The sequence below is a fragment of the Tachypleus tridentatus genome, chromosome 3, assembly GCF_004210375.1.
Source record: "Tachypleus tridentatus isolate NWPU-2018 chromosome 3, ASM421037v1, whole genome shotgun sequence".
NCBI lineage: Eukaryota > Metazoa > Arthropoda > Merostomata > Xiphosura > Limulidae > Tachypleus > Tachypleus tridentatus.
The window spans coordinates 23,129,814-23,201,902 of record NC_134827.1 but is presented as its reverse complement, the minus strand read 5'-3'; the positions used below and the strand labels follow the sequence as shown (position 1 = coordinate 23,201,902).

General features: G+C 33.9%; 2 protein-coding genes across 2 annotated transcripts; both read left to right on the top strand.

Annotated features, from left to right (window-relative positions):
* The first annotated feature begins 17,648 nt into the window (after positions 1–17,648).
* On the top strand, positions 17,649–38,296 carry LOC143246529 (uncharacterized). The gene is made up of 7 exons (XM_076493390.1): positions 17,649–18,352; positions 23,451–23,647; positions 25,414–25,701; positions 32,118–32,318; positions 34,684–34,953; positions 36,011–36,138; positions 38,126–38,296. The coding sequence occupies exons 1-7, from the start codon at positions 18,057–18,059 to the stop codon at positions 38,273–38,275; spliced, it is 1,530 nt and encodes a 509-aa protein (XP_076349505.1). The 5' UTR covers positions 17,649–18,056; the 3' UTR covers positions 38,276–38,296.
* A 6,883-nt stretch (positions 38,297–45,179) lies between these two features.
* LOC143246527 (uncharacterized) lies at positions 45,180–54,168 on the top strand. The gene is made up of 5 exons (XM_076493389.1): positions 45,180–45,306; positions 46,159–46,353; positions 48,750–49,148; positions 50,228–50,362; positions 51,363–54,168. Exons 2-5 carry the CDS (start codon positions 46,233–46,235, stop codon positions 51,692–51,694), a joined length of 987 nt encoding a protein of 328 aa, XP_076349504.1. The 5' UTR covers positions 45,180–45,306; positions 46,159–46,232; the 3' UTR covers positions 51,695–54,168.
* The last annotated feature ends 17,921 nt before the right edge of the window (positions 54,169–72,089 follow it).

Below are 72,089 nucleotides of genomic sequence, written 5' to 3'. Positions count from 1 at the left end.
GCAGGTTGGAGATATGAATGTCCTATACAAATAAATCTCCACCATTCGAAACCAAGAAGCACAGTGGCATGTCTGCTGGCTTACAACGATAGAAGCCAGGTTTTGATACCTGTGGTGGACAGAGCACAAATAGCCCGCTGTAATGCTGTGCTATGAACTACAAATAAACAAGTTACTATTTGAACATACTGAGGTAGTCCTGTAGTTGGTAGGAAGTGCTGTTAACTAATTGCCTTCTTTCTAATCCTTCAGTTGATAATTAGGGACAACTAGTTCAGATATTCCCCTTAAGAGTCCAAGATTAAAACTAAAAAAAAGATCATGAGTGACAAAGCACAGAGATTACTTAAATAAGAATAAAAATACAAATAGAAAATATTTGTAAAAATTTAAATATCTATTTTTTTATTTAATGGTATATCACTAAAAATCTGTATTTAAATAAAGCAACGCAAAATATGTATCGTTAATCTAGTTAACAATTGTTAAATCAGTTTGTGTATTATGATAAGAGATAAATATTGAGTTTATAATTTAATTAGACCAAATAGTTCTAGGTTCACTCGCACATGCACTTGACTTATTTCACACGTCATCATAGAAGAACCCTGAAGCTCCATGGGTCTCTGGGTTTTAATTGATTCGAGACACGATCTCACTAAACACGCTATGCACTTATAGCAATAAGCGCTCTAAGAAACGGCCGATCATGCTATCCTATTTAAAGTAGCTGGACAAAGTTTATTTAGCGGTTGGTGTTGCTAGTTAGCGTTCTTGTGATCATTAGTTCAAAATTAGAACTACACCTATATTTTATGGTCTTCTGACTTTGTAGTTTAGCCCACGCACGCATAAAGGCTGAAAATTCCAATTTATCTTTTTGAAAAACAAATTATAAAGTGACAAAACAGACTCCAGACTGACATAAGATATAATAGATATAAATTGGGACACAATATTTACAGTTTATCTTAATTTAGAAGAACTAGCATAAAATTCATATCAGACTTTTTAATATCCCAACATGAACAATGTTGTAGAACATCTGTCTCGATAGATACGTTTAACAATATGAACAACGTGATAGGACTTCAGCCTACAGAGATACGTTTAACAACATGAACAAATGTGACAATTTTTTTTTCTAGAGTTAGATTTAACTACATGAAGGACACCTATTTGTAGAATTATTCTTAAAAAGTTTTCTTAGCTTAATCAAAGATTTCAAAATTACTGGCTACCTTATTATAAGGAGTGATGTACAGGGTATATTTTCGTAAAACTGATATTTCAAAATATTTGACATAGACTTCGTTCTTAAATATCAAAAGTCGTCTTTCATTTCCTGTGGGTTGAGAAAAACATTAGTAGGAACGGAAGAGGAACATATGATATTAAGTATGTTCTAAATAGTGTAAGGTATTACTAATATGTTTTTGTTTAATTTCGCGCAAAGCTATACGAGAGCTATCTGCGCTAGCCGTCCCAAATTTTGCAGTGTAAGACTTGTCATCACCACCCACCGCCAACTGTTGGGCTACTCTTTTACCAACGAATAATGGGATTGACAGAAACATTACGACGCTCCCACGGCTGAAAGGGCGAACATGTTTGGTGCGACGGGGATTCGAACCCGCGACCCTCGAATTACGAGTCCAACTCCTTAACCCACCTGCTCATGCCGTGTGTATTGCTAATAAACAAAATACTTAGAAAAAATAATTCTGTCCGGAATGTTATGCAATGTCTCTTTTTTTTGTTTTCAGATACAGTGGTTTACGCTTTTGCTTAGGTTTATTTATTTATTATTAGTTTTCGTAAACATACATTTCTGATTAACTCTTATACGTATGTGTCTCAATATTTTAGTTATTTAAGTTAGCTGATCCTGAAAATGTCGTATTTAGATATATAATACTTGATTTTTGTTTCATTTATTTATCTAAGTATTTAGAAATTTAATGGCATGTATAAAACAATCTAGAGACTAATTAGATCGTATGCTCACATGGACTATAATTTGGTTAAATACGGCTCAGTTATTGAAACGAAACAATTTAAAACAAAACTAGAAGATGTCCTTGACCATGTGCTATCAGAAATATACTTTAAACGCCAGTGCAGATACTCCTAACCGTGTAATTATTACAATTTATACGCATCGTGTGCGTTCTTCTTCACTCGTGCCCGCGAGCTTCAACAGTGATGATAGCCATGTGTATACCTACTTGTATTAACCTCAATAGAAGATTTTTCGGGACAATACTGCGGACAGGCGTGACCGTGACATACATCGAAATTCTAGAGATGGCAGTTGTAGCGAATATCTAGAACACGTTTCATTGTACATCAGTCAAACTCTGCTGTATTTGTTTCATTTAGTGACGAAAAAAAACAACAACAGCATCAAAAACATTCCACAATATCTAGTGGATGAACCTGACATGATTGCTACAAAGGCGTGGTGATCAATGTAATAAAAATAGAACACACTAGCTATATAAAAATCACTATAAATTCAACAATGCCATCTTATTTCTTGCGTTAAGTATAAGATCTAACTTTATAATGTTTTCTACTCTTTGGGTATAATATCAGAGGGTTATCGACATCTGGCTTGTCATAAATAAACATAAACAATGAAACCTGAAAACAGTTTTAAATTTGAAAAAAATCAACACACAAAACCAATGTTACCTCAAGCGATGCAAGGTTTACTTTGAAGACCACGATATTACACGGATAAGAACTAACCTTACAATGTATATCGGTGTTGGTTATTGATAGGTAGGTTATTGACACCGTGAATAAACGCAAACGTTGGAATCTGAAAAAAAAAAAAAATGTATTCGACTGCTGGTTCATTAGTGACGTGTGAAGCCTAAAATTAAAGGAGAATGTCCTTCGCTTTGGTTCATCTTCTCATCCATATAAAAAGGGGAGAGCAGATACATCACTATCAGTGGCGTCCGAGAATCGTCCCACTTCGATTCACACCTGTTTGTTCTTATCCTGTTCTAAGGTTTGCCTTCACAGAATGAAATCACCGGTGAGTGTTTTAGTTGTTTTCGTCTTTTAAGAACGTAGAACCTGAAGGCTTAGAAAATATACTTTAAGCACAAACTGAATATAAATGTTAGAGTTACTAAAACGATTTTTGAAGCTTCACTAAAAATTAAATATGACACTTTTTTTTTTTTTTATTTAAGAAATGGGTGAACAGGACAATTGCACCAACGAAGTAGCAGTTATAAGATTTTATACATTTCAGCTATAATGAGTAAATCAGAAGTTTATTCTGGTGTCCTTAATGTACATAGTGTTTGTCACAAATACCGAGTTTAATCGTTTACAGTAGAGAAACATGTCATAGATATCTGAAGTAGTTGTATCAACTTAAATAATAAACATATAAAACCTCTGCACAAGGAAGAGAATTAACGAAATCATGTTTCGAAAGGAAACAGCTTATGTAATTCGCCTCATAGGTGGGATTACACTTTATTAAGATTTGTGAAGCTGAGCTATCTACACAAGCAGCCCCTAATTTTGAAGTAATAGACTAATGGAAGAGCAACTATTGAGCAGCACCCATCCTCGATTTGTAGTTACTTTAAATTAACAGTGTTATTTGATTGTTACTCTTATAACTCACATATAGCCCCTATGCCAGGTTTTGTAGTTATTCTTAAGCCTCACAAATGATACAGATTTCGAATTAAAATTAGATATATATATATATAGACGAAGTACCAATACATGCGATTTCGTATCTTTTCGCAAACCTTACAAGTGATATCGATTTCAAAAACTGCTTTTGGTGTTTACGGATTATGCCTAAATTTTGTTAAGCGTTTGTGTCCTATGCTTAAGTTGTTTTTTAAATTTTTCTTTTTTGCGTGACAGTGTATTCTTCTGGGTAGGATTACACGCATCATAAAAAATAATGCTAAGAAAATTTCACTTGAGTCCTAACATTAAAATCGAGCATAGGTGACACGACACTATATAGGTGTGCTCTTTTCCGTGGTCATTTTTCTCTAGGTATCATCTGTGTGATTCATTCTGTGCCTTGCAGAAGTTTTGTTATTTCTGCTTTTAAGGTTTACGAACTTATGAGGTTTGAGGCCTAAAACGATTTTAAGCAGCTATAATATTTTACACACAGTCCACACAATTTTTCCAATCCCCTAGATTTCTGGAAACAAAATAACGTTTTTTAACTAAAATATCCAAGTGTACTGTTTCAATCACATGTATTTGTATTTTCTGTTCTGCACTTACCACATGCGTGGGCCACAAACGGGGAAATTAGAAACCCTTAAGTAGAGTTATGGGCATCCATAATTTATATTTGCTTTCATTAAACTGATAGCAGGAATGACTATCACAGTTATAACGTCCCTAATGCTGAAAGTGCGGAACGTATTCCTTATCATATTGCTAGTCGAACCTTAGACCTTCTGATACATATCTGAGTATGCTAATAATTAATTGGCCTCATTACAGATGGTTTATTTTATATATAAAGATACAGTTACGAAACGAATTAGATGATAAAATGTACCCACACTTATATCTGCATATAATTTTACAGAGGAATGCTATCAGACTGCTTCTCCTCCTAGCAGCAGTTTGTATAGCGTCAGGAAAGGGATATAGCAGTAAAGGAAGAGGATATGGTGGTGGCGGATATGGAGGCCACGGTGGTGGATACGGAGGTGGTCATGGTGGCGGCGGATACGGAGGCTATGGAGGTGGTCATGGTGGTGGTGGATATGGAGGCTACGGTGGTGGATACAGGAGGTGGTCATGGTGGCGGCAGATACGGAGGCCACGGTGGTGGATACAGAGGTAGTCATGGTGGTATGCGGATATGGAGGCTACGGTGGTGGATACGGAAGTGGTCATGGTGGCGGCGGATACGGATACCACGGTGGTGATATATGGAGGAGGGACATGGGGGGCATGGATACGGAGGTGACATGGCGGTGGCGGATATGGAGGCTATGGTGGTTATGGTGGTGGACACGGCGGTGGTAAAGGATATGGTGGTTATAGTGGTGGAGGCTATGGAGGTTACGGAAGCTATGGGGGAGGATATGGGAAGAGTGTTGGAGGTTACGGAGGTGGTAAGGGTGGTGGAGGCTATGGTTATGGCGGATTATATGGAATTCTCTGCCATTATCCCACTCATACTTCTATTAAAACCCACAGTAGTTATGGGGGTGGATATGGAAGTTATGGGGTTAAAGTGCCAGTATTTACTGTGCTTGGGTACAGTAAACACACTGGGGGTTACGGTGGAGGTTATCACTGATGTCATCATATTCACTATGATTTAAATAATTAAATGAATGTCAATATAAATGTTTCTGTTAATTACCTCAAATAACTAAATAGTTGATGATTTTGACTTTGTGTGAAATATAGTTTTGTCGGTTACTTTGTAAATATCAATGATTGTACTGAATGTACAAACCCCAGGAAGGGTATTTCATGTGACATATATATGTGTAGGAGTTTGTGAAATTAACCAGTGAAATTTATACATGAATATGTGTTTTTCTTATGCTTACAGAAAGCTCAGCTGGTACTCTGTTTTCATGACAGTTTTACTAAACATAAGAATATATATAAACACTCTTGTATAATATTTCTGAACCATAATTATGTAAATAAAAGAGAATTTAACTATGTTTTCTGTGCAATTGTTTAAGATGAAAATAAAAGTATAAGGGCTGAAAATTATACATAAAGTATAGAAACTGGTGAAACACTCTATAAATACCTATACTCAGGGCTGACAAGTATACATAAAATATAGAAACTGGTGCAACACTCTATAAATATCTATACTCAGGGCTGACAAGTATACATAAAATATAGAAACTGGTGCAACACTCTATAAATATCTATACTCAGGGCTGACAAGTATACATAAAATATAGAAACTGGTGCAACACTCTATAAATATCTATACTCAGGGCTGACAAGTATAGATAAAGTATAGAAACTGGTGAAACACTTTATAAATATGTATACTCAGGGCTGACAAGTATACATAAAGTATAGAAACTGGTGAAACACTGTATAAATATCTATACTCAGGGCTGACAAGTATACATAAAATATAGAAACTGGTGCAACACTCTATAAATATCTATACTCAGGGCTGACAAGTATACATAAAGTATAGAAACTGGTGAAACACTATATAAACATCTATACTCAGAGCTGACAAGTATACATAAAGTAACTGTATAAATATGTATACTCAGGGCTGACAAGTATACATAAAGTATAGAAACTGGTGAAACACTATATAAACATCTATACTCAGAGCTGACAAGTATACATAAAGTAACTGTATAAATATGTATACTCAGGGCTGACAAGTATACATAAAGTATAGAAACTGATGAAACACTGTATGAATATCTTTACTCAGGGCTGACAAGTATACATAAAGTATAGAAACTGATGAAACACTGTATGAATATCTTTACTCAGGGCTGACAAGTATACATAAAGTATAGAAACTGGTGAAACACTGTATAAATATCTATACTCATGGCTGACAAGTATACATAAAGTATAGAAACTGGTGAAACACCGTATAAACATCTATACTCAGGGCTGACAAGTATACATAAAGTATAGAAACTGGTGAAACACTGTATAAACATCTTTACTCAGGGCTGACAAGTATACATAAAGTATAGAAACTGGTGAAACACTGTATAAACATCTATACTCAGGGCTGACAAGTATACATAAAGTATAGAAACTGGTGAAACACTGTATAAATATGTATACTCAGGGCTGACAAGTATACATAAAGTATAGAAACTGATGAAACACTGTATGAATATCTATACTCATGGCTGACAGGTATACATAAAGTATAGAAACTGGTGAAACACTGTATAAATATCTATACTCAGGGCTGACAAGTATACATAAAGTATAGAAACTGGTGAAACACTGTATGAATATCTATACTCAGGGCTGACAAGTATACATAAAGTATAGAAACTGGTGAAACACTGTATAAACATCTATACTCAGGGCTGACAAGTATACATAAAGTATAGAAACTGGTGAAACACTGTATAAACATCTATACTCAGGGCTGACAAGTATACATAAAGTATAGAAACTGGTGAAACACTGTATGAATATCTTTACTCAGGGCTGACAAGTATACATAAAGTATAGAAACTGGTGAAACACTGTATAAATATCTATACTCAGGGCTGACAAGTATACATAAAGTATAGAAACTGGTGAAACACTGTATAAATATCTATACTCATGGCTGACAAGTATACATAAAGTATAGAAACTGGTGAAACACCGTATAAACATCTATACTCAGGGCTGACAAGTATACATAAAGTATAGAAACTGGTGAAACACTGTATAAATATCTATACTCAGGGCTGACAAGTATACATAAAGTATAGAAACTGGTGAAACACTGTATAAACATCTATACTCAGGGCTGACAAGTATACATAAAGTATAGAAACTGGTGAAACACTGTATAAATATGTATACTCAGGGCTGACAAGTATACATAAAGTATAGAAACTGATGAAACACTGTATGAATATCTATACTCATGGCTGACAAGTATACATAAAGTATAGAAACTGGTGAAACACTGTATAAATATCTATACTCAGGGCTGACAAGTATACATAAAGTATAGAAACTGGTGAAACACTGTATGAATATCTTTACTCAGGGCTGACAAGTATACATAAAGTATAGAAACTGGTGAAACACTGTATAAACATCTATACTCAGGGCTGACAAGTATACATAAAGTATAGAAACTGGTGAAACACTGTATAAACATCTATACTCAGGGCTGACAAGTATACATAAAGTATAGAAACTGGTGAAACACTGTATGAATATCTTTACTCAGAGCTGACAAGTATACATAAAGTATAGAAACTGGTGAAACACTGTATAAATATCTATACTCAGAGCTGACAAGTATACATAAAGTATAGAAACTGGTGAAACACTGTATAAATATCTATACTCAGGGCTGACAAGTATACATAAAGTATAGAAACTGGTGAAACACCGTATAAACATCTATACTCAGGGCTGACAAGTATACATAAAGTATAGAAACTGGTGAAACACTGTATAAACATCTATACTCAGGGCTGACAAGTATACATAAAGTATAGAAACTGGTGAAACACTGTATAAACATCTATACTCAGGGCTGACAAGTATACATAAAGTATAGAAACTGGTGAAACACTGTATAAATATGTATACTCAGGGCTGACAAGTATACATAAAGTATAGAAACTGATGAAACACTGTATGAATATCTATACTCATGGCTGACAGGTATACATAAAGTATAGAAACTGGTGAAACACCGTATAAACATCTATACTCAGGGCTGACAAGTATACATAAAGTATAGAAACTGGTGAAACACTGTATAAACATCTATACTCAGGGCTGACAAGTATACATAAAGTATAGAAACTGGTGAAACACTGTATAAACATCTATACTCAGGGCTGACAAGTATACATAAAGTATAGAAACTGGTGAAACACTGTATAAACATCTATACTCAGGGCTGACAAGTATACATAAAGTATAGAAACTGGTGAAACACTGTATGAATATCTTTACTCAGAGCTGACAAGTATACATAAAGTATAGAAACTGGTGAAACATTATAAATATTCATACTCAGGGCTGACAAGTATACATAAAGTATAGAAACTGATGAAACACTTTATGAATATCTTTACTGAGGGCTGACAAGTATACATAAAGCATAAAAACTGATGAAACACTGTATAAATATCTATACTCAGGGCTGACAAGTATACATAAAGTATAGAAACTGGTGAAACACTGTATAAATATCTGTACTCAGGGCTGACAAGTATACATAAAGTATAGAAACTGGTGAAACACTGTATGAATATCTTTACTCAGGGCTGACAAGTATACATAAACTATAGAAACTGGTGAAACACTGTATAAATATATATATGGAGAGTCTACACTTATCAACATCAATAAGTTTCCTCCACAAAATTACAAAAACCGATACACAATTTAAAACAGAAATCCACCGAAAAATCACCCATACTGGACTATACATTCCTTGGGACTCAGCAGATGAAACAAAACAAAAACTCAATATGCTAAGAAACCAAATAAACACAGCCATAAAACTATGTTCATCAGATAAAATTAATGATGAATTAGACAAAATAAAGCAATACTTCATCAACATCAATAAGTTTCCTCCATAAACCGTAGAAAACATTATACACACACACCTAGACATAAAGCAAAATCAACTAACAAAAGTAAATATATCCCACGAATTAAAAAATCACGAAACCATATACTGCTGCATACCATATATTCCTGACATCAGCAGAAAAAATAACCAACATTTGGTAAACACTAGTAAAAAAATATGACATTCCAGTTAATACCAAATTCCTTCAAAAACCAGGCAAAAAAACTAAGGTCTATACTATGTAAAAACTACACTGACAAACACCACACGAACATTATTTATAAAATACAATGTGATAACTGTCACTATACTAGCAAGGACGTTAATAATATGACTACTAATCATAATTATTCATTTTTAGTTAAGCCTGGCATGGGCAGTTGAGTTAAGGCATACGACTTGTAATTCGCGGGTTCGCATCCTGGTCGCACCAAACATGCTCGCCCTTTCAGCCGTGGGGGCGTTATAATGTTACGGGCAATCCCACTATTCGTTAGTAAAAGAGTAGCCCAAGAATTGGCGGTTGGTGGTGATGACTAGCTGCCTTCCCTCTAGTTTTACACTGCTAAATTAGGGACGACTAGCGCAGATAGCCCTCGAGTAGCTTTGCGCGAAATTCCAAAACAAAGAAAACAAACAAACCATTTTTAGTTTAAGTTAATTGACAATTAAAAAATCAAAAGTTTTATTAGTTTATAGTTATGTGTGTTTTTATTTTATGCGTAAATTAAAAATTGAGGAATAATTGAACTGTACTTTATTCTAAATTACCCTAAGTTTCAGTTTACGTTGTTACTTTCAGTGGCTCAGCGATATGTTTGCAATGCTAAAAATCAGGTTTCAATACCAGTGACAGTAAAAGCCCAGAAAAGCCATTGTGTGTCTTTGTGCTTAACAATAACGAAACGTAAACAATTTTACCCTGCTTTTAAAGTAGCCATCTTTTCACTGAACTTAGAGTGTTCATCGTTCTAACTTTTCAATCCACAGACCAGTAAATAATGGGTTTTACTGCCATATACAGCGTTATCTAACTTGTTTTTACTTTGTTTGATCTTGCAGTTACTGAAACTTTCAAACAAGGTGAACGACAAAGGAAATAAAACCTTCTGACTTCTAGATAAATGACGTAATATCAGACATAACTAGGTAGTTAGGGCGAATCCCTGTAATAACAAACATGCTCAGTGTTACAGAGATTTGAACCCTCATTAAAATGTGAAGGTCAGTGTCACTGTTCGTTGGTAAAAGAGTAGCCCAAGAGTAAACGGAGTGTGGTGATGACTAGCCACCTTTTCTCTAGTCTTATACTACTAAATTAGAAACAGCTAGCGCAGATAGCTCTCGTGTAGCTTTGCGTGAAATTCAAAACAAACAAAAATTTTTATATGGCACTTTAGTATACTATACTCTTCTCGGTGTTGTTGTTTAAGGTCTGGTACTTTTTTTCCAACCACTATCTCCACCATTGACTGTGATCAGTCATTTGGTCACAGTTAAACCCAATTGTAATAAGCTTATGCGATAGACCGCAAGGTCGACCTTACACCACATTTTAACAATCTTTCCACTATGTGGAAGTCGGCTTTCACAAACGTGTTTATTTAGTTCAACTATACTAGAACTACTTAGAAAGGCGAGGCTTAACGAGTATGATGATCGAATGGGATTATAGTAGCTCCAGTGTATTCGGCCTTCTTTCTCTTGAAAACATGGCCAATTCTTAACTGTGACAAGAGCCTTGTAAACGTTTGGCTAATGAGCGTTTATATCTTCAGATATTTTATTTTGTCCTGTTAACAGCTCCCAGTCTCACCATAATGTGTTTTTTATTTTATACGAATAAGATGATTGTTCTAGATTAGGTTTATATGAGAATTCAGGTTTTTTTTTTACAGATAACATAGTTGCTTTCGACTGGGTTAAAATGTGGTATTTTTTGATAAGATAATTGCTCTAGACTGGATTGAAGTGTGTGGGTTTTTATGCGTGGAACAGTTGCTCTGAACTGAGTTGAAATGTTGTATTTTTTTATTAGATAATTGCTCTAGACTGGATTGAAGTGTGTGGGTTTTTATGCAAGGAATAGTTGCTTTGAACTGAGTTGAAACGGGGTATTTTTTGATTAGATAATTGCTCTAGACTGGATTGAAGTGTGTGAGTTTTTATGCGTGGAATAGTTGCTCTGAACGGAGTTGAAACGTGGTATTTTTGATAAGATAATTGCTCTAGACTGGAAATAAGTGTGGCGTTTTTTTATGGATAACATAGTTGCTCTAGACTGGGTTGAATCATTGTCTCATAGCACAAGCTGCTCTGGAACCCTACTGTGCAAATTTTACTGCTTGCTTAGACAACATTAAGTGCTGTCTTCTTTGAAATGTTACATTTTTGGCTCTATAAATATCTGTTTTTGGGAAGGACTGTTATTCAGACATCCAGTCTTGTGTTACCCGTCGTGGCGCCGTATTGACGAATAACCGAAAATTCGCTGTATATAAATATGTAGATGGTGAACTTATTGTCTGTTGCGTTGTAGCTAATAACGGCTGCCTCTTGACACTTTAGAGACGAATATTTTAAAAAAATAGCACTCTACAGTAACTAAGATAATTACTCCTTTCATTAAGATATGTTCTGTACTTCAATACCTTGTAAGTAGACTATTTTTTTTTTTGCATTTCATATACGAAACAAAAATACACATTTTGTTATATTGGTTAGTTGTCAACTTGTAACGATCAATCCCACTTTTAGTTGTTTAAGATCAGGTGGCGGTAGGTGGTGCTGACTAGCTGCTGTCTCTCTGGTCTACTACTTCAAAATATGGGGCGGCTAGCATAGGTAGCCAGCCCTCCAGTAGCTTTGCATGAAATTCAATAAAGAAACAACTCCATTGCTTGAGAGACCTTTCTTATTCTGTTCGTTTGGATTCTGTGTTTAATGTCTTTTGTTTTATACAAACAGTTACAAGAAATCATCCTTAAATGTATATTTTCATTTCAACCTCTAAAACAAGGTATAGTTAACATTATACGTTCAAGCATCTGTTAGAAATACGTGTTGAGAGGAGTGGACGAGAACAACAATTTCACAACATTTCCAAGTGGAAAAATGGAAATAAAAGGAGAACCTAGATTTATATATGTATATATATATATTATTAAGAACAATTCAAGAGCTTAACAAACAATAAATGTATATATTTTTACAGTCAAGCTATTTGTGTAACATTGCATCTAACATACTTGTACAACGTTACTACCAAGCTACCTATGTAACATCACAGTCAAGCTACCTGTGTAACATTGCATCTAACATACTTGTACAACATTACTACCAAGCTACCTATGTAACATCACAGTCAAGCTACCTGTGTAACATTGCATCTAACATACTTGTACAACATTACTACCAAGCTACCTATGTAACATCACAGTCAAGCTACCTGTGTAACACTGCATCTAACATACTTGTACAACATTACTACCAAGCTACCTATGTAACATCACAGTCAAGCTACCTGTGTAACATTGCATCTAACATATTTGTACAACATTACTACCAAGCTAACTATGTAACATTACAGTCAAGCTACCTCTCTAACATTACTACCAAGCTGACAACGTAACATCACAGTCAAGCAACAAGTGAAACATTACTACCAAGCTACCAGTGAAACATTACTACCAAGCTAAATGCGTAACACTACTGTAAAGTTATCCGAATAACATTACTACCAAGCTCATGTGTTACATTATAGTCAAATTACCTGTGCATAATTATTACCAAGCTGTTTCAATAAGAACATAGAAATGGTTCAGTAACAGTTAGAAGTTATTTACATTTACAATTCTGACAGACAGACAGACACATGTCTTAACGTGTAACTAATAATTAAAGTTAAGCATGGTTAATACTGATATGCAAATGTTAAAGCAGTGAAGTTTTAACTAAAAACATCTTACACTATCGTATTGCATACTTTTAAGTTAATAAGAAAGTCTAGCGGGAGTAGCCTAGTGAGTAGTGTACTTGGTACTTGGACTATAAATCCGAGGTTTTAAGGCCCCTTGTCACGCAGACGCACCCCGCACTCTTGTGCATGCTGTAAGAACAGTGTTCAATTTATGATATTCGATAATATCAGGACTCGAACATTACTTTGGTGGCTTTGGTTCCTTCACTGCAGCCTGTCATTCCATAGTTAGGGACTTTTATTTCTTCCACTTTGTCAGTACAAGCCGATCGAAATAAAGAATATAAAGCCCTGTATTTTTGGTTAGGTTGTTGTGTATTGAAAATTACAGATTGTAAACGTTATAAAAGTTGTGATTTTAATAACGTATTTTTGATAATTCACCTACGTAGATTTCGAAAATAATATTTTTTTTTCTATCACCTAAGAAGTTTTTACAAATCGGGGAAAATTTTTTTACGTGAATCAAATTTACAGCAAATTTAACACACGTATAACACAATAAATAATATTGAAAAGAAAAAAAATAATGTGAAAATATACGCACAAACAAATATTATCCACAAATGACACGTCATGCGGCCTGTTAACCGTTTATGTACTCGCGGTGTATTTCTGGTGAGTTTTAGAACAAAAAATAAGACTCCAACGTCGCGATTGGTCTAGAGAAATCTGTAGCCAGTGAATTTCACTATTTAAACTAAACAAAATGTGACCTTATTTCAATGATAAATGATTCACTTGTGTAAAAGTACAGACGACGTTTTGTGAAAAATCTGAAAAAAAAAAAATTCATTTTCTGATTCAGGTGACAGGAACTACTGCAGAATATCAAAACAATAAAATCATCGCAGGCCTTTGTTAGAAAACTTTCAATTGTGATTCCTCTGTGGTTTTAACCAAAATTTCCAAGAATTGTATTATCATAACAACCTGCGATTTAAACTCTCTTCCAAGAACGTCCAAGAGTTGAAAAAGATCAAAGATAAAAATAGCAAATGCCTATGTATTTGTGGAAATTACCTAAAACCATTTTTGTAGAATAACAATAATGGCGGTGTTCTTTAACAATTTTCTTTCAGTTGAAATTCTGTTAATGTTTTTGTTTGTTTGTTTTGGAATTTTGTGCAAAGCTACTCGAGGGCTGTCTGCGTTAGCTGTCCCTAATTTAGCAGTGTACGACTAGAGGGAAGGCAGCTAGTCATCACCACCCACCGCCAGCTCTTGGGCTACTTTTTTACCAACGCATAGTGGGATTGACCGTCACATTATAACGCCCTCACGGCTAAAAGGGGCGAGCATATTTGGAGTGACAGGGATTCGAACCCGCGACCTCGGATTACGAGTCGAACGCCTTAACCCACCTAGCTAAGCCTGACCGTATTTTTTCTCTAAGTAATACACTTATAAGGTAACAGTCAAACTAACCAGTTCCTGCACATCATCCTACCTGAGATTCAGCATTGATTTTGTCAGCAATTTTTTTCTGCTTTAAATCACTTATATTTGTAAACTTTGCAAAAGCAAAAAAATTCCGATACCCATTGCCAAGTCTTCTCGTTTGATAATATAGAACATTAAAGATACATTTATCACGCAATCATTCACTTCTACTTCCAGCAGGTCCTGCTTAACTCTTAATTGTTTTCGGAACGTTAATCAAATGTGTTTTAATAAAGAAGACAAAGTTAAAACATCACAGAATCAAGTACCTCAAACTGAAATGTGGACCAACTTTAGTTTGTTTGGAAGTAAACACAAAGCTACACAATGTGCTGAGACCACTAAGGACATCGAAATCCGGTGTGAGTCCGCAGATATCCGCTGTGCCACTGTGAGGGTACGGACAAACTCTCTAAAACGTTTGACAAATCGGAAAAGTCAGATTAATAATTACTTAGGACTCACTGAAACAAGACAACGAACTATAAGTTCCGAACTTGTTAATTCATTTTCATTCGGAACCTACAGCTATTACTTGACAGAGGTGATTTATATAGTTTTGATAATATAACGATCATACTACTGTAGAACTGTGGTGCTTTGGCGGATTTACACCACAATCATATGGTGTTCGATACTCGTCGTGGGCAGAGCACACATCGTGTCTTTGTGCTCAGCTTCAAACAAGCAAATACAAGGATTAGTATCAGAAGACGCACTTGACATCCTCGATAAAACATTTACTTTTACTAATACCACGATAACAGACTCAATAAGAAATCTTCAGCAAATTGCTTTAGTGCGTTGATTGGTGGTCCTTCAACTTTCAAATGTTTATCAACCAATTACATGTGGAGCTACACTTTCACGTTATTGTTCACAAACTAGTGTTTTTTCTTCGTCTTCCTCTGTTTATAGTATTGTACTGTTTACTCTTTTAAAACGTCGTCGATAAGGTTACCTTACTGGCATCCGAAATTAATTAACCAATCCATGTCTCGTTAAGAATCTTTAAAACGCGTAAAGTGTAATAAAACAATTGGTTTCATTGTGAACCTTGTCATAAAATTAAGTCTCCCAGTGACGCTTGAGTCCATCAACACGTACGATCTGCTAAGTGTAGCCCCACAGCGGTACACGCTAGAAACTAGGTTTCGATACCATGATGGGAATATCACGGATAACTCACTGTATAGTTTTGTGTTTAACTACAAACAAACAAACTTCTAGGTGTAATTTCCTTTCAAACATCTAACCAGATAGCGCAATAATATGTGTCAAATGAGTGTGTAAGATTAATAATTTATACAGTTAGAAATTATATAAAGAGTAATGAATATCAGAACTGTGATAAAGAATCAGGATAAATCTTGATCTGAAAACATAGCTCACACTCAGACTGGTGATTTTATTCTGTTGTTTTAAAAATATTCCCAAGTGTTCCAGAAGGATTAATTGCTCTAGCCAGCCATAATTTTGAATTGACAGAATATAGGGAATGCAGTTGGTCAGTAGCACTCACCAGCAACTCCAAAGCTACTCTAATTGAATAGTGAGATCTAACTGTCACTCTTACGACGTACCAGCAATCCCAAAGACCCTGTCTCATCTGTAATGATTTACTGAAATGGTTTGTTTGTTTGTTTTGAATTTCGCACAAAGCTACTCGAGGGCTATCTGTGCTAGTCGTCCCTAATTTATCAGTGTAAGACTAGAGGGAAGGCAGCTACTCATCACCACCCACCGCCAACTCTTAGGCTACTCTTTTACCAACAAATAGTGGGATTGACCACATATTATAACGCCCCCACGGCTGAAAGGGCGATCATGTTTGGTGCTACCAGGATTCGAACCCGCGACCCTCGTATTACTCGGCCATGCCGGGCCCCTTACTGAAATGGAACGCAAGCGATGGAAGTTCACATTTACGTTCCGACACTACTATGCAAACCTAATTTGGGGTTTTTATTCGATTGTTAATTTACAGTAAAATAAAGACATGTATTTTACCTTAAGAACATATACGAACAAGTATTAATGAGAAATAAAACAAAGAAAAATAATTACGATATATATATGTATACAAATATATTTATTATTGACATGACTGTATTTATTAAATAGATTTTTATTGGTGGGAAAAAGATCTAGATACGTGGTCAGACTACTAGGTTTACTACATGGGTGAATAATCCTTGATAAATAAGGATCTAGACACGTGTTCAGATCACTACATTTGCTACATATGTGAATGATCATTGGTACATAGAGATCTAGACACGTAGTCAGTCCATTGGGTTTACCATGTAGGCGAAGGATCATTGATGCGTAAGGACACAGACACGTGATTAGACCACTACGTTTACTACGTGAATGATTATTGATACAAAATTGTAAAAATTCGAATGTTAATGTTCCAAGAACAGATGTCAAATTCCATAAAGTATATCTTAAAGGAACACCTGTGAACCATACGTCTGGTTAATTTTGTAATTTTCTGTGTTAACAAACGACACTTAAATACAAGTGACGTTTCTCTCCTGTAGCAAATTAAAACGAGAATAGTATTTTCACACGATGATGATACAGCTGATGCAACTTCCCTGTCACCTCTGCGTATTCAGTAATGAATACGTCTAGACATTCCCACCCGTCCTCGTCTGCTCGTTTAATAAATACCTTCTTCCTCTTCGTGTACTCACGCCTCACCAAATATGAACACTAACGGAAGGTTGTCGAAGAAACAGAAAGATTTCCAGGTCAACCCCTTCCATATCTACCTTTAGATTAGACTCTTTCACACAGAAGCACTTAATACGCGAATTAAAGCCCTACTCCCACGTGCAAAACCGTCACAGACTAGTTCATGATCGTAATTGGACAAGTGCTGTGTTTAAAAGAAAAGACAGAAAGGCTCTTGGAAGAAAGAGAGCGCGAGAGATGTTAATTTGTCTCTTTATTGGGGTGTGATTATACGTGTGCTTATTGTGCAAACTGCGGGTCGATAAAAAGAAAAGACGCCTTCTAATTTGTCTGTCGAAGGAGAGGATTCTGCTTATTGGTTGTATCACCAACTTGAAGAAACACATTCAACGTTGGTCTTCTCGCTAAGAATGTTGTATTAGTAACCTAGGAAATAACGTTTTTCACTCTAACGGAAACTAAAAGGTTTTCTTTTATAATATATTTTAAAGAAAAAATTAGAAAAGCCCTTAAGCACATTATATTTGCATAGTAAATAGTTATAAGCAGTAGAGATCCAACTAGCTACTTGGGCACAGATAAAGTCATTAGTAACCTCAAGACCTTCTCGAAATAAGTTAAAACATGTTTCTCTTAAACTCAAAAGTTTGGTGTAGAAGCTGTTATAAGCTTCTACTAGTAGCTGAAATGGTCAGCCGGTTCATGGGTCAACCTATACAGATGGTCGCGAATAAGGTTTTCTCTCAAGACTTGCAGCATGTAAGCAGGCCGACACCTTTTCCGATTAGAGATGTCGATCCCTCAGAAGTGAACGTTGTCCAAATGGAAACACTGGTCAACAATCGTACGTTGGTGACGAACACGAGCTTTTCACACTTGATGAACATAACCTATACAAAACAGATGAGAAAACGTGAGAGGTGAGTTTATTAAGAAAGGACTCATTTACCAATCAAAATACGCGTCGTTTCTTCTTATGTGAACACCTCATGTTTCATTGATTATTTGTAGATTTCACATATATAACTGTCTGTCTACCAATATGTTTTCATCACTTCACTGTGTTTGTAGATTGCACATATACAACTGTCCGTCTACCAATATGTTGTCATCACTTCATCTGTTTCTATATCAATTCACTGGAAATTCTGTCTGCCTTGGTATGTACCTATTTGTTTTTTTTTTCATATCTATTCACTGGAAATCTTGTCTGTTTTGGGATGTGTCGATTTGTCTGTTTCTTTAATTGTTCGCTGGAAATTTTATCTTCCTCGGCGTGTATCTATTTATCTGTTTATTTTTTTCATGAATCTTTCAATCTCACATTCTGTTTGTTTGATTTATGGCTTTCTGTGTAGTAATTCTCTACCCACCTGCACTCTGTTATTCTTTTATATAACTGTAATTATATTTATCTGATTTTCTGCCTATTAGAGAAACTTCTTTTTTCTATTTTTTAACAAAATTTACTGTTTATTTGTTATTATATTTACAGTTAACTGTAATTCTGAGGACTATTAGCATTCTAACCACATAAGACTCATAGAAACACTAAAAATGGTGAAGATTTTCTTGCACCAAATTGTCATATTTATGAAGACTTGTGTGTATTTGTTAAATTTCCTGCATTTATGTTCTGCCCCCCGCTAGTACAGCGGAATGTCTACGGATTTACAACGCTAAAATCAGGGGTTCAATTCCCCTCGGTGAGCTCAGAAGATAGTCCGATGTGGCTTTGCTATAAGAAAAAAAAAAATTTTGGGCCAGGCATGGCCAAGCGTGTTAAGGCGTGCGACTCGTAATCTGAAGGTTGCGGGTTCGCATCCCCGTCGCGCTAAACATGCTCGCCCTTTCAGCCGTGGGGGCTGAATAATGTGACGTTCAATCCCACTATTCGTTGGTAAAAGAGGAGCCCAAAAGTTGGCGGTGGGTGGTGATGACTAGCTGCCTTCCCTCTAGTCTTACACTGCTAAATTAGGGACGGCTAGCACAGATATCCCTCGAGTAGCTTTGTGTGAAATTAAAAACAAACAAACATTTATGTTTCATTTCAGCGTTTGAAAAGAAAACTTTAACGAAACAAAACTTAACTAAACAATATTCTTACTTAACAATATTATTAGTTTGAGTTCTTAATTTGTAAGAAACTATAGATTTTGTACTTGAACATTACAAACATCAAATTTGAACCAATGATGCATTGAGCATACCACGTGACACAAAATCGGTATTTAAAAGTGTTTTTTTTTTTAATATTTACTTTTAGACATTAAAACAGTTGGAAAAAACAAAAAAGTTCCTGTTGCTGAGTTTGGTTGTAAGATTGAGTTTAAATTTTGGAACAAGACAAGATATTCAGGTATACTGAAATACAACAGATAACCAGAGTTATCTGTTAAACACAGGTTTAGAAAATGTTATAAAGAGAATAAATTGAACACAGACGCCAAATAAAACAAGTGAACAACAATGAACAAGTAAATAAAACCCTTGTTTCACAATATTGAAACCTTTAATATTAAAATCGACTAACTTCTTGTTCGTTGACTGTTGGATTGAATATCAAAATTAAAAGAAATCAATAGAAGAATCTACAACAGAAGGAACCAAAATTAATAGAAAAATTCAGAAGAAAAGAGTTATACTAATACTCTCACTTTTATTGTCGGATAGAAGTCTGAGTGCAGTATCTGACAATCCTTTATCTATAATTTGTCGATATACAAAATATTCTTATAAACTACTTCACTGATGAAGAATATAGATGGTCATTGGAATAAGATATCCCAGTGACACAGCGGTGTGCGTGCAGGCTTATACTGCTAGATACCAGGTCTCGATGCCCGTGTTGGTCAGAGCGCACATAGCCCTTTGTGTCACATTGTGATTAATAACAATCAACAACACTAATTTAGAAATAATTTAATTATTCTTTATCACTGTAAAATTAAGGTATCAGTCGTATACTGGTGGTTTTGCAGAATGTTAATAGAACACAAAGGGTGAAGGAGTTAAAACTTCTTGAATGCTTTGAGTTAATCTTGACGGTAATTTGACAAAAGTTTGTCAGTTTTATTGATGCATGTTAGTTCTTAAAACTTAGATCACAATCATGATCAAATAGAACGTTCTGAAAATATACACGTGTTTATAAAATTCTTAGTTGAATTAGACGTTTTATCTGAACGATACAAAGTTATAAGTATTTCTTTAAGGCTTATGATTACAAACAAATTAAACATAAACCTACATTTGATTATCTTTTGATGTCCTAGAAATATGGTTTGGATTTCGAAAATCTAAGGGAAATACATTTATCTCTTAAAAGTAAATCTCTCGCACCGGTAGAACAGCGGTATATTTACGGATCTATAACGTTATAATTTTGTGTTCGATTCCCAGGATGTGTCACAATGGGACTTTGCCTATCACACAAACCACACAAAATATGTTTCTTTCTAATAAGACTATTATGAAGTAAATTGTTTTTTTGTGTTTCTGATGGTATTTGCTACTTGCCAAATATTTTTAGATAAACGTATATGTTATAATATCATTGTTTTTGGTGACAGTTTAACAAATTATTTTTTACTTAAGTCAAAAGTACGCATGTGGGGAAAACGTTTTGAGTAAGAACTTATTACGGAAGCTTAGACGGTTTGTAAACTATATATACAGTCATTTGACGTATCCAAGACATTTAATTTAAAGTATATACAAAATGAATAATTTGTCATTGCAAGCAAAAAACAACTACCAACTTATTATACGTAATTTAACTAATTTTTTTTCTTTACGGAAATCAAAATCCGCCCCATCAGTAGCACAGCTGCGATCCTGGAGGTTTTGTGTGCAACTACAAATAAATAAACTTTAGAAAATACCCAACTTATGATTATTTTGGTCAATAAAACTTAATAACGATAGTTTAATTAATAAATAAAAAAATTAATTAGTTGTTAGCAAAATCCAGTTTCAAATAAAATCTGCTTTCATCGTACAACTGAGCCACTGTTAAACAGGTTTAGCAAGTCTTGTTTCATTGGACACTTTGTGAATTCACTATCAATAGGGAAAGTGAACTTAAAATAAAACCTGACATCACATCAACAGTAATGCTCACTCTTTTCGACTGAGCACAGATTACACTATGCAACAAATTTTTTACTTTTTCTTGTTCCTGGGCAGAAAGTGTTATTCCCCAATTACTTATGCCTAAAGTAAATGGAAAAGACCTATTTTTCTCTTTAAACCTTACTTTTGTGACCTGGGAGCGTATAACGAAAACATGATGGGAGACTATATTTGGAGGCTGATACGTGAAAGTGATTTACATTACAGTCACAAATCTCGAAAAACTACTCACTTCTAAACATTTTTGTATAACTTTAGTATAAATACATGTAAATCTTGATTCATATGTTGTTTTTTCAGACCTTTTGTAAATGAAAATATGCACATTTTTCCGTTTTTACATATAAAAAAAAAGGTTAATTTCTAAGTTTCATTATCCAGGTCACAAAAGCAAAGTTTGAAGGAAATAATGGCCATTTTCTGTACTTTTACAACATAAGTAATTAAGAAATAGCATACACTATCCAGGAACAAAATTTGTGTTACATAGTGTAACGTCAACCGATGAGCATGTGAATTAATTGCTAGAATTTTCTTAAAAGTTTAGGGAATTATTTTAAAGGCATAAAACTTTAGTTAAACAGTACTAGATTATATTGTTGATAGCTTATTAAGTCAGCTCAGTACAAGAGTATACTGTTGATAGCTTATTAAGTCAGCACAGTACTGTAAGCCTAAATACGACTTTGTACTTTTAAGGAAATATTAGGGACGCCGGAAGTACCGTATGTAGGGAAAATATGTATTTGTGAAGTAAATTAGCCCTATTTTTAGTTACATAGAATTCATAGGAGTGTTGTTTTTGTTTGTTTTGAATTTCGCGCAAAGCTACGCGAGGACTATCTGCGCTGGCCGTCCATAGCTTAGCAGTGTAAGACTAGAGGAAAGGCAGCTAGTCATCACCACCCACCGCCAACTCTTTCAGCAGAGAATAGTGGGATTGACCGTAACATTATAACTCCTTCACGGCTGAAAGGACGAACATGTTTAGTGCGACGGGGATTTTCGAACCCGCGACCTTCAGATTACGAGTCGAATGCCTTAACTCATCTGGCCGTGCCGGGTCTCATAGGAATTGCATAACTTGTAGTAAGAAAATGAAATAATACATTTTCGCTGTGATCAAGTGCCTAAACTTTCCTCTTTTTACTGAATAATTTTTGAGTATCAGAATAATAATAAAGAAATAGAAAGAAAGTATGCTAACAGTGTGATTAAGCGTGTTGCTAATTTGCCAATAACATATCATTAAGTTATTCTTCTAGCGGAAGAAACACTTGGTAGATAATTTCATAAAGGCAACTTACATTATATATCACATTTGCCAACAGATGGCACTACAGTCAGCAAGCCAAGAAAATATTCTACCGTTGTCATACCGTCCAACGCAAACAAACTAAAGTACGACCCGTCTAAAATGAAATTATAAAATCTAAAACCATTAAATCAGAGTTTAAATACTGCATCATTTCACTTAGCGATAATTGTTTATCCTGTGAAATAAAACTAAATTCCATATACTGAATAAAATACAGACAGGTATGAGATTATGACAGGATAAAGACTTCGAATATAATACCATATCTTATGAAAAACAGTAAAATATATAATAATAGTTTAACACGATATTAGTAAATTTTATCTGTATTTGGCGGTGCACGATTTTATATCTTGTAGCTTACCAAGTCTTACTCATATTGTTATCAGTATTTCACCTGACGCAAATCAGTATTTTACCTTGTGCACTTAGATACTAACACATTTTTTGTAAAGATCATTATCCTATAAATAATATTCAATTCTTTCCTCGTTTTGAGGTACAGGTTTTATCTACGCTTTTATGCTAGAGTTCGTGTGATTCGAGTTGTTTATTTATTTCTGCAGGATGAGGCAGAACTGGATCGAAAGACTTAAAAGTCTTATACTTCGTGGTGTTGGAATATCCCAAGAACCGAATGTTACAACAACGTATCCAAAGAAAATTCTTAATCACTTCGAAAAAGTTGTGGATAAAATTGATAAAATCAATTCCAAAGAGGAGTCCATGCGGTTTGAGAAGTTACAAAGCTTTTACCCTTCATGTGAGTGACAGTTTAATGTTCACAATGTTTTATAAGTGATATAACTAACCATTCCAAAATAGTTACTAGCATTTTGTAAAGATGGTTGAGAACTACTTATATTTTGAACATTTTAATTTTAGACCTCGTTATGTTCCCCATAAAGTTTTGATATGCAACTATAATTAACAGAGGGTATCAAAAAGCATGTAATTTTTAGAGTAGTCCTTGCTTTCGGATAAACATTTGTAAATACAACAAACAAATAATATTTTATGGGGAAGGTGCTGTGGCAGCTTATTTCAAAGGTGTTAAAACTTCTCTGTCAGAACATTTCATGTACGTTTCACCTGTTAGTCTTACTGGCGAGTTATGATAATTACAATTATGTTACGGAAAGCCCTTTACAACTTGAATTCTTGTAGTTTTATCTTAACGCTGTAGACTAGATGTAAACAGTAGTTTTATGCAATTAATGTTTTTTAAACTTTGTTTTGTTTAAACGTAATTTCCTTTTATGAATTTTACTATATTTACTTTAATTTTAACTTTTTACCGGATGTTTGGCGCACATACCCTAGCTGCTTTGTGTCATAAAACATTAAATCAACCAACCAACAGGATATTTCTGTGCAAGACATGCATCGCAAATATCTCTTACTTTTTATACAAACGTGACCATCTTGTTAATTGCATGTATCAAACAACCCATATCCACTGGCTACGTTTTAATGATTAGTTGTACAATGACGTAACTGCTTTACATAGGTACAATCTAGATGCTTACGAGGAGCGCAGCCTATGGGGTTTAGAGTGTCGGAATTGAGATCCTAGAGTTCCATGTTCGAGGTCTGATGCTGCCAAGTTCACTTTGCACTTTCAATCCTGAGCACATTATAAAAGTCAATTCCGTTGATCAACCAAGACTAGCTGTTCCAGGCTGCGAATGTTATCAGTGTTGTCAAATCTAAGGACGACTACACCTGAACCAAAAGGGTATCTTAAGACGTCGTTAAGTTACCCAACAAACAAGATTTATTTTAATAAGCAGAGATGACGTGACAATGTTTTATCTTTGAATTTCTATTCAAATGTTAAAAAAGACCACTTTAGGTACTTTGAGATAGATTAAAAACTTATTAAAATCGTTATCGTGTTCAAAGCACACAAGGCCGGTACTTTTGAAGCCCAATTCCAGTGGCCCCAGTTCATGGCAATGGTGACTCATTCTTAACGGGTCCTCATCAAACAAACTGGTATCTATCATACAGCTAAGCAGACTGGAACAAACGAAATACACTATGTTGTCCAAGGACATGACTCAGGAAAGTCTTAACTTCTTTGCTATCCAATTATGAGCCCAAAAGCGCGAGACCACTTAGACACGGGATTTTTTTTATTTTCTTTAAATAAATTATAGCAATATAGTCAGATTGTTAGTCCGTTAACAAAAAAGATATTCAAAACCTAAAAAAAAACGCACTATAATTAGTAGTTGGGGCATTGTGAGTTATCTTATCACAATAACTAACTACAATTTTTAAAGTTGTCAGTTTGAGTCTTTTGAGTTGAGAGACGCAAATGGCAAGATTTGTGAAATAATCAGTTGTCTTAAGGTAACACCAAATTTCATTGTATTCTTACTAACATATAATTGGTAATGTCTTCATATTATTGGGATAGAACAGTAACATCACTTATTTTAGTTTTATGTTTCTGTCATATGGAAGTTACAACTACGAAGCAAACTACAGAAGTTAAGACTTCATTCTGTTTGGTCCTTTCAGGTTCGATACCAGAAGATATTGATAGGAATTTGTGGAATGACGCACGAAGTTTTAACATTTACTACAATCTGAGCTTTATGAAGACCACGTCACAAGCCAAGATCAAGTTGGCAAAGCTACGCCTTTTCAAGAACAAAGACTTGATGTTCAATGACTTGAATAAAAACCCTGGCTTGCTTCACTTGCCTCTTCCACATTTGAAAATCCCAAGACTGTCTGAGAGGAACACGGGACTTACGGTGTCCTTATATCAGTACAAAAGACCTCTTAACAACGCGTCCAACGAAGGTAAGAGCGATATAGTGCGTTACACGCAAAACAAAAAACTTAATAGTTTCTAACCATGGCGACCTCTAGGAGCTAACAAGGAAGGTAGATATTAAGAAGCGAAAGTGTATTATTACGTCACATTAAGATCTAAAAAAAATTGTAAACATTCTTTGCTGTTTTTATTAAAGAATATCGTTGCTAATGCTTAGTGCCAGTTTTTATTGTAAGGTAACGCACACTTACTTCTTATGTGTTAATTAAGCCTAAGTCATGATCTTTTATTTATTTGTTTACTTTTATGCTTCGTCAGGAGTTCATGGCCAGGTGGGTTAAGGCACTCTACTCGTAATCCGAGGGTCGTGTATTCAAATCCCCGTCGCACCAAACATGGTCGCCTTTTCAGTCGTGGGGGCGTTATAATCCCACAGCTATTCGTTGGTAAAAGAGCAAGTTTACATTTAGCAGTGTAAGACTAGAGGGAAGGCAGCTAGTCATCACCACCTACCGCCAACTCTTGGGCTAGGTGGTGATGACTAGCTGCCTTCCCTCTAGTCTTACACTGCTAAATTAGGGACGGCTAGCGCAGATAGCTCTCGAGTAGCTTTGCGCGAAATTGAAAAAAAAACCAAAAAAAACAACAAACCATCGTCAAGAGTTACTGAATATAAATCAACTTCTGAACAAACTAAAATTTCCATATAGCATTCTGGTTATTGTACTGTCAGTGAGAAAGGCAACGTGTTAGAGTAGAATAATAAACACTTATTTTCTAGTAGACAAGTTTTCTATTGTAAAAAAGAAATTCTTAGAAGGAGAGCGGAATTTTTAAAAAATATTTTCTTTTGTATTAAATGTATTTGTATATAATATGCGTTTCAGTTATGTAGGAACTCAAAACAACTTACGCGTAGGATCAGATACGATTTTACAGTATCTTAAAACCTCAGTTACTAACAGAAATGTTTAGAAGACTATAAGAACCAATGACTTAGTATTTTGTGCCCTCAGTCAGTTTTCGAATGTAGTTCATCTGAAAACATAAGAGTGAAAGAAAATAGGAATATTTTAAACCATACCAACCATACTACATTTGTAATATCCACTGCCGACGAGGCCTTTCCCAACTTACCTGGGCTCATTGATCTAGTTTGGATATGACAGACACAACAGTGGTCCAGGTGCTACATATATATATATATACATATCATCAGTTTGTAGGATATAAAGACTTACAACGCTTAACCCGGGTTTCGATACCCGTTGTAGGCAGAGCACAAATAGTCCATTGTGTAGCTTTGTGTTTAACTGATACAGTTTTTATAAACAACAACTGTTAGGGTGTGAACTAGAATAAGAAAGTGAATTATAATTATTACCACTTTACGTCATTTATATATGAATGTTATTCTGTCAAAAGATTTGCAATTACGTTACGTATGTTCATAGACGAGTTAATATTTAGACTAAACCAGTCTTAAATCGGAACGAAAAATGTGTCAAATTAAGGGTGAGTAGATCTGATGAGAAAAGGTATTGATGTGGACTTAGTATTACATCTGGATTACAAATATTTATTTTCGTGTCTGCTCTCATGCCTCAAAGTTTTCCCTACAGATAGTCTTAATAGCAGGTTAACGTATTTTTTCACCGTCTTAAAAACTCGAATCTTGGCGCACGTGTTTGACCTCTTGATTGTTTCATTTCGTGATGTCATATGAAGTTGCTGTTGATAAACATGAGTTTAGGCTATATTACGTTCATGAAATAAGGTGAGGTCTACTAATGCTGTTGTCGTCAGCATTAAGTTGTCCTATTATTTGGTGTTGTTTTGGTTAGATACTCAAGCCCGATATATATAGATATATAGCAAGTCTGTATTCATTAACACAACGTTTTACTTTATGAATTATCTGACCTATAAATATAACACTGTGTTGCATTCTCACTTTACTTCATAAATTCTGTTTTTGTTAGAAAGTGTTATCTTTTAATGAAGGCAGAATATTAGAAATCTTGTTAAGAGATCCAGATGGAATTTCATAGTCCGTATATTAAAAAAAAATCTATTTCATTTGAGATCTCAGGGAATTAAAGAAGGTGAACGTTTCTATGTTTCTTATGAACAGCTGTAAGTTTAGTAAGATTAAACAAATTTATTTGACCAGTGTTTATCGGGATGTATCCTTGATCTGTGATCACTGATTTCACTAAAAAGGCCAACATCATAAAATCAAAATACGACATGCTCTGCAAACTAGAATATGGAAGATGTAAACTTGATAAGAAAATAAAAAAGGTAACGATCATCTATATGTGGCGATATGGTGGCTACAAAAAAAATTGGCCCCGGCATGGCCAGGTGGTTAGAGTCCTTGACTTGTAATCCGAGAGTCTCGGAATGGAATCCCCGTCTCACCAAACATGCTCGCCCTTTAAGCCGTGAGGACGTTATAAAGCGACTGTCAATTCTACTATTCGTTGGTAAAAGAGTATCCCAAGAGCTGGTGGCGGGTAGTAATGACTTGCTACCATCCCTCTAGTCTTTCACTGCTAAATTAGGGACAACTAACGCAAACAGCCCTCGTGTACCTTTGCGCGTGATTCAAAACGAACAAACGAATAAAAAAAACGTACGTTTTAAGTCGTAAAGCTAATGTTATCATGTGATATGTTTAATTGGAATAAAAATCAAATTGAAGTCAGTGTGGCTCCACTGTTTCAACTTATCTTCCACATATCTCAACCAAATTTTTGGTTTCATGACACTGTTACGATTCATCCATCTAAATTATAATAACCCACATGTATTATCTTGCATTTATTATAATTAAAACCCACCTGCAATACATTAACCCAACTCTATAAAACTTTTTGTAAAATAGCATCATCCATTTCACAGGTAGAAACACCCAAAACATTAATATCATAACTAACTTTATGTAATCCACTGACCATTCCTTCACCTATATCACTGATGTAAATCAAAAACAGCAAAGATCCTAAGACTGAGCCCTGATGTACCCCCGGTTTTAACGTTAATCCAGTTTTACTGAACTACGTATATAATAACTCTGTACATTCTTACTTCCAGACACTCTTCTATTCAATTAGTTAACTTATTCCCACACCTATAGATACAACTTTCATACGATCCTTTTATATGGTATATTGTCAGATTCTTTCTGAAAGTCCAGATACATCAAATCTACACCCTTACCCTCATCTACATAAACAGTAACTTTTCAAATAATGTCAAAACACTTGTAAGGCAAAATTTTCCCTTAATGAAACCATGTTGACTATCGAATAAAATTTTAATCTTTGTTAAAGGATTTTAAACTGACTTTTCAAAACATTCTCCACAACTGATGCGAAACTGACGGGTCTCTAATAATTACTGGGACAATTTGTTATCACCTCCTATGGAAAGAGAAGTGACACAAGCTAACTTTCAATCCTCCGGTACCCGCCAACTATTCATGGATTGACAAAAATAGTATTAAGTGGCTCACATATCCTCTTGTTAACCTCATATCCTGTTGTTAACCTCCTTCATAAACCTTGGGGAAATACTACCTGGCCCAGGACCTTATTATTTTTTTAAACTTCCCAATATTTTCTTAACACCTGAGAATTCATGTTGTTTGATCTCGTTTCAATTTATAAACTGTTCAATATGAGAAACAATGTTTAAACATTTGTTAGTAAAACAAAATGAAGAAAAAACAAAAGTTAATAGCCCAACATCTCATGATCATTCAATATAATCCTTCGTTTTTCATTCTTCAAGGGTTCTACCCCCGTTATAAGATATTGTTTACCCTTATTATGTTAAACAAATCTTCACTGTTAACTTTTACATTTTCAACTAATCTTTTCTCGTACATCCTTTTTGATGTCCTAATTTCCTGGTTCACAAAATTTTCTTGATATTTCATAATCTTCTGTGTCTTCTGTCGTACCAGCCAATAAAAAATTTCTTATATTTATTATGTTTTTCTTTAATTTTATTTCTTAAACTCTTGTGAGCCAACCTGGTTTTTTACTACATTTTTTTAAAGGAATATGTTTATTTTGAATATTTAAACATTTTCCACGTGTGATTGGTGTATCCAAATAACTCAAGTGCCCAATTCATAAGAGACGATTTTTCGCATCCATTCAAAATTTGATTGTTTGAAATTTCTAACCAAATTGTTATTACCCTTTATGTCCATATGCAGCAAAGCACCAAACCTAGTGAAGAGATGATCGCTTGCACCCAGATGTTCCTCAGTTTCCATCATCCGAATCATTTCTATATTAGGAGTTAATAATAAACCTAAAATACTATTGTTTCTAGTAGGCATCTTGACAAATTGGTGAAGAAAAGCATCCTGAAGAGATTCTAAAATCCTTTCTCCCTCATGGTTTGACCAGAACATTGCCATGTCTATATGCATGAAATTAAGATCATCCATAATTATGACTTTATTAACAGCTTAAATCTAAATCTTCATCAGTATCATTTGTGGTCTGTAACAAATTTCCACTAAAAGCGTTTTCCTTGATATCCACAAACAAAATTTAAAATGGATTCGATCTGCTTGCTATTATGTTTCATATCCTTAATTTCCACCATTTTACATATGAAGCCACTCCTCTTTCCCTCTCTTTAATGCCCTATCTCTATTAAATAGCTTGTAATCCTGTATTTCAAAGAAACGCATGCCATCAAAATCATCTTTGTTTAACCATATTTCAGTTATTCCTCAAAATCATATCAAAATCCTCCATTTCTACTAATTCTCTAAAGTCAACTGTTTTATTTCTTATGCCTCTAGCATTACAATAGTAACAGTTCAGCCTTTCCTTATAACTACTTCTACACTGATATCCTCTGCTAAATGATTTTTCTGTCTTTTATTCTTTTTGCCTCTAATTGTTTTTTTTCCTCTCGCCACTGTCCGACCTTAGTTTAAAACTTCATTTAAGCTGATTTACTAGCTGCACTATTTAAATGTAAGCCATACATTTCAGAAAATGCTTCTTTTTTCCATTGAACCAGGTCCGACATAGCCAAGTGGTTAGGGTATTTAACCTGTAATTTGAGATTGCGGGTTCGAATCCTCATCACATCAAACATGTTCGTCCTTTCATACGTGGGGGCGTTATAGTATTACAGTCAACCTTAGTAGTCAGTGACTAAAGAGTAGCCCAAGAATTGGCGGTGAGTGGTAATGACTAGCTGCCTTTCCTCCAGTTCTTTACTGCTAAATTAGGGACAATTATCGCAGATATCCCTCGTGTAGCTTTGCGCGAAATTAAAAAAAGTCCTCTAAACCGATTCCACAAGCCCAACTAGTCTATTTGCTCATCCTTATATACTAACCTGAGTTCTAGTGGCCTAGTTTTAACTTCATCCGCACAATCAATTCTGGGCGGTACACCTGATAAAATTATGACATTATCTCTATATGCACCACAAAAACTGTATCTCTGCTAGTCCCTTTATTATATCTCCTGTTCTGTTTATTATATTCTCCATCTGTGCCCCTGGGTAACATAATCCGAATCCTTTCTCCAGATTTACCTCTCCTAACCACATGCCTTGTCAAGAAATCACCTGTGACTATACCTCCGTATCATCCATATCTTTTTATGGCAGTTTTATTTTCCTTCCCTCCAACAGTTTCTCATCCACAGAAGCCAAAGTGTGATATTTGCTACTCAACAGAATAGGTTTATTAAATACATTTGTGTGTGTGTGTGTGTGTTTCTTCTTCTTTTTTCAAATGAAAATCGTGGCAATAAAAGTAGATTACTAGTGATGTCACATAGGGTAAGCTTTATAAAAATACCGATTGGGTATGGATTAGGGGCAATACAGTGTTTAGTAATTTATATGAACCATGTGTTACCAAATTGCGTATCCCTTCATTTTGGTGGCTCTTATTTACGTGTCTTATTATCTGTAACCTTTTTAAATCTTTGCACGAAAGTATAATGATCTATCTCTGTTATAACCTACTTAAAGTAAAAATATATTTCAGAACGGCTGATATGGGTATTAACACTGTTACTAATAAAACAAAGAACAACGTTTCGGCCTTCCTAAAGATGACCTAGGAAGGTCAAAATGTTGTTCTCTGCTTTATTAGTGCCATTGCCATGAAGAGACTTCCTATGTAATATTTATTTAAAACATGTAATACAATTATATAGGATGTTATTTTTATTTTCATGTGATTGAATTTTTAATGTAAATTAAATAGACAATATTACTGAAACTTACATGAGAGTTAAAGAGTTTAAAAAGTATCAGCTCCTCCAAGATGAAAATTATTAAAACTGATAGTTAATCTTTTAAGTAATGAAATAAAAGATTATTGAATAAATGATATTTTTACTTACTTAATTAACACGTAATCTTGTCTTTACTGTCTTCTTCTAAGCTGACAAGACGTATTTATACTCCCGGATAATAGCGGGTAACTACCAAGGCTGGATTGAGTTTGATGTTACTTCATCTTTCCAATACTGGTCAAAGATGCCACAGAGGAACCATGGTTTCAGTATTGAGATAGAAGACTCGTACGAAGGAAACCACAACCCAAACTTATTCCTTGTTAATTTTAACTGTGACGAAGAAGATGGTAAGTTATGATTAGCCTGCTTTTGACCGAAGGTAAAATGTTAGCCCTAATGAATGTGAAATGTAACGAAGAAGATGATAAGTTATGATTGTCCTGCTTTTGACCTAAGCTAAGATGTTGATGTTAGCTCTAATGAATTTGAAATGTAACGAAGAAGATGGTAAGTTATGATTAGCCTGCTTTTGACCTAAGGTAAGATGTCAGACTTATCGGTATTTAATAAAGTCGCTTGACTAAAATAATTTTTAAGTTGAGATCAGTTCAATAAGATGTTCATCTTAATTATATTACAAACTGAAGGATATTCAATTAACTTATAATATATATTTCATTACAATTATTCTTTTCTACGTCTCCCCCCGGCCCGGCATGGCCAGGTGGGTTAAGGCGTTCGACTCGTAATCTGAGGGTCGCGAGTTCGAATCCCGGTCGCACCAAACATGGTAGCCCTTTCAGCTGTAGGGGCGTTATAACGTAGCGGTCAATCCCACTATTCGTTGGTAAATTAGTAGCCCAAGAGTTGGCGAAGGGTGGTGATGACTAGCTGCCTTCCCTCTAGTCTTACACTGCTAAATTAGGGACGGCTAGCGCAGATAGCTCTCGAGTAGATTTGTGCGAAATTCGAAAACAAACATCTCCTCCCACAGTGGTTCAATAGTATGTCTGAGTGAAGGCTTGTGATGTAAAAATCGCAATTGGCCTATTGCGTAGCTTTGTGCTCAAACACAAAATAAAACATGTTTTCCATCGACAATGCTAAATTCCGGGATACGATTCCACATAGTGGACAGAGCACAACTACCCTATTGCGTAGCTTTTCGCTAGAGCAACAACAATTATTGGTGTGACATCATACAGTGGTTAGGGCACTCGATCGCCCTTTATGGGTAGCTGGATCGAAACACCCGCAGAAAATGCTCTTCATTTCAGCCGCTGATGTTGTAATTTGATGATCAATCGAATCATTTGTTGATAAAAGTATCCTAAGAGTTCCCTCTAGTGTATTACTTCAGAATTAAGAATGGCTAGCGAACTGGGACGAATAGTCCTCAAGTAGCTTTGCCTGAGAATTCAATAAATAATAACTCTTAAGTGTGACCATACAAACAAAAATCAAACAAACCAGAAGCTGAGGTAAACACTGGGTTATGCTTTGTGGCTGCAGCATTGTTAATAAAACGTGCCTCTAATTGATTTCACACCTCATTAAATAAACCAGCAAGACATCATTTCTGCCAAACTACGTTTACGTAAATCGTTTTGAAACTAGTAATAACCAGAGCTCTGTATTTTGCAAGGTATACCCTGACTCGTTACTAGAACGTGTTAACACTAACTTGTAATTAAGTGCTGGCATGTTGCTACATCCGGAAAGTGACTTGTTATTGTGTGTTATCTAATTCTAATTTATTATACAATGTTGCTACAGGCTGACAGTAACCATTTACCACTTACTAATATCGGTTTGTTGCTACACGCTGATAGAGATCTTTTATTATTCACCGAAATTAATATGTTACTAAACGCAATCAGTGATATGTAACCACGTGCTAATACCGATCTGTTAGTGTTAACATTGGTATCTTGCTATTCTTCTGATAACTAACCAGATTTTCAAAGTGACCTGTGACAACAAGAAATACAATAATCAGAACACTTATTCTGTGATATTTCTGTCTATTTAATTTCACATTACCAGCGATTCCTTTCAATAGATGCTTACAACACCCTTTGTTTTATGTACGCACTAAATACTTACCGGGTTGTCATTTACTCAAGTCTGTTGGTGTCGTTGAAAACTCACTACATGCTACTCGGATTAATTCTACCCCCTCTAGAGGTTTAGATTTAAAAAAATCGATATTCAATTGATTCCTATCGTGCACGTTGTAGGAATTTTGGTACTTGATATAAATTCTCAACGCACAAACGAAATACGTTGGGTAATGCTCACAGATAAACTAATGTACTTTTCGAAAGTGCCTGATATTCCATTTGCTTACGATTTTAAAGGGCTTTATAGTTAAAATGATTTAAGGTGGTTAAGGCGCTAGACTCGTAATCCGAGGGTCGTGGGTTTGAATCCCAATCACAACAAACATGCTCGCCTTTTCAGCCGTGGGGGCGTCGTTATAATGTGACGATCAATCCCACTATTCATTGGTTAAATAGTAGCCCAAGAGGTGGCGGTGGATGGTGATGACTAGCTGCCTTCCCTCTAGTCTTACACTGCTAAATTAGGGACGGCTAGCGCAGATAGCCCTCGTGTAGCTTTACGCGAAATTCAAACAAACAAAATAAACAAACAATGATTTAATTTATAATATGACTGATTTGAAAAAAAAATATTTCTCACTTCTTTGAGCTAACGCAACAGCAACGATAGAGTCACCGTTTCCGAACATCGAGGAAATCTATCTAGATATGGAAGAGAATGACACCGCTTTCTTTGGAAACGACACTTTTCCAACGCTGGACTTTCGAACGATTGAGATGTCCCCTGAACTTGTCCAGACCGAAGAGCCGCAGCCAACGATACGCACACTGAGCAAGAGACAGGCCGAAGATGATACTCATATAAATTCTGTTGTTTATGAGAACTGTGAAGCCAACACTGAAGAATACAGGTTAACAAGTAGGTTGATGTGAGATGTCATCGTAGAATAAATTTATTATTTCTCTCTCTTTCTTTCAAAGTGACCCCCACAGTGGCTAGAAACCGAGATTCGATACCAGTAGTGGGCAGAGCACAATTACCTCTTTTTGTTGCTTTGTGCTTAATAACATACAACAAAAATTTAATAAAAACACGTTTAATATGCAGATCTTAAAGAGAGTTATTGCTTGATAAAAGAAGCAAACTAGTATTTTATTCCAAATAATTCAATTCTTGCTGGGCTTTGGCATCGTCAGGTGGTTAGGGCGTTCGAATCGCTATCTGTGGGTCGCGGGTACGAATTTTCGCCCCATCAAACATGCTCGCCCTTTAAGCCGTAGAGGTGCTATAATGTGACAACCAATTCCATTATTTGCTGATAAGGTAGTAACTCATGAGTTGGCAGTGGATAATGATGACTAGCTTTCCTTCCCTCTTGTTTTTCACTGCTGAATTAAAGACTGCTAATGCAGATAGTCCTTGTGTAGCTTTGCTTAACATTCAAACTAGTTTTTGATTTTTGAAAATATGTCATCGAAATATGACAGAACCCCTATTTCAGTGATTAATATTTTAATTATCGGATCTAGTTACATGATTTATTCTGTTTACCCATATCCACATCCCCATTCATCGTAGACCAGTGGTTGGTGATTAGCAAGAGTTTAGGGTTCAAGACTCGATGGTTGTAAACACGATCCACACTTTTAACTATGTAAAATTTGTAAAAATAACAAACAGTCACGTTATTTTGTTAAAAAACAAAACGGACAAAGTTCTTCAAAGTGGGTACTAGTGGCTTTTTCCCTGATCAGTAGTTCAACATTAGAATCAGCCATACACGAACCCTTTTAATTTATGTCCTGATCCACATATGAATAAGATGACATTCATGTTGATAATTCCAATTTCTTCTTCTGTAATCATGTTTTTCACATCTTTTAATGTTTGGCTAAACCACAGGAATGATTTATTTTGAGTAACAAATTACTATTTGCCTTTTAGGTCTTCTTACACATCTTATTTTTCTTTACAGGTAATATTGTAAAAGGGAAAACTATACTTTTTCCTAAAGAAATTACAGGACTTACTTGTTTGAATACGTGTTCTAAAAAGGTATTTGGCAAGGTCCGACCTGATGAACTCTGTCGTCAGAGGAACAAGGTATATACAAAACATTATTTTTTCAAAATGTTTAAAATAGTTAAAGGTTTTACAGAACATTAAAAGAGAGGCAGGTGAGTTTGCAAAATACCACTCTTATACCAGAGTTTTGCAAAATTCTTCTGTTATACCAGAGTTTTGCAAACTGCTTCTTGTGATCCACAGAATTGTAAATTACTTATATTGCAGGCATTTAACATTTTCTAATTATGCAATAGCTTTTTCCATTTTTTATGTTAATATGCAATTTTGAAAAAATTCATAGTATTACAAACTTTTCTTCAAAATGCAATTATTTTAAACTTTTCATAAAACACCGTTTTAATATAGCAAAAACAAATGATTATTTTTAATTAAGTTTGAAAATAAGTCATTTAAACTTTTTTATAAAACACCGTTTTAACCTGTCGACTGTTAACTATTTCAGCTGCTACAATACAACTCTAATGCTTCATTTTGTAACTTTTTCGTGACGCCATTTTGGATCGAAAGTGAAACAATTTGTAAGTAGATCAAATGCATGTATGGTGCTGACATCTAGCGTTGAAGTTAGGTATTATTGAGAACGAATTAACTCGTCCATGGCACTGTCTTACCAATCGGCTTGGCGATTTAACTCGTCTACGGCACTAAACAGGTTAATACAGCAAAAACTAATGATTATTTTGAATTAAGTTTGAAAATTAAACCATAAAATAATTTTATACAGCAAACATTATCACATACTTACTCTCTATTACTCACGGAATAAAAAACAAAATAAACAACAAATAAATTATTCAATAAAATTAAATCTTCAAAACAATATCAGTAAAATATCAACAAGCAGACGTTCAATGTAACTCCAGGACAACTGATTTTTGTCACAAGATAAATAAAACTACAACTAAAAATAAAATGGATTCCATATCAATGTCACACGTGAATGATTATTATTAGTTGTTGCTGTTAAAAACGATATGTCATCCCGTTAAAAAGTGGCCAGATTTCATCAAAATGTAGAACTATAACTGGAAAAAGATTCTCCGAAACCTCGAAAAGAAAGATTGGGTTAAGTTTTATCATTAGTCTATAATGGAAGACTTTGGTTAAAAACAACTGATGAATTATAAGGTATTGCAACAGTTAACCTTTCATCAGTAGACTACTACTATTCCGATGCCTTTTTATATTATAATTTCTACTAATATATTTATAGTTAGAGACCCCTATAAAACATGTCCTTGCAATTTAAGTACATTAGATAATTTTTAAACTTCTTATCAGTGGTTGTAATACATATTAAGTAGTAGATAGAGTTAGTGTGATATTAATTTTATGTATTGCAGTTAGATAATAATAATTATTAGAACCACTGAAGAAATTGGAACACGTGTGTTACAATCATTGAAAAGGTTTTGTTTTTTCTAGAGAATGTTAAGATGGCCCGGCATGGCCAGGTGGATTAAAGCGTTTGACTCGTAATCTGAAGGTTGGGGGATCGAATCCCCGTCGCACCAAACATGCTCGCCTCTTTCAGCCGTGGGGACGTTATAATGTGACTGTCAATCCCACTATCCATTGGTAAAAAATAATCCAAGAATTGGCGGTGGGTGGTGATGACTAGCTGCCTTCCCTCTAACCTTACACTGCTAAATTAGGAATGGCTAGCGCAGATAACCCTCGTGTAGCTTTGCGCGAAATACAAACAAACAGAATATCAAGAAGTGACAACGACACTTCAAGTTTTTTAAAACTTTAAACAACATTTAATTTTTGTACTTCTTTCAAACAACGTTTTCACTTGTAGAATGTTTGGGCTGTTCTTGTGTTATTATCGTTGTAAGTGAAACCAGTTTTATTAAACTTAATTTAATAGGCATTCATGCAGGACATCGTATGATATTAGAACGATTTTTCGTGTAGTTATTTTTATTTTAGTTTCAGTTAATACATTTTAGTATTTTTCAAAATTTCATTTCTTTCTTTCTTTATTAATGAACTATAGAACTGGACTTGCAAGCCAATGAAAATGAAGTCTTGGCAATTTGTATACATGGACGAGAACCGAAATATTCTTTTAGGATCTGTCAACGACCTTGTAATTCAGACCTGCTTTTGCGTGTGTTCCTTGCGCACTCTGTTTTATAACATATAAACTTTATGTGTGTGTTTGTTACCATTCGTTCAAGTGTCTTTATGTCAGAACAAACCTCTTTGTTGGAGGTAGAGTGTAATCAGGTGATGTTATTCCGATTATATCTTAGTAACAGATATGAGTGTAGATGTTATGTATAATACTTGCACCTATTTCAAAGTTTTTTATTGTTACAAATATAATGTAACAAAAGATACATGTATTATTGTGAGGTCTCTAACTGAAGATACGTTTTGTTATTCTTAATGAGTAACAGAAAATTGTTGTTTTGATTACAAGGCAGCGTAATGAGCAACAACAGCAGCAACACAAATGTTAATATTATACAAAGAAAATTAGGTGTTTATGTTAAAATTGTTGTTTTGATTACAAGACAGCGTAATAAGCAGCAACAGGAACAACACAAATGTCAATATTATACAAGGAAAATTAGGTGTTTTTGTTAAAATTGTTGTTTTGATTACAAGGCAGCGTAATAAGCAGCAACAAGAGCAACACAAATGTTAATATTATATAAGGAAAATTAGGTGTTTATGTTACTGAGTATATTGGAAAACATTTAAAAAGTTACCTGTATTTGTATAAAAAGTTACGTGTATTTGTTAATAATACTTGTAATATTTAAATTCCATTAAACTAGTTCTTTTTAAACATCCTTCCTTCTGTTTATGTAGGAAAAAAAGTTGTTATATTTTAATAACTTGTATTTTTTTGCTTTTATACGAAGGCGTAGTCTGTAGTAGAACTGATTTCGGGACTGGCGATCCGAGCTCGAATCCAGATGTTACCATAAAATATTCTCCAATTTTAGGGTATCAGTGCGTTATAAGAGTATCATTTAATCCTTTAGCGTAGATGATGGGTGGTAGGACGCTGCTTATTGGCGAGCTTCCTTCCATTTGGCAAGTAGCTCAAAAGTATCGACGGCCCTAAATACAAATGCTTGTGCATGTATATAGAAAAGTTTTGGTCCATTTAAGATTGTATAAAAATAGTTTGTAATATATATACAAGTATATAGTTCTAGATAATTATAAACCAGAAAAAAGTGAAGTGTCTAAAGGTAATTGTACGAATTGTTTTTATTTTACTAATTTTTCAAATACTTTATTTGTATCTATCGGAGTTCATTAAAATTTTGACATTGGGTCGCTTCAACGTTTCACTAGTCTTTGAACGTTTCAGATATAAGTTACGCACTTAAAAAACAAACAAACAATTTAGATGGAATCAAATAACACACATGATTTGATCCCTGTAGAACGAAATCTGTTTTTACCGAGGATTTTAATAATTACCAATTAGATGTGTATTTAACCAGCCGAAAAGTTCCGTCAGTATGAAATAAATAAAATATACGTACATATATACATCAAACAAAAACTGTATATACGTTATGTGAACGTGCTTAATACAAGTAAATAACTTTAAAGCACTTCCAACCAGTATTTACTTTCACTCTGAATCACGGTTGGTTGCGATTTCGCAGTTTAGAGGCCGCTCTTTAGTAAACCAAATTAAAAACAATAGTTCCTAAAACAATACATAAAATTTGTACAATATTTAACATGGCATATGTATCGAAATAAATAATACCTACAAAAAATTCCTAAAATCACAATGGGAATATTTTCAAAATCTATAATAAGTGATAATTACGCATTACATAAAATCCATAAACAATTAAACTTAGTAAGCAATTGATATATTTTGCAACATAAAGAATTCGCAGTTTGTTCAAATTGTATTAAAAGTATTTTAGTTTTTAATATAAGAATGACCATCGTAAAATAATTACTTCCTGTTGATAAAGCACCCCCGGTGGCACAGAGGTATGTCTTAGAATTCACACCGCCTGAAATCGGGTTTTGATACCAGTGATGTGCAGAGGACAGATAACACATTGGGTAGCTTTGTGCTTAATTCTAAACAAACAAACAGATCTGTTGATAAACATTGAAACGAATTAGTAAAATGAAATGAACTCTGACTGGAGTTTCTAACATGTAATTTATGTTGATGGTTCTCAATCTTAAGTTTACTGTTTGGTCGACATAACCCTTATAACACAGTACGTTCGAATATACAAATACAGTTTTTAAATGTGCAAAACAAGTACATTTTTATTTTAAACATAATATTTGCATTTGTATTTCCAACAATATTAGTATTATTTATACAACCTAGGTCACAGTGTTTACATCTCAAGTCTTTAGCCCTATACTGATTATTTTAACATAGAGATAACAAATCTTTGTAACTTAGTGTACATACAACTACTGAAGTTCTGTAACTCAATACTCTTACTTTCAGATAAGTATAAACAAACCAAAGAAATATTTTTGTTGTTTTTTTCTTTTAAAGTCTTCCCTCAGGGACAACGGTATGTCTTTGGATTTCTTATACTAAAATCAGGCATTCGGTTCTCCTCGGAGGACACAGCAGATAGCTCGATCTGCCTTTGCTTAAAGAAAAATACAGATTTCTCAATTGAACAATGTTACTTATAAGTAACTTAACTATTTATATTTTACAAATATCATTCACATCTTTTGGAATATAAACCTATTTAATTAAGAAATCTAAATAAAAACACTTTTCCAGCGAATTTTTATAACGCGTGCAGTAGATTATTAAACTAGGTATTACCTTCTGTCGATGTTCAATATTTTGTTTAAATCAACGTAATTCATTCAAGTCATTACACTGTCTATAAACATCAATAATATTACTTATCTCTCTCACGTTTCAATCTTTTAGGCTGTTTATAAATATCAGTAATACTACTTATCTCTCTCACGTTTCAATCTTTTAGACTGTTTATAAACATCAGTAATACTACTTATCTCTCTCACGTTTCAATCTTTTAGGCTGTTTATAAACATCAGTAATACTACTTATCTCTCTCACGTTTCAATCTTTTAGGCTGTTTATAAATATCAATAATACTACTTATCTCTCTCACGTTTCAATCTTTTAGGCTGTTTATAAATATCAGTAATATTACTTATCTCTCTCACGTTTCAATCTTTTAGACTGTTTATAAACATCAGTAATACTACTTATCTCTCTCACGTTTCAATCTTTTAGACTGTTTATAAATATCAATAATATTACTTATCTCTCTCACGTTTCAATCTTTTAGGCTGTTTATAAACATCAGTAATACTACTTATCTCTCTCACGTTTCAATCTTTTAGGCTGTTTATAAACATCAGTAATACTACTTATCTCTCTCACGTTTCAATCTTTTAGGCTGTTTATAAATATCAATAATACTACTTATCTCTCTCACGTTTCAATCTTTTAGGCTGTTTATAAATATCAGTAATATTACTTATCTCTCTCACGTTTCAATCTTTTAGACTGTTTATAAACATCAGTAATACTACTTATCTCTCTCACGTTTCAATCTTTTAGACTGTTTATAAATATCAATAATATTACTTATCTCTCTCACGTTTCAATCTTTTAGGCTGTTTATAAACATCAGTAATACTACTTATCTCTCTCACGTTTCAATCTTTTAGGCTGTTTATAAACATCAGTAATACTACTTATCTCTCTCACGTTTCAATCTTTTAGGCTGTTTATAAATATCAGTAATACTACTTATCTCTCTCACGTTTCAATCTTTTAGACTGTTTATAAACATCAGTAATACTACTTATCTCTCTCACGTTTCAATCTTTTAGGCTGTTTATAAATATCAATAATACTACTTATCTCTCTCACGTTTCAATCTTTTAGGCTGTTTATAAACATCAGTAATACTACTTATCTCTCTCACGTTTCAATCTTTTAGGCTGTTTATAAATATCAATAATATTACTTATCTCTCTCACGTTTCAATCTTTTAGGCTGTTTATAAATATCAGTAATACTACTTATCTCTCTCACGTTTCAATCTTTTACAATGTCTATAAACATCAATAATATTACCTACCGCTCTTACGGTTCAATCTTTTAGACTATCTATAAACATCAATAATATTATCTACCGCTCTTACGGTTCAATCAATCTTTTAGACTGTCTACAAACATCAATAATATTACTTATCTCTCTCACGTTTCAATCTTTTAGACTGTTTATAAATATCAATAATATTACTTATCTCTCTCACGTTTCAATCTTTTACAATGTCTATAAACATCAATAATATTACCTACCGCTCTTACGGTTCAATCTTTTAGACTGTCTATAAACATCAAAAGTATTATTTAACTCTCTTACGGTTCAATCTTTTAGAATCTTTATAAACATCAATAATATTATTACGTCTTTTACGGGTCGATTTTTTATAGTCTATAATGCTAATGAATTAAGCTTATATCTTTAAATTTTAAGCAAACTTATCAGACTTTCAGCGCCATCTCAGTTACGTTAATTGGATTTGATGTTTTGCTTCAATTTCAAGTGAAATAAAATTTCAACTTTAATTTCTGATTTTAAAAAACTGGTTTTGGTTTAATTATGAGACAACGTGTGTTATAAAAACTTGGAAAACTGGTTGAAAAATATTTATGTGAGATAGATTTGTGATTTTTTTTAAATATGCTTCTGGAAAGATTAAAGCTAAATGCTTAATAAGGATAACAATAACAGGGAACATCAAACTCACGTATCAACGATAGACATCATAAGTTTAAAAAAGTATTTAAACTGTCGTATAAGACAATATATTTACAGAATTATAGAAACTCTGAGAATTTAGTTTAAAACAAATAAGGAAATTAAACGTTTTTGTGAGAATCAGCCAGCTGATGTTAAAACCAACAGCAAAAATTTTACTTGATGTATTAAAGGTAAACAAAAATATTAAAATGAGATCCTTTTAGAATTTATCCTTTAGAATACTGTTTGTAAAGTCTTTGTTGAATAGTATAAACTCTCTCAATATAGGATCAGCCATTTTGGCAGACCTCGTAACCTTCTGATGATCATGAAATTATACATACTACAACTTCTGGTGTAATACGTGAATCTTCATGAAATTTGGCAAGCTTTTAGTAAACATTACAAGAAGTTTGTGCACAAAGTATTGGCCTTTTTAATTAAGTATTTTATTAAATATATGTATCTGAAAGGAATCGTGTGTGATGACTAGTTTGAGTACAAGATGACCTTTACAATAAGGTTAAAAATCATTTAAAATATCATTTAACCTCTAAAACCTTCTACATTAACATCAAACGTTTTTTCTATGTTTTTGCGCTAAAACTTTTTACTTTATCTATTATTTTCTTTAACATAACTATTTACGGACTCGGTACATTTGACCGTCCTTGTATTATTACCACCACAAAAATACGAAATAAATATAAACTCATTTTTTTCTTTCTAGTATATCTTGCATCACAACACAAAACAACAATTGTTTATTTTAAATAGTATAAGGCTGGTAACAGTCTGCATCTGTTTCCCCTTATTTCCATTGTTTTGTTGCCCTTTAATTTAAAACCACGTCTAACTAGTTATCCATAATAAAGTTGTAAATCACTCGGAGAATTCGTAGCTCAAGTTATTATATTAAATGATGTACCACACTTGTAAGTTTTAATAGTACTTTTTAATTACCTCATTTAATTTAACCTAATAAGTTTCTAATTTGTAAATCTAAGTCACTCACATGTGACATGTTATTTTCCTTTTTTCAGCCTACTGATGAATTGTTTGGAATTAAGCACAATGGGATATCTGTATTTTGTCCCCCAGGGGTATCGAAATCCGGTTTTTAGCGGTATGAGTCCACAGACATACCGCTGTGCCACTGAGAGGCCCTACTAATGAAACTTAAACCTGTTCTTTTGTAATAGTGGTAATTACAATGCTTTCTACTTATTTACAGTATGCATTTTGTAACACAAAGCAATTACGAATAAATTGAATAACGTTCTATAACCATTACAATTTCATTGGTTTTTTATAAATTATTTAAAATAGCTCTTTTATCTATCTGTAGGTGAAATTATTAACAATTTCTAACGAAAAAAGATAACATTATATGTTATTTGGTAGATTAAAACTTTGGTTTCCTAATGGTTATAAATGATGTAGTAACAAACTTCAAAGAGAATTTATTATTGGCAATTTCTGAAAGAGACGAAGAGATAGGAGGATGTGACTTGTGTGTCTGACTTTCTAGTTTATATCTCATTAAACAAAGAAAATTGAAAGCTATAAACATTAAACTGCGCCTTTGCAATATTTATACTATCACAAATAAGGTCCCGGCATTGCCAGGTGGTTAAGGCAATAGACTCGTAATCTGAGGGTCGCCGTTAGGGAGTAAAATTGTAACGGTCAATCCCACTATTCGTTGGTAAAAGAGTAGTCCAAGAGTTGACGGTGGGTGATGATGACTACCTGCCTTCCCTCTAGTCTCACGCTGCTAAATTAGAGAGGGCGAGCGCAGATTGACCTCGAGTAGCTTTGCGCGAAATTCAAAACAAACCAAAGCAATAACAAATATCAGAACGTCAGTAAGATATGATGGAAACATTAGACTATGGTCAAGTCGGAAGAACAAATATCATGATGTACATACAAGATGAATTTGGCAAATAAACTTAAATAATATTAAGTTTTCGTTTATAAACTACGTTTTGATGCTACCTTTATTCGTATACGTTGATAATAAAGTAGGTAAATTTAATTTTGAATTGAACTCTGTAAAACATCGTGACACGTGCACTTTGACCTACCCTCATCGAGAGGGTGAAATGACTTGGCTTTTCTAAAAATAAAATAAAAATCCAAAATCACATGTAACCATGGGGGAAAAACTGATGATATAACTTGCTTTTTGAATTTTGAGTAACAGAAAATGATTCAAGCACAGTTCTTACTATTCATATCTCGTTTCGATTCAAAGTTCTGTTTGTGCTGTCACGTGCAGTGGGTGTAGTTTTGTTGGACGTCGCGTGTCGTTAAGTGGTTAGCTGAGCAGTTTAGATTAAACACTGATCATAATACTAAGTTAAATACTGAGCTATAAGCAGCAGATAGGTAAAAATTGAACAGTCTATTGGTAAGTACATAAAATGAGACACTTTACATGTATATAGGTATATATATATATATATATATATATATATATATATAATGAGAGAAAATATTACGGTAATTCTGTACTCTAAGATCTCTAACAACGATGAATTACGTAGTAGGTAGTCAGATAAAAATAATCTAATAATAGGATTTTAAGTTAAGTAAATGTCATAAAATATATCACTTAAGCATGATTTATAAAATTATAAATTTAATGTTTTTTGTAACATAAAATAGTTTTATATTTGCGTGCTTGAAATTTCATAATTCAAAAACTATTATGCTTGTGTTTTTATATACCTATAAAGATTTTAGCATTCTACCAAGAATAACAGTGAATTCCTGAATATTCAAAATATTTACTTCCCATATATACAAACCTAGGGTCACTTTCAGATCGTATTAATAATAAATGTATGAAGTAAGACTAATCTGTAGGACAGTGACATATAATATAGGTATTATATTAGGATACATTCATTCCCATATTTTTCTTGCGTAAATTTAGGTGCAAACGCCATCTATAAATAAATCCTAAGTGAACAATACTAGAACCTGAGATTTTACGTAATATTCTTCATAGCTTATTGCTTGGATTATTTAACATTTTGTGAAAGTATATTTTAGAAATTTTAATACCTTAATTTTATTTACTTAGTTTATCTTCAGCTTTAACTTAATACGAGCGATTCACAAAAACACTCTTTTTATGTCTAGCTGAAGCTAAAAGTTTCTTATTGTTTATAAATAATTTAAAAGTTGTGATTATAAATTGTATTTTATGTCTACTTTTGTCAGATCTTATTATTTCTTTATTTGTTTTGTCTGCAAGGATTACGTTTTCTATCATTCATTTTCTGAATACACATCAAGTAGAGGTTCAACGTTAAACATAATATATTCTGGATGGCAATGCCAAGAACACTGAAGGCAGAATTAACTGTTGTAATCTCTTTATGTTTCCTGTACTTACAAAAAGCTAGTTTATCTGAGCCATTGTACAGTGTTGGGTCATCAGCAGCAAAAGGTAAGTGATGTTCCATTAAATTTTGTAATTAACAAGAATGGTTTGTTTGTTTATTTGTAGTTAACCACAGAGCTAATGCGCTTTGTAAACTACGGGTATCGAAACGTGACTATAAGTGTTATAAGCCTTCACATTTGCTACTGAGCCAGAGGGGCAGCAAATATAAATCTATAGAATAACGTCGCATATACAACAAGATTATTCTGGATAAACTCACTACTTCTTTATGTAAATCTGATTCAGATTAAAACCTTAACCAGATTAGCAGTTTAGAGCAAAACTATATAACGGTTGTGAACATGCATTTTATTTGAAAGCTGTTTTTAATGCAAATGTGTGTTAGATAATTCAAGAATTCTGAAAAAAAGTTTACTAAATTTATAGTTTCACAAAATTCCATCGAACAGATGGATTTATATTGATGTAAAATGTGAAATGTGGTCGGATACACGTTCGAACGGTGCGTAATATTTAGTTGTAATTTTTGCTTTCTTTTTTAACTAACAACTGTTATTGACTAGTTGATGATGACAAACCTTTAAGTTTTATTAAATATGTAGTTGCTTCAACTTCAGACATTTTCATCTCGAAACTCTTACTCACTCCATCAGACTACTTCTTCTCTTTAAGTTTTCTTCCAACTCTGATTGTTCTGACAAACTAATTTTTTATCTCTTTTTAACCTTCTCATAACTAAGATTGTTCCATCAAATTATTTTCTATCTACTTTTTAACCTTTTTACATACCAGATTACTCCGTCAGACTATTTCCAATCTACTTTACAACTTTTTCATCTCAGATTACTCTGTCAGACTATTTACATTATTCTTTCCAACTTTTTCATCCCAGATTACTCCGTCAGACTATTTCCAATCTTCTTTCCAACTTTTTACATCCCATATTACTCCGTCAGACTATTTCTCATCTTCTTTTCAAATTTTTTACATCTCATATTACTCAGTCAGACTATTTACTATCTTCTTTACAAGCTCTTGTTTTTGCATCTCAGATTATTCCGTAAACAATCACTTTAGGGTTGTTTTTTTTTCTATTTTTTTATCCAACCCTGACTGCTCCGTCTTTCTAGCACTTGTTCATATTTACACATTTTTTAAGCTTTTATAACACCAAGTTCTGCTTGTATACGCGCTTATAAATAGTTAAAATAATTATGTAATTTTGCATAAAATAAAAGCGCAGAAATATTTTAATTAATTTATAATGAACACATTTCAAATCTAAAAACCAGTGGAAAACTTTGAGTTAAGTAAAATTACTAATCAGAAATTAATAGATTATTTCAGACTAATAAATATGTTAATATCATGGATAACGTTGATATATAATAAGTGTCCTTACGTCGATATTTTAACCTGTATTAATCTAAGAGTACTAATTTCATCATATGTTACAATTATCTATAATGGTTCAAGATAGGTTATAATAATATTTTAGATATCATAGAGCTATAGAATATAGCGATGGATTTGATTAGTATTGAAACACAGGGAATAAAGTCTGTTTATAGTTATTGTATCATGATACATGTCTTGAAGATTAGTGAAAAAAGAAACATGTTAATTATAAATAATAAATAGTTTGAAAAGATCCATTAGTTTAGCTTAACTTTTATTTCTTATTTTATTCGTATTATTCACAGATATCAAAACACCCACGAGTCGTGTATGAAAATCTTGTTTGTATCATTTTCTATAGGAACTATACGAAGTTTATTTGAATTTTGTTTGTATTTATATTATAGAAATTATATAAAGTTTATTTCAATTTTACTTGCATTATTTTATGTAAAAATTATATAAGGTTTATTTCAATTTTATTTGCATTATTTTATGTAAAAATTATATAAAGTTTATTAGAATTTTGTTTGTACTCCTTTTATATAGAAATTATATAATGTTTATTTGAATTTTGTTTCTATTTTTATATAGAAATTATGTAAAGCTTATTTGAATTTTATTTGTACTCTTTTATGTAGAAATGATATAAATTTTATTTGTATTCTTTCATATAGAAATTATATAAAGCTGATTTGAATTTTATTTGTATTCTTTTATATAGAAATTACGTAAAATTTATTTCAATTTCGTTTGTATTATTTTATATAGAAATTATATAAGTTTATTTAAATTTTGTTTGTACTCTTTTGTATAGAAGGTATACAAAGATTATTTGAATTATGTTTGTATTATTTTATATGGAAATTACATAAAGTGTATTGAATATTAGGGCTACCAAAATGTTGAGACGTTTGATGAAACGGCTTCAATTATGGCGCCTTTCATCTTTCAGGGAACTACTGCTGTAACACATATATATATTGGTGTGTGGAAATATAGGTGTCACACACACTCATTCTCTTTTTTTATGTCTTTAGATGCACACTACAGCCTATGCGAGGGTAATGGAAGTAACCATGTGCTAAATTTTACTGAAAATGGTGAACAGTCTGGAGGTATCCTGAGTTTAACTCCTTTGAAGACACCATATAAACCTAATACCAAATGTGTCGCGATACTAGTTCCGCCTGTTAGCTTCCAATTACTACTGTCTTTTATGTCTATCACCACAAGACCTAATTTAGACAACGTGACTGTAGACAACAACGTGACGTTATCAGGTGTATATTCTTGTCCCGCTGCTAACTGCGATAACCTGCAGTTTCTCTCAGGGCAGTCTCGTCCAAACCTGACTCTGATTTTCGCTAGTTCGCCTGAAGGATATGTTCTACCAAATTTCACAGGATTTAATGCCGTCGTCACAGTGTTTAATATGGGTAGAGTTGAATAATCTTATATATTTTTGTTACTCTACCTGTGTTAGATATTGAGGTTAATAGTTGTAGTTGCTGGTGGTTTGTTTAAATCTCAATGAGTTTGGTTTGAACTTCGCATAAAGCTACACGAGGGCTATCTGCACTAGCTATCCCTAATTTAACAGTGTAAGACATGAGGGAAGGCAACTATTCATCACCACCCACCGCCAACGGGCTTCTCGTTAACCAACGAATAGTGTAATTGAACGTTAGTTATAACATCCTCACAGCTTAAATGGCGAGTATGTTAGGTGGAACGGAGATTCAAACCCATGGCCATCACACTGTGAATCGAGCGTCCTAACCACATAACCACTTAAACGTTAGCTAATATAATTAAAAATGATGACGTCACAAACTTATTGTTAAAACGATTAAATTCTAGGATTTATTTATACAGTTATTTTGTTTAGGGGCCTGGCATGGCCTAGCGCGTTAAGGCGTGTGCTTCTTAATCTGAGGGTCGCGGGTTCGCGCCCGAGTCGCGTCAAACATGCTCGCCCTCCCAGCCGTGGGGGCGTTATAATGTGCGGTCAATCCCACTTTTCGTTGGTAAAAGAGTAGCCCAAGAGTTGGCGTTGGGTGTTGGTGACAAGCTGCTTTTCCTCTAGTCTTACACTGCTAAATTAGGGACGGCTAGCACAGATAGCCCTCGAGTAGCTTTGTGCGAAATTCCAAAACAAATATTTTGTTTAGACTGTACAGTAATGTTTCTAGCTTGTTTATATGATTAAAAAGTTAGGTTTATGTTTTTGAACGCCTAAATTTTTGCACCTCTTGAATTTAAAAAATCTCCCAGTTTTATATAAATACTGAATATCCTATCATAGAAATGTGTGTAGCTAAAATAATAAAAAAATGTTGTCCCATTGATAGTAATTATTTTATGTGTTCGTTCGAAGTCAAGAAATCATTATATTATGTATTTAAAACCATACGAGGGCGTAACAGTTTATTAATATGTAATATTTATTTTGTTGAATACATGGCGAAAACGCTTGGTTTTTGTAGAAAATCATCTTACACGTGTTTTACTGTAGTTAATATGACTAGTGGATATTGTACTGGTGAGGAACGATTTAAGTGTGCGAACGGACGCTGTGTGTGGAACGGATTTCGATGTGACGGTGTGAACCATTGTGGCGACTCTAGCGACGAAGATAGTAGCTGTTCTCGTGAGTATCGAATTATCTTGGTGGCATTAAGATATTTATTATTAACTTACTTTCGTTGAGTATAATATGGCCAATATTTTGATGAAAACAACAACATATAATTGAAAATGTGTTAGATAGTGTTGTTTTAAAATTTACTATGTGGTTGATCAAAGGCACTCCATAATTTATCATATATCAGACACTGATATACGTATATATATAACGTTAGGAAATTAAAGACAAAAACTCGAACGTAAAAATGAATCTCAAAATGACACAAACCAGTTTCACAAGTTAATATTTAGTCGGCATTCACTTGGATTTCAATATTGCTTTATATCGACGTGGCCTGATTTCAGTGAGAGCGTACAGATATTTCTATGCGATTGAGTGCCATCCTTCTATGAGTATTTCAAAAGGTTCATCTTTCGTCTTCGGCTTGCGATCTTTCATTCATTTGTTTAACTCAGCCCATAAGTTTTCAATGAGACTTATATCAGGTGATTAACCTGGCCATTGAAATAACGTAAGTTATCTTATTTCTAAGATATCTTTTAACGTCTCCACAATTGCAGAGAATCTTATTTGATCATTTTGTAGGTTAATTGGAATAAGAAACTACAGAAAGTGCACAACACCTTTAATGATAAAATGTAAATAAAATCATGAAAAGTTTAGGTGGGTACAAAAACCTGTGTTAATATTAAGATTTGAGATAATATTTGAACAGGTCTTGTCCAGTACGTTCTAAAAACATATCTTAGAATATAATTATTATAAGGTACCTAATAACACATATAACAAATCAACAACGTTTTCAAGGGAGGCCAATTTTTTTCGCCCACTCTTGTATAACAGTTGGGTTTTAAAAATATGTTTGCAGTTTGATAAACGCTTAGGTTAATTTTCGATTGATAAAATTAATATGATTCTTTTACCTTATTTGGAATAATATAATTTTTATCAGATCCAATAAGACAAAATTTTAATATTTCCCTTTACCATCCTATCGTTTCAGATAACGTTTCTTCTAGAAACACAGCCTGGGGAGTTGTTGCTATTGTCATTGGATTTCTTATGCTGTGTTTTTTCTTACCCTTGTTCATCTGTCTGGCTATTTGGGGCGGAAAAAGCATTGTCTCGGTAAATTTATTGCCGTCTCAACCCACATTTCGTAGCCATTCAATCAACGACACTGGACCTGATGACAAGTGCCGACAAAGATCTTTTTCCTGTGTGTCTCCTTCAACTACGTTAAGTATCCCTTCTGGTAGTTGGACGTCTGATGAAAAAGAGAAATATTTTCAAGGTCAGTTGACTTTGACCAAGAGAGACGGTACTAAATGGTGATAAAGCAATGTTTCAAAATCAGTTTACTTTATCAAAAATAGACGATACTAGATGATGGTAAAGCAAAACTGTTTCAAAAATTAGTTGAATTTCTCAAAGGGAGACGATGCTAGATGTCGATAAAGCAAAACTATTTCAAAGTTTAGTTGACTTTGAACAAAAGAGACAATAATATAACAACTTTTTCAGTTAGTATTATTTAACTGTGTACGTAAAGCTATAAACAAGTAACGAAAAGTTGGTGTATCGTCACAATTGTGTGCTACCTTACGAATATATATTTCCAATTACAAAGAAATGCGACAATACTAATTCACACCTCCTCTGGCAGTATTGTGACTACAATTTCTTAGACAGGTTGTGGAAAGATACGTGTATTAAAGCTGATTAATAAACTTTCATTTACTTAAATTCACCACTTGTGCGAATGTACTTAAACGATATACTTACGCAGGCCATGAATGGCCAGGTGGTTAAGGTACTCAACCAGTAATCCGAGGATCGCGGGTTTGAATCCCCATCACACCAAACATGCTCGCCCTTTCAACCGTGGGGACGTTATAATGTTACTCTCAATCCCAATATTCGTTGGTAAAAGAGTAGCCCAAGTGTTGGCGGTTGGTAGTGATGACTAGCTGCCTTCCCTCTAGTCTTACATTACTAAATTAAGGACGGCTAATGGAGATAGCCCTCGTGTAGCTATGCGCGAAGTACAAAACAAACAAACAAAATACACTTACGTAAACTAAAATAAAATTGTAGTTGAGAATTACTTTTTGTTCGACTTAACTATAAGTGACAACGATTAGCGTAAATGAAAGCTCGTATAAAATAACACAGATAATACAAAATTATTATTAGTTAGCTTTCAATAATACTCCCTAGTAAAACAGTAGGATGTTCTATGAAATAACAGTGCTAGAAATCAGGCTTCGATACCCATGGTTGGTAGTACACAAATAACCCATTGTATAGTTTTGTGTTTAATTACAAACAAAACTTTCAATACCACTGATCCATCGCAGTGTGTCTTTAGTTAACTATAAAAGATGATCGGAGTAATGTGTCATTAGATATCTGTCAAAACTGCTAATCAATCATAAAGTGTCATTAGATATCTGTCAAAACTGCTAATCACTCATAATGTGTCATTAGTTAGATGTCAACACTGCTAGTCCATTATAATGTGTCATTAGTTAGATATCAACACTGTTGATGAGTCAAAACTGCTATCAAGATTGTAAACCAAATGTGTCAGATGAGTCAAAATGTGCTATTAGTTAGCTGTCAACACTGCTGATATGTCAAAATGTGTTATGAGTTAGCTGTCAGAACTGTTGATCCATCATAATGTGTCATTAGCTAGATGTCAACACCGGTTTTCCATTGTAGTGTGTCATAAGTTAGCTGTCAACACCAGTGGTACATTGTAGTGTGCCATAAGTTAGCTGTCAACACCAGTGGTACATTGTAGTGTGTCATAAGTTAACTGTCAACACCAGTGGCACATTGTAGTGTGTCATAAGTTAGCTGTCAACAACAGTGGCACATTGTAGTGTGTCATAAGTTAGCTGTCAACACCAGTGGTACATTGTAGTGTGTCATAAGTTAACTGTCAACACCAGTGGTACATTGTAGTGTGTCATAAGTTAGCTGTCAACACCAGTGGTACATTGTAGTGTGTCATAAGTTAACTGTCAACACCAGTGTTACATTGTAGTGTGTCATAAGTTAGCTGTCAACACCAGTGGCACATTGTAGTGTGTCATAAGTTAGCTGTCAACACCAGTGGTACATTGTAGTGTGTCATAAGTTAGCTGTCAACACCAGTGGTACATTGTAGTGTGTCATAAGTTAGCTGTCAACACCAGTGGTACATTGTAGTGTGTCATAAGTTAACTGTCAACACCAGTGGCACATTGTAGTGTGTCATAAGTTAACTGTCAACACCAGTGGTACATTGTAGTGTGTCATAAGTTAGCTGTCAACACCAGTGGTACATTGTAGTGTGTCATAAGTTAGCTGTCAACACCAGTGGTACATTGTAGTGTGTCATAAGTTAGCTGTCAACACCAGTGGTACATTGTAGTGTGTCATAAGTTAGCTGTCAACACCAGTGGTACATTGTAGTGTGTCATAAGTTAACTGTCAACACCAGTGGTACATTGTAGTGTGTCATAAGTTAACTGTCAACACCAGTGTTACATTGTAGTGTGTCATAAGTTAGCTGTCAACAACAGTGGCACATTGTAGTGTGTAATAAGTTAGCTGTCAACACCAGTGGTACATTGTAGTGTGTCATAAGTTAACTGTCAACACCAGTGGTACATTGTAGTGTGTCATAAGTTAGCTGTCAACACCAGTGGTACATTGTAGTGTGTCATAAGTTAGCTGTCAACACCAGTGGTACATTGTAGTGTGTCATAAGTTAACTGTCAACACCAGTGGTACATTGTAGTGTGTCATAAGTTAACTGTCAACACCAGTGGTACATTGTAGTGTGTCATAAGTTAACTGTCAACACTAGTGGAACATTGTAGTGTATCATAAGTTAGCTGTCAACACCAGTGGTACATTGTAGTGTGTCATAAGTTAGCTGTCAACACCAGTGGTACATTGTAGTGTGTCATAAGTTAACTGTCAACACCAGTGGTACATTGTAGTGTGTCATAAGTTAACTGTCAACACCAGTGGTACATTGTAGTGTGTCATAAGTTAACTGTCAACACCAGTGGTACATTGTAGTGTATTACTATTTAACTATAGATCTACTGTGATATCGTCGTATTTCAACTCTTCCCCCTTACAATAAATACATACTTGTGCGCGTGAAATCTATCATCAGGAAAAAATAAAAAGTATTTTGTTATTTCACCTTCAGGCTTTCTCAGACTTTCTTCTTCCAAAGAAATTTTGCTGTAAAGTTTATTCTAATTTTTAATATACATATTTACCTTAATTGCGAATATATAAAAAAAATAATTCTAAAGATAGCTTTCATCTACGTATTTATTGTAGAAATCATGTTTAGTATAAACATTAGTTAGCTTTCTACAAGATTAAAAACGCACGTATTTGATACATTTTGTCTACTTAGTTATATTTTATAGTTGTTTTCAAAGTGTGGTCTGCAAGGGTCTTCTAGGTGGCTCAGTGACTGGTCCTAAATGACGCGCAACGCCAAGAAGTTCTTGGAGTTTTTTGGCCCGCCGAAGCGGTCCGCAGATGGTAAAGTTTGAGAACTTCTTGTCTAGTAAAGCTGAAAGGCTTTGTGTAACATAACATCTAATCCTGTTTATCACGCCTCACCGTGGATTTTTCACCCATCATCATCGTCCATCAAGCATCAACAACCTGTAAATATCGTCTTCGGCAAAATGTTTACATCCTGTTCTATATTGATGTTATTGTGTACATGCACCGAGTTGTTACTGGGTAAACCCTCCAATAGTATGGAGTTGGTCTTCTGATCCGTATAAGTTGTTTTGAGCATTTGTTCGTAAAAAACACATGCACACCTGTTTTGTATAAAAGGATGGATGCACTATCGGTATAATATAAAACAGACCAACTCTTTGTTCTAACAATTTGTATCTGGTAGAGAATCATGCCAGGAGTTGTAGGGCGTCAAATTGTTTGACTGTTCAGAAATGGCATGAAGCAAATGGACCTTGCTGGAACTGAAGGATAACTCCAGTTTACTGTATTCAGAATCCTGAAACGTCATCGTAGTACAGGAAACATTGTTCCATAAAAGTCTACTGGTAGACACCGAAACCACTGTTCGAGATGACTGTATTTTGTTTGTTTGCTTGTTTCTGAATATTTCGTGCAAAGTTACATGAAGGCTATCTGGGCTAGTCATCCCTAATTTAGCAGTGTAAGATTAGAGGGAAGGCAGCTGGTCATCATCACCTACCGTCAACTCTTGGACTACACTCCTACCAACTAATAGTGGGATTGACTGCATATAATAACACTTCCACGTCAAAAAGGGCGAGCATGTTTGGTGTCACAGAAATTCGAACTCGTGATCCTCCGATTACAAGTCTAGTGTCCTAACCATCTGGCCATGTTAGGTCTTCTAGCGTGTTTCGAAAAGGTTAACATGTCAAGAGCAAAAGAAGTCATGCAATATCTTATGACAGAAATGGAACAAAGACATTCACTTTGAGGTATCCAAAAGAACAGAAAATAGAGGTCTGACCAAACAAGGTTATTTATGCTAAAAGGGCTATCAGCAAACCGATATTAACCAGAATCTACATTATGCTATCTTACAGTTAGAACGCTGGTGATAGGTAATATTTTCAGATGAGTCTTGTTTCTGGCTTGTTAAAGCAAATGGCGGGATTCGTCTTTGCCTTTTATCTAGACATGAGAAGAATGTCTTTCCAATATTAAACACGCATTGGGTAGTGCAGTACGTGTTTGGACAGCTATTCATTATGGTAGAAAAGTGATTTTCATGTCCTCTAGAACTTTGTGTTCTAGGATGAACACAGTGTACCCACAGTGTACATATTGTACAGAAGTATCTAAACCAGAAAGCCGTTATAAGACTGCCATGGCCAACAAAGACTCTATATTGTAATTCAACTGAAAACTGAGTCGGAAGATTGATAACAACTAAACCAGTTACTGCAACCGGGTTGCAGCACCTTCTAATGACAAGTGGAGAAAAAATCCGGTGGATTACATCAATAACCTTATTCACAGCATGCCACGTTGCCTTGCGGTAGAATACGAAAAGGACAAATTAAGTACAGAATGTTTAATATGAACTGATATAAAGCTAGAGATGCTATTTATAAAAATTTAATGTCATATTTGTCATTATATATATTTTTGCAAAGTTTTGTTGTGATACGCGAATTGCTGAATTACGCAGCTTTCACAGATCTCTAATAAAATTATTTACTGTTCTAACAAACCGTTCACGTTGTTTGTACGTAGAACCTGAGTCCTTATACAAATTACACGAGGGCTATCTGTGCTAGTCATCCTTAATTTAACAGTGTAAGACCAGAGTGAAAGCAGCTAGTCATCACCATTCGCCACCAACTCTTGGGCTACTCTTTTACCAACGAACAGTGGGATGGACCGTAACATTATAACGGCCCAACGACTTAAAGGACGAGCATGTTTGGTGCGACAAGAACTTAAACCCGCGACTCTCAGATTACGAGGTGAGCGCGCTAAACAACCTGGTCATGCCGGGTGTCTCATAAGAGCTGGCAAAACGGATTAGTTTTGTTATGATTCGTAAAGAAATACTAAGAACTAATTCTACTGGATAAGTAAATTATCTGTAGAGAATATTTCAATCCAGAGAATGTAAAAATAGTTTATATATATAATAAACAAGCTTGTTTGCGTCGACTATTCTGTGGAATGTGATTTTTAGTACCTTGTCATTTACGTATAACTGCGATTTTTGAAAGCTCTAAACTTCACTATTTCGTAAATAATGTGACGGTTTTACGTCATATTTTATAAGCTCTCTGACTATAGTAAAATGATATTGTTATATTTATTTTTTTAGAAGCACTGATTTTCAGTAATTCACATGTAATATTTGCTTTATGTTATTATATGTGTGTATAACTTGTGTTGATTATAGGATATGGATTATATCTAGATTAACTAGATATGAAATATGACTAAATATGACCAGCTGTGCCCTTGGTAAAATTCCGACAGATCCGGTGAAAGTCTACAAGCAAAAAGTAAGCTCTCAGTACATAACTTCCTTTGTGAAGCTCTTCTAATCCACTTTAAATGTCTTACATTAAAGGTTCCGCTGACAGTTTTAACGAGACTGTACTCCTCCACGCTTTCTTCCCTTGAAAACGCGAAAGACGCACAAATTTACTATGAATGAGTAAATTTTCTGCGAGAATTTTTGGTAGACTTTCATTCTCAAAATAAACTGTTGTAAAACTAGGAAATTGGATTGGAAGTGAGAAAGTGTAGTGGTCAGGTCTATAAACTAGACAAAAATGGAAAATCTGTTGCACCACTTCTCGTTCAAAGCAGTTAATTTCACAGATGAGATGTGGTAAAGATTTCTACTGTTTGAACTTTTAATGCAATAAATTTAATGATAATCGTGAATTTTGCTTCTACGGATAAGTATATTCTATATCGAGAAGTAAGAAATATATTTTAAAATATTTAATTATGAAATATTTTTCTAATTCAGGCCTTATCTAACAGACAGACAGAAAGCTTCCCTTGCAATTAGATAGTTACCGCACTGGTAGTGGAAAATATGTACAGCGCATATATAAAGAACGCCTGTGCCCCATACTTGACTTCCCTCTGCAGCGCAGAATAGGTCGTAACACAATTAAATATTGTGTGTAGAATCAAACGCTTTGCTCCATCTTTCGAACATCGAAAACACGCGAGTACACAATGGTAAATGAAAAAAGGACTCGTTTATGTACCTACCATTATACTAAATTAAATATTTTGTACCTGTATACTTTTTATTGCACGACCATTGTTGTAAATGTGCATGTATTCAAGAATAACTCTATGGTTCGAGTGTATTCTATTAATATTTCGCGGGAATATGTTTGTCGTAATTTTCAAATTCCCAATAATCAGATTTATTCGACACTATTTATAAATTAACAGTCTTTAAAGAACAAGGAATAACTAAGAAGTACTGAGGATCCTTTTTATTTTTTTCTGAAGTGATTTTAATTACATCAACTGGTCACAGTTTGTTTTATGTGGAACGGTGATCTAGGACAAATGACTGATTGCAGGTGAGAGATATTTTGATGCACTTGTTTTAAATGTGTCTTGGTCCTCGGAATCATCATTGTAGTTTGAATTTGTTTGTGGTTAAGCATAAACCTGCACAATGGGTTATCTGTGTTGTGTCCACCACGGGTATCGAAACCTGGTTTTTAGAATTATAAGCTCGCAGACACATCACTGTTCCACTGGAGGGTATAGTTTGGTTGATAAACTATAATTTCGATCAACGCTGTTAACAAATTTGTTCGTTTTTCAATTTCATTGTTAACCACGTCCTGTTTCGTTTATCACTACTCTAGCTAATAAGTTAAAAGAAAGAAGCAACACAACCTAGAAACTAAATAATCTCCGTCACGTCTTCAAACTCAGAAAAAACTATAAGATTGGTACGTAGATAAAAACTACGATATATAACACAGAATATCTTCTGTAATTGTATCCATTATAAAGTATGAGAATCACATAAAACTTTGGATTAATGTTTAGGCATATAGAAGACGAAGAATGCTCTAAGTGTTCTAACTGATTATGGACCAATCACAGTTTAAACACATTTGTTTAGAGCTTTATTTGTAGTTTATTTTCTTGTTTTGTTGTTGTTCTTCAGAGTGGCTGATTCTGTTTTCTGTAGTTGTAAGTACGCGGACATGTGGATCTTATATTGGAACTCGTGCGAATAGGTTATGAAAGGAGTTTGATTGTTTGTTTTTTAATTTCGCGAAAGGCTACACGCCGGCTATCTGCGCTAGCGGTTCCTAATTGAGCAGTGTAAGACTAGAGGGAAGGAAGCTGGTCATCATCACCCACCGCCAATTCTTGAGCTACCCTTTTACCAACGAATAGTGGGATTGACCGTATGTTTATAACGCCCCCACGGCTGAAAGGGCGAGCATGTTTGGTGCAAAGGAGATTCGAACCCACGACTCTCAGATTACGTGTCTAGCGCCTTAACCACGTGGCCATGCCGGGGCGTAAGAGTTTGATACCACATACCTCTTTGTATTTTTGTATTGTACCTTACCAAATGTTAAAGCACTATTAATTATGTTATGCTAAAAGCTAAGCCACTATAAGTCATTTCAGTTATGGTAACCTTAACTGCACGTTGAAAAGTCATGACACGCTTTTGTACTATTTGGAATTTATTCTAAATAAAATATCACGTGGTTTATCAAGTCTTGTTCATCACTTCCAGGGTTCGAAAACCCTCTTTTACATCTGTAGCACATCACAAATATTTCTGTGGGTTTTCAATTATGTTACTACAAGATGAATATAGAAACAAAATGTACACTTTCTCTAGATTTTTCTATTTGTGTTAAGATTATGGTTTTATGTTAATTCAAACCTGTCCTTTACACACACAATGGCACTTTCTAGCTGTTTCGACAATCAAGCCATGTTTCTTTCTTACCCTAATTCCCAACACCCCAATAACACAATGACATTCGATCAAGAAGAGAATAATTCTTTACTTTTCTTAGACGTCAGTATCACCAAAGAAAGTAAACGTATTTATATCAATATTTATCATGAAAGAACTTTTACTGTCCTCTACACCAACGTCAATAATTTTATCCTCAACTTCTTAAAAGGTAATCTGGTTACATCATTGTTAAGCAGAATGTTTAATCTTTGTACTAATTATTTTATCTTACAAGAAAGAACTACCCTTATGAATAGCACATGTTAAATGATGGCTATCCGACTTGTTTACTAACAAACTTTGCATGCGATTTCCTATACAACAAATTTCAACCATCAATTTTCCATCATTATCTCTCTTTTATTGGTTCGCAATCCCACCAATTAAAATATAACTCTCTTCCATAATAAAATCAAATCTACCCTCAAATTCAGCTTAACGTTATATACAAACCTAGCCTGAGTATAAAACACCTATCTCAGTACAAATATCAAGTACCTAAACTGCTACATTCGTGGCTCGTGAAGTGACTGTAAGGTTACATGCTTTGGCAAAACGAAACGTTACTGAAAAAAATTACAATCTGTAAACATTTATAAGCATCTAACAGAATCGACCATCCACTAATTAAACCCAGACACCCATCTATTCGATCACATTCTGAAACCAATCGTCACAATATTACAACACAACACATTATTTATTAGAATGGTGGAAGATATTATTAAAATTACATAAAAGAAAAAAAAAACATTCCTCGAATATTATTTTGTTGCTGTTACCTTAGAATCTAAAAATTTAAAACCCAACGTCGCATTTTATCAGTTTACAAGACGTCTTTTGTAGTGGCGTACTCTTGACGAAATATCGTAACTAAACATAGTGTTACTACAGCATCTGTAATTACTTAGAACAATTAAACTGTTAACCTTTCGTGTAAGTAAAATATATACCTTACTTGTATATATAAACCGATAATATTCTATTGTAACAATCGTTTTAAGAAGCCATGCACCGGTATCATGAGACGGTCCTTTGGATGTTCTCTATTACCAACTAGAGCATGAACACATGAGAAGAGTTCATTAGTTTGGCATACAGAGGCTGATACTGTAAATCAAAATTTCTAAATATAGAAGACGTTTAAGTAATAGGCAGTTGAACAACACTACTCAAACAAAAGTACTGTATTATATTGAGGTTGGACAGATCTCGTGCCACAGTTAACAAGCCTGCTACTCAAACAAAAGTTCTGTATTATATTGAGGTTGGACAGATCTCGTGACACAGTTGACAACCCTGCCACTAACACAACAGTATTATATTGAGGTTGGACAGATCTTGTTGTACAGTTAACAACCCTGCTACTAAAACAACAGTATTATATTGAGGTTGGACATATCTCGTGACTCAGTTAACAACCCTGCTACTCAAACAACAATATTATATTGAAGTTGTATAGATCTCGTGACACAATTAACAACCCTGCTACTCAAACAATAGTATTATATTGAAGTTGTATAGATCTCGTGACACAATTAACAACCTTGCTACTCAAACAACATTATTATATTGAAGTTGTATAGATCTCGTGACACAATTAACAACTTTGCTACTCAAACAACAGTATTACAATAAAGTTGTACAGATCTCGTGACACAATTAACAACCTTGCTACTCAAACAACAGTATTGCAATAAAGTTGTACAGATCTCGTGATACAGTTAACAACCTTGCTACTCAAACAACAGTATTACAATAAAGTTGTACAGATCTCGTGATACAGTTAACAACCCTGCTACTCAAACAACAGTATTATATTGAAGTTCTACAGATCTAGGGACATAGTTAACAACCCTGCTACTCAAACAATAATATTCTTTAATGTTCGGTAGATCTAGTGACATAGTTAACAACCCTGCTACTCAAACAACAGCATTATATTGAAGTTGTATAGATCTCGTGACATAATTAACAACCCTGCTACTCAAACAACGTTATTATATTAAAGTTGGGTTGATCTAGTGACACTGTTGACAACCCTGCTACTCAAACAACGGAATTATATTAAAGAAGGGTAGATCTCGTGACACAGTTAACAACACTGCTACTCAAACAACAGTATTATATTGAAGTTGGGTAGATCTGGTGGCAGAGTTAACAACCATGCTACTCAAACAACAGTATTATATTGAAGTTGTATAGACCTCGTGATACGGTTAACAACCCTGCTACTCAAACAACAGTATTATATTAAAGTTAGGTAGATCTAGTGAGACAATTAAAAACCCTGCTCTTCAAACAACAGTATTATATTGAAGTTGTACAGATCTCGTGACACAGTTAACAACCCTGCTACTCAAACAACAGTATTATATTAAAGTTAGGTAGATCTAGTGACACAATTAAAAACCCTGCTCTTCAAACAACAGTATTATATTGAAGTTGTACAGATCTCGTGACACAGTTAACAACCCTACTACTCAAACAACAGCATTATATTGAAGTTGTATAGATCTCGTGACATAATTAACAACCCTGCTACTCAAACAACGTTATTATATTAAAGTTAGGTAGATCTAGTGAGACAATTAAAAACCCTGCTCTTCAAACAACAGTATTATATTGAAGTTGTACAGATCTCGTGACACAGTTAACAACCCTGCTACTCAAACAACAGTATTATATTAAAGTTAGGTAGATCTAGTGACACAATTAAAACCCTGCTCTTCAAACAACAGTATTATATTGAAGTTGTACAGATCTCGTGACACAGTTAACAACCCTGCTACTCAAACAACAGTATTATATTAAAGTTAGGTAGATCTAGTGACACAATTAAAAACCCTGCTCTTCAAACAACAGTATTATATTGAAGTTGTACAGATCTCGTGACACAGTTAACAACCCTGCTACTCAAACAACAGTATTATATTAAAGTTAGGTAGATCTAGTGAGACAATTAAAAACCCCGCTCTTCAAACAACAGTATTATATTGAAGTTGTACAGATCTCGTGACACAGTTAACAACCCTGCTACTCAAACAACAGTATTATATTAAAGTTAGGTAGATCTAGTGACACAATTAAAAACCCTGCTCTTCAAACAACAGTATTATATTGAAGTTGTACAGATCTCGTGATACAGTTAACAACCCTGCTACTCAAACAACAGTATTATATTAAAGTTAGGTAGATCTAGTGACACAATTAAAACCCTGCTCTTCAAACAACAGTATTATATTGAAGTTGTACAGATCTCGTGACACAGTTAACAACCCTGCTACTCAAACAACAGTATTATATTAAAGTTAGGTAGATCTAGTGACACAATTAAAACCCTGCTCTTCAAACAACAGTATTATATTGAAGTTGTACAGATCTCGTGACACAGTTAACAACCCTGCTACTCAAACAACAGTATTATATTAAAGTTAGGTAGATCTAGTGAGACAATTAAAAACCCTGCTCTTCAAACAACAGTATTATATTGAAGTTGTACAGATCTCGTGACACAGTTAACAACCCTGCTACTCAAACAACAGTATTATATTAAAGTTAGGTAGATCTAGTGACACAATTAAAAACCCTGCTCTTCAAACAACAGTATTATATTGAAGTTGTACAGATCTCGTGACACAGTTAACAACCCTGCTACTCAAACAACAGTATTATATTAAAGTTAGGTAGATCTAGTGACACAATTAAAAACCCTGCTCTTCAAACAACAGTATTATATTGAAGTTGTACAGATCACGTGACACGGTTAACATGACAATGAATAAATGAAGGTTCACAATTATAAAGCTCATGATATTCCATTGATACCTACAAATCAACTACTGTTTTGGGAAGTAAAATAATCGGAGAAGCTGGAACTACAGGAGTCCATTTTAGTCCTCTTTTTTGTCCAATAAATGTTTGTGCATTTGATGTGTCTGGACTTGGTCTTGGGATACAAAGTCAAATAACGTACAGTATTTGTGGAAGGTTTGTGAAAATATGTGACCAAAAACGTATCTTTCAAAATTTGTAGTGCATACTGGAGGAAGTTACAGATTTTGATAACAGTGAAGAAAAAAAAATTACGATCCAGATAAATATAAAAGAATAAATGCCGTTTTTCTTAACTTTTATAAAAATGGTCAAGGACGTGAACTCACCATTATTCGGAAATTTTGATACATCGGAAACAGTATTTCGTAATGATTACAACTGACAATAGAGGAACTTATTCCAAGTGCAACAGGCATGAGCGTCAAACACCGTCTTATGAGGTGTGATTAATCTCACTACCTAAAAATATACTAAAAATTCAAACGATGAACGAGAAACGAAACCAAAGTTCTGAACGTCTGTTTTAGGTTCATGTGCTAATAAACCTCTTCTTAAAACTTATAATTAGACATATTAACAAATCCATCAACGTCTCCTTTAACATGTAAGATATTTTGGGTCAGAAAATAAGTAATTATGACTGGAAACGTCTGCACGTTTTCCTTTATGATAACATAGCCTATTTGGTTTTGTGTTGAAGGCTTATAATAGTATGGTTAAACAAAATAGTCAGCATATTTCTGATAAAGACCAAATAATTTCAGAATCTCATGATCATTCTCTTCACCTATAATGTCAGAAGTTCATAATGAGAACTTTTTAGGAGTTCCTGGCACTTATCCTACAACATAACAGAATGTACGGACAATGAAGGACTATTTGGGTTTTCACGATTGTCCTTGTACCTCTTAAACTTATATAAAATGCTGATCTCAATTATCTGCCGCAGCAACTCATTTTGTAAGCCAATAAAACTGTTAAAAAGTACAGCTGTTTTCACTTGGTCCAATGTTATGTTTCTCAGGTTTTAAACTTGTGCTTTCTTATCCGTTATCTTCAAAATATAGCTTAAATAAATCATAGACGTTTATTTTAACGATTTCTTGGACAACCTTGTAAATATCAATAAACTCGCCACTTAACCCACTTTCCTCGCAAGAAAATAATAGATCTTAACCTAACAATGGAAAATAATAGATCTTAACCTAACAATGGAAAATAATAGATCTTAATCTAACAATGAAAAATAATATATCTTAAGTTAACAATGGAAAATAATAGATCTTAACTTAACAACGGAAAATAATAGATCTTAACCTAACAATGGAAAATAATAGATCTTAATCTAACAATGAAAAATAATAGATCTTAACCTAACAATGGAATATAATAGATCTTAACTTAACAATGTAAGGTAATTCGTTCATCCCTGAAATCATCGTAGTCGTCATTCTCTGGAATTTTTCCAATAAATCAATATCCTTTTCTGATGAAGACAAAAACTTCGTTTGATATTCCGAGGTAGGGACAATATTATGCAGAAATGATTACCACTTTTGAATTGTAATCAATAATGCAATGAAATTACCTTAAACTGTATTAGCTTTACTGCTAGAAACATAGCAATGCTTTGATCGTTTTTTTTAGATCTTTCCACTACTAAGTCAAAATTCGTTTTTCAGTCATGCCATTGAATGGGTTACTATCCATATCAAACGTACAAATGAGAATTCAAATGTGTTACTATGAGTGTAGTATTATTACTTAAAGATATCAAATATTTTTCCAACTTACTAACTGAATATAGGCGTTCCGTAACGTTCGAACATTCTTAGCACAGTTAGAAATAGAGTTTAATATATTTCGCAAACTTTACTAACTTACTAATTTTGCATCTTTAAGTATTACTAATGAAAGTGAGATAAAATCAAGGCGGAAACATTGGCTCCTAAGACACTCTCGTAACAACGAGGGCCAGAGCCGCGTTTACCATGGCATAGTTGTGCAAGGGACCTAAGTGGTGAAGGGCACTTACTGATGATATGGACCGTCAGTTTAACACTCTCTTTTGTCGATACATTTTCATATTTTATCTCTTATTTGTTCTATTCTTATTCAGCACAAACTAGACCAATTTCACCGACTTCGTAACCACCATAAAGAAATAAAAAATAAATCGAAATGATAATTTTATTTTCTAGAATTACTTTACATTTTTGCTGGAAACAACAATTATTTACCTAAATAGTTTTAAACTTCTTAACCTTATGTAAATGATCATAATTAGATTTTATTGCTTTTGGGCTGTGATTTTTTAAAATTCCCGCCATAAGAAGTGTGAAAATACGCAATGACATGAAGTAAATGTTAAAATAACCAAGATACTAACCAATCTGTTAGTCCTAGTGAGTGTACCTTGTATAAAAATTTATTACTGTTATCATATATTTATTTATATTATCTAATTTAACTTTATTTATTTTGAAAGTTTCTAAATTTTCAGGCAAACAGATTACGGAAGATGTGATTAGAGATTTTGCTTCCGCCATGGCAAGAAAAAAACGATTTTTAGGGTAATGTTTTGGTATGCTTCTGTAATGTTGTACAATAACTACATTATTTTATATGTATCTAATTTATTCCTACTTGTCGCATTGTGCAAGTAATAATTATAATTATAATCGTTTAATTGTAACATGTCACCGTTAAAAGTTAGGTAGATCTATTCTAATTTACTTCGAATAACTGGCTCATATTTTGCAATTAACTCAACATGTATTAATTATGATTAACTTCAAATTTGCTTGTACCCTATTCAAGGTGCCTAAGAAAAGTGCACCAGAGCCTCAAATTAATTTAATGCGGGCTTGACCAAGGGCCATAAGCGTTTTGTTTTGTTCTCTTCTGCCAGTCAGTACACCAAATTTTTCTTTCCCCAAGTCATATTGATTTGATATTTTTAACTATTATTTTCATTATCATTTTATCAAGAGCTTTCTTTAAAAAAATTCTATGTAAAAGAAGTACATGTCCTTTCTATTGCTCAGATAATAAGTAATACTGGTCAAAGGTAGACATATTAATGATGCAAAATTTTAATTTTGTGAATCCATGTTGACATTTACTTTAGACATCACATTTTACTAAAGGAATTTTTATAAATTTCTTTCTACAGCTCTCTCTAGAATAAAATATTTATAACTACAGAAGTAATGCTAGCTAACCTACAGTTTCAGGACAACTCTTATCACTCAATTTAGGGATAAGAATAACATTAATAAAAATACAATCTTGTTACGTATTCACCTACTCAAACTAAAAAAGAGTCACTTAAATAATTGGTATTTGACCCCTTCAAAAATATTGAAGAAATCCTTTCTGACCTTAGGGTTTTACCTATTTTTAATCTCTCAATTTTTCTATTTACATCGTATGGACCAATTACAATATTTATCATATCATCTGTTGTACAAACAGAAGAAAGGAAAACATCTTAAAACTCAATCATCTCATCATCTTAACAAAGGCCATGACATCAGCAACATTAAAGGACCTTATCCAAATGTTAACATTTTACTTCTGAAAATCTTTTATTGCTAGTTTTAATATTTTTAGCCAACTGTTTCTTGTGCTTTTATAATTTCTGACTTTCTTGTGACAAACATCCCTAGCATCCTCTGGTAACTAAGTTTTTTAAATTTGTTTTTCAACTTAAACTTCTCAGCTGTATGACATTTATCTTTAATTTTCTTTTTAATGTTGCTAGTAAGAAAATGAGATTTATTCTTATATATCATCTTTTTTCCTTTCGGGAGTAAACCTATCTTGAACTAAGAATAATATATTTTAAAAAATGAATTCTGTCCTACATCGTATCTCAACTCTTTTTATCCCAATTTCTAATGAACAAGCTTATTCCAAAATGTACCAAAACATCAAATCTACTAATGAAAGGGCTCGGCATGGCCAAGTGGATAAGACGCTCGACTCGTAACCTGAGTGTCACGGATTCGAATCACCGTCACATCAAACATGCTCGCTTTTTCAGCCGTGGGGGCGTTATAATGTGACGATCAATACCACTATTCGTTGGTAAAAGAGTAGCCCAAAAGTTGGCGGTGGGTGGTGATGACTAACTGCCTTCCCTCTAGTCTTACACTGCTAAATTAGAGAGGACTATCTGCTCTAGCCCTGATGTAGCTTTGCGCGAAATTTAAAAAAAAACGACAAACAAGTAATATGTCTCAACTTCTCTGGGACTTTTGATAAATAAAAAAACATTGTGAAATACTTTACGAAATTTTCCTCACTCACCATCTTATTCTTACGACCTCAATTAATATTCAAAAATGAAAGTATCCAATAATTATTACGTCAATATTCTTGTAATTTGACTTCTTTGACTTCTCTTTACATCTTCTCACTGACTTTATGACCTATTATAATTGCCACTGATTTCAGCCCATGTCTACAAAACCTCTTGGTTAACATTTCTCTTTCGTCCTTGAATCCAACAAGTTGCAACTGGACTTTTATGTGACTACCTAGTCTATCCATTCTTTCAAAACGGTCAATGATTTTATATAATTGTAATCTGTCATTTAAAAACACTTTCCATCTCCAATATTCTTTAAATCTTATCATGATTCGGTGATATCTATTACATCATAGCCTTTAATTTCAGCTCCAAACTTTGTTCCTAACACTGGAGTAACAGCAAATCGTGCTAATATTGGTCCTGCTATTTTTATCTTTAAATCGGAAACTTATCATTACAACTATTATTAAATTAGTTGTAAATCTTCTATTTTCAAACTTCTCTCGCTGTCTTAACTATTCGTTTACTCCCAATTTCCTCCACTACTACTCTAGCTTAGTTTAAACAGGCCCGGCATGGCCAAGCGTGCGACTCGTAATCTGAGGGTCGCGGGTTCGCATCCCGGTCGCGCCAAACATGCTCGCCCTTTCAGTCGTGGGGGCGTTATAATGTGACGGTCAATCCCACTATTTGTTGGAAAAGAGTAGCCCAAGAGTTGGAGGTGGGGGGTGATGACTAGCTGCCTTCCTTCTAGTCTTACACTGCTAAATTAGGGACGGCTAGCACAGATAGCCCTCGAGTAGCTTTGTGCGAAATTCCAAAACAAACAATAGTTTAAACTATCTCTAATACATATCCTAATAGCTTACAAAAACATCCTATTAACTTAGCTTTCATAGGTTGAGCTCTTAATAAATCAACCTTAACCTAAAATCTATCCCAGAGGTCCAAGTAGCCCCACATGTTGCTTTAAACGTATCTCTGATAGTCTTTCATTTAAGCCATGAATATCACTGAGTACTTTATCCCCGCAGCTATCCCAAGGGAACATTTCTGAAAAGACCACAGGCCTATTTCTAGATCATTGAAGGAATCCTTTGTCCCATTTGAACATCTTTACCGATATCAGCTCCTACATCTATTAAAAAGTATTCCTCTATATCAACAAATAAACTGTCAACACAGATCCTAGTCTTTCTGTACTTTGCAGTACAAGTAACTTGATCAATAAGTTAAATGAAAGAGTTCCTCACTACGTAAAGTTCTTGGTTATCTTGTTCATTACTGCAAATGACTGAAGTTCAAACATTTCAGAGATTAACAATGCTAAGAACTCTTCTATTAGTATATAAAGTTCAGTAGCATTAACAAGTCTCAGTACGTGTCCACAAAGATATACATATGATGTTATCACAAACATTAATATTTTGTTAGGATGTTCACTGTGAATATTCATTATTCTTTTTCACACACTTAGCGGCTTAACGATTTGAAAGATCTTTTAATAGCTGTGATCCAGTCGGCAATTTACAAAATTGGAAAATACAACGAAACTCAATTACTGCTATAAATCTAGTATACGTTAGTTCCTAGGAAGAAAATTAAAAAAAAAGTATTTAACCTTTCAAATTAAATTTTCAAAAATTGTGTAACCTTAGCGTTTTAACACGAACAATATATTTTTTCCAAATATTATAAATATAGTATTAATATTTGGTTGGTATTATTTTCATTGTTACTAACTGTTGTGGGTGTCATGCAGTAAAGTATGTGCATCATTACTGAAGATAAATATATCATCTGTGTCACCCAATAGTCACTGAGAGGATCTTGCTTTCTCTATAAGTTTTACACTACATATCGAATTGGATGCCAGTTCATATTTAATAATTAAGTTCAGTTTTTGCTAGAAGTGTCTCCACAGTGGCTCGGGGAAAAGTATTTAGGCTAATAAGACTAAAGTCCGGAGTTCGATACCTGTGTTGGGTGCAACACAGATAACTTATTATTCAATTTTGTGCTTAACAACAACCAATCAAACAAACTGCTTGTAGTTTATTAATGAAAATTTATGACATATTCCATATAACAACGACTACGTATTTAGTACTAAACTTCTCTATACAGATATAATTTTTCAATTCAGTTAGTGTTATTACTCGTTCAGTTTTATATTACACATTAAATTTGCTTTGGCAACCTTCAGTAAGAAACAAAATAATAATACGTATGGTAACTTAACATGTTATGCTGAGGTCAATCGTTTATCACGGTATGGTCATTGTATATATGAGCCAATGAGCAAATTTTATTTAATAAGATAGATTTAGACGAACAGAACTGGACCTTGTACCCAAACAATTGCAAATTCACACAATCTGTGCATTGTTCTGTGAACATTTAGCTGGAAGTTATCGCACACTAAATAAGACGTAATTTTATATATTATTACCTTTATTAATAAATGGCTTTTTTTTTTAAATAGCAATAACTACATTGCCCAACAGAGATGAGCATAATGCATGAAACTTAACATGCGACATTCTACTTCGATGATTGGTAATATCGTTAAGTTGGCCCAACATCGATCGGTGTTCTTGGGTTAAAGGCCGAAAACATCGCTAGCAGCAAGGGTGATTGTGCAGCGAATACTGATTATAGACGCTTTCTGTAATTTGCCAGTTACTCATAACCAACACGTTTATTATGAATTGAAATTATTGTTTTCTGGTAAAAGTTATTACACAGATGTACTTCTGCGAAAATTTGGGGAAGAATTTTATGCAGCATGAAATATATTGTTGTTAAAAATAAATAAATAAATTCTTCGTTCCGAAATGTTAATTCCTGAGTTTAAATTTGTTTTTTTTTAACCATCCCGGTCGCATAAAACATGCTCGCCCTTTCGGCTGTGAGAGCGTTATCATGTGACGGTCAATACCACTATTCGTTGGTAAAAGAGTAGCCCAAGAGTTTGCGGTGGGTGGTGATGACTAGCTGCTTTCCTTCTAGTCTCACACTGCTAAATTAGGGACGGCTAGCGCAGATAGTTCTCGTGTAGCTTTAAGCGAAATTCAGAAACAAAACATTAATCATCCGTTACATATTCATAAAACCTACATTTCTGGTACTTTAAAATAAGAATAAAATTGTCTAAAAATATCGATCTTAAATCAGTTTCTTTCTTTCAAACAATAAGATCACAAGTGGATCATTGGTAATCTTGAGGTCTTATACTCTAAACATCAAGGTTCAGTAATCGTGGTGGGTGCAACAAATATATTCTTTTGTGCAGCTCTACGTTTAAACACAAAAACAAACAAATAATGAGTTCTCACTGCCCATAATGTAAGTATTAATAGCAACATTTTCTGATTTTCTTGTGTAGCAGACAACAAGAAAGAATCCTCAATAGTCGCGGCACTTGAAATTCTTTCAAACGGGATTAGAGTAAATTATTCTGTGAGACCTTGGGCGTGGTCAAATACATCAATCTAAGGAATTTGAAATCCTGAATCTAAAACAGTAATTATATCTCAAATCGATCAAAAGCAATAAACTAAAAGTTTGTACTTAAGAAATAAACCCACAACTATTTTATGAGCCACTATGCCTCGGCTAAACAAAATAAGAGAGAAGAAAAGAAATATATATATACCTTTTTTGTTTCTGTTCTCGAATTTTTCCAATATTATATGACATGCATTTGGTTTATTCCAAAATATTATAAAATTTATTAACAGAGCGTCAAGCTTTGATATAAAGCAAACTGAAAACGTATAAACCTCAAAAAATGGTGAACAAATTTGGAGAGGCAATCATATTTAATATTGTTGAATAAAATAAAACTGAAATCTTGTGAGCTTTAGAAATTATGCCAATGAAAACTGTGAAACCTAAACCTAATAAGAACAGTACTTCAAAACTATTGTATAATATAAAACTGAAATCTTGTGAGCTTTAGAAATTATGTCAATGAAATGTTACGCCTAAACCTAATACGAACAGTACTTTAAAACTATTGTATAATATAATACTGA

Bases quoted from the DNA above. Each gene is read 5' to 3' on its own strand.
- LOC143246529 (XM_076493390.1), top strand. From the start codon at position 18,057: ATGTTTCTCTTAAACTCAAAAGTTTGGTGTAGAAGCTGTTATAAGCTT. The intron at 32,319-34,683 runs GTAAGTTATGAT...CACTTCTTTGAG, and splicing joins TAACTGTGACGAAGAAGATG to CTAACGCAACAGCAACGATA. The intron at 36,139-38,125 runs GTATATACAAAA...AATGAACTATAG, and splicing joins TCTGTCGTCAGAGGAACAAG to AACTGGACTTGCAAGCCAAT.
- LOC143246527 (XM_076493389.1), top strand. From the start codon at position 46,233: ATGGCAATGCCAAGAACACTGAAGGCAGAATTAACTGTTGTAATCTCT. The intron at 49,149-50,227 runs GTAGAGTTGAAT...GTTTTACTGTAG, and splicing joins CGTCACAGTGTTTAATATGG to TTAATATGACTAGTGGATAT. The intron at 50,363-51,362 runs GTGAGTATCGAA...CTATCGTTTCAG, and splicing joins CGAAGATAGTAGCTGTTCTC to ATAACGTTTCTTCTAGAAAC.